We start from the raw sequence: 60948 nt of genomic DNA, 5'->3' as shown, positions 1-60948 counted from the left end.
TCTGGAAGAATTAAAAAAAAAAAAAAAAAAAAAAAAGCCCTTTTTTAGAAGTAACAGGACCCTTGATTTATAGCCCAAGAGGCACTTGATTCTAAAGCGCTTTATTTGGACTTATCAAACAGTATTCACAAAGAATGCAGGGCTATCTCTTAACAGGTGATTTAGATCCTATGCAGACTTTTAGGGAACTGCTACAGATGTCTAAGAAAGAGAAAGACTGGGTCACCAAACCACTGAGCTCCAGCTCTCTTTCTATTCCTTCTTTATGGATGCATCAAACATGGCCTTTGTAGGACTTCTCAAGGTTCTTGCATTTTGTTTAATAAGAAACAGAATCATGTGAAAAACAGAATGTTAAAATATGTATATACCTATATTAGCACAAATATACACATGTGGGTATACATGTACACACATAAATTTATATGTATATATTAAAATTGTTGACATGAAATAAGAATTCTTCTTTACCTAGTATGCATGAGGTCCTAGGTTTAATTCCCAATATGAAGAGAGGAAAGCAAAACCAAAACAGAAAGCTTTAGCTTTAAAGGAAATAAGAAAATAGCTTCTTAATCAAATATGAGTAACCAAAGCCTGGGAACATGGATCCAAGTTACCCTTAACGACATGAAATGAAAGAGGTTACATAAATAAAGTCATAAATCAATACAATTGATAAATACATTCGTGAAATGGACAACAGCAAAGCTTGAAAAATCTCTCCTATAGTCTCCAAATATTAAAGCATTCAGTGGAGGCTGGTGGTCTGTGACAATTAACAATTAATTTTGATGAGAATGTTAGGTCAGATACAAAGGTTAAAAGTAAATGGTTACAGGGCCTACAGTAGTCCAAGAGAATTTTGGCTCTTGACCTGCAACATTCCATCTCTCCACAATCATCCTGTTTTTAGTCAAGGTCGAGAAAGCAAGGAGGGGGGTGGAGGGGGAGGGAGGGTGGGAAGGAGGGAGATTGGTTTAGTTTTTCCTCTTTTGTAAGAAATACATGGAAAAAATTACCAACACAGAGGCACACATGACATCCTAATAGGAGGCAAAGAACTAATCTTGAACCTGCCTTCTGTTTCAGGTGCTTTAGATACATTGGAATATTAAACTACTTTGTTATTCAACCATTTTCTTTTTTAATTGGGGAGCAACTGAGACTCAAGAGCTGTTGCTTAACCTGCCCAAAGTCCCACAGTGAGCAAGACGCAGATGAGAGATTTTTATCTGACTCCAAAACCCATGTATCAGAGTCCTATCCAGTTTTGATGTCAAAAATTCAGGAATCCAGTATATTCCGGTCTCTAAGTAAAATAAACCCAATGCAACTTACAATACTTGCTAAACTTACATAACCCCCTTGTTTTTACTATAATTGACATCCTTTCCTCATCCCCATCATCACGAATCCCTCAGGTTCAGGGACTGGCCATTTTGTGAACAAGTGATCAGGTGAGCAAAGATAAAAAACTAAAATTTGTGCAGTATGTCTACCACCAAAGTCCTCAAGGGGGAAAAAAAAAAAAGGGCCTTTCGGAATGTCACGCCCTCACTTCCGGCCTTGACTGGGATGCGGCAAAGTCCAGCACGTGGGCCGCGCTCACTCCGGGCAGCACGCTGGTCGGCCACGACCCAGACGGCGCTAGGACCCCAGCGGCTGGCCGCAGTCGGCCCGCGGTTTCCTTGGCGACCGGGCGGAAGCCGGAAGCTGCGCTGCGGTTGGCCCCAGCGGCCCGGAGGAGCTGGGGGCGGAGCCCGAGGAGGAAAGTGGCGGCGGCGAGGAAGAGGACTGGCCCCGGCCATGGAGCTGGCGGACGCGGGGGCGGCTGGCTCTTCGCAGGGTGCGCCGGGGCCTGAGCAGCCCGGTGGCCCCGCCGGGTGTAAATGAGAAGGTTGGGGCGGGGCGGGCGGAGGCTGCTCCGGGCGGCGGCCGTTGGGACGCGACGGTCCCTGCCCCGCTTGGTCCCGTTCGTCTTCCCCACCTAGAATACTGCCCTTCTTTGCCTCGTGTTTCGAGGTCAGAACCTCGAGAGGGATGGCTTCCCCCAGTAGGAGTAGGGGAGGGCGCCTGGGGCCTACACGTGCGCGTCCAGGGTGCATCTCTACCTTCTGTCCACCCCTGGAGAGGAGGGGCGGGCTGGAGTCGCACGGCCAGCCTGGTGAAAACTGCAGGTGTTCCCTGGAGGTGTCACGTTGGAGCAGCTGCCCACAGTTCGCCTGCTTAGCAGAGGTCGAGTTCTGGGCTCAGCCCAGGTAGGAAGGGATGGCTCCGAACCTGGCCAGTCAGCTGTGGTCTGCTCCCTGGGAACCCACCTCCAGGGTCTCGCCCCTATCCTGGAGCGCCGGACTAAAGGATCTGAAGGCAAAGGCCCCTGTTTTTTTTTTTTTTTTTTTTTTTTTTGGTCTGAGGGCAGGAGAGTAGATTTACAGAAAAGTGTGAGAGATTTTCCCAAATGTTAATATCTCACATGACCATGATGCATTTATTAAAATTGATATACTATATTCATATTTTGCCAGTTTTCCCACTGATACTCTTTTTCTGTTCCAGCCCACAGTGTAATACCACATTTCATTGATTGATTGATTGAAGTCTGGAGATATAACCCAGGAACACTCTACCACTGGGCTGTACCCCTCCCTATCTGTCTTATTTTGAATTTGGCAATCCTCCTGCCACAACCTCCTCAGTTGCTGGGATTATTGATATGCACCACAGTTTCTGGTTCAGCCCCTAGTTTTTAAAATCTATAAAATAATCATTGTTTCAACTTTGTGAATATTTATTGGCAATCTGTTTACCCAAGGTGCAGTTCTAGGCAGTGGGGTTTTAGCATTCAAACAGGCAATCTAGCTCTCCTGTGAAAGCTAAATAGAGTTCACTGGAACCCACAGATTGTTGTTAGTATTTTTTTAAAAAATATTTTTAGTTGTAGGATGGACACAATAACTTTATTTAGTTATTTTTTAATGTGGTGCTGAAGATCAAAGGCAGTGCCTCACTCACGCTCTACCACTGAGCCACAACTCCAGCTTCTAGATTGTTATTTTGTATTTCAAATTTTCTTTCTTTTTTGAAATTTAGGGACAGGTCACTTGGAATCATCTTTAAGTTGGTGGACAATTAACATTGTTTCAGCTTTTCTGCCTTTTCTGGTTTAGTTACTCTATACTTCTAAGTGATAGCATTGCCTTTTGCATCATTCATTGATCAGATTTTTCCCTCTCAAATTACTATACTGAGAAAAATGTAGTGCACAAAGATATGCTAATTCAGTAAACAGGACTGAAGACCCTGCTGTAGAGTTTCATGTGATTTGTAGCTGCTTTGACAAATAATAAATCCAAGAAAATAACTTAAAACTACTCTGTGGATTCTTTCCCAGATAAAATGTTTTTAGAAAGTGTCAGTTGCTCAAAAATGATTTACAGCCTGAATATATGTATTTCTTTTTTGCATATTGTGCAGCAGTTCATGATCAAGTGGTGCCAACACAAAATTCTTCATCCAGAGTCATAATACATGTGGATCTGGATTGCTTTTATGCACAAGTAGAAATGATCTCAAACCCAGAATTAAAGGACAAACCTTTAGGTAATTATTCATATTGATAGTATTTTTGTTGTATAATGATAAAATGGGCTACTCTTTATGTCACTGTATTCTGATTTATTAATTATGTTAAGAAAGTTTTTTTGGAAGTCATTTTTGCCCTCCATACTAGGTATTGAACCCAAGGGTGCTTCATCACTGAAGTATATCCCAGTTCTTTTTTTTTTTTTTTTTTTTTTTTTTAATTTTTAAATTTGAGACAGGGTCTCGCTAAGTTGCTAAAACTGGCCTGGAACTTGGAATCCTCCTGCCTCAGCTTCTGGAGTTGCTGGGATTATAGGTGTGTGCCACCATGCCTACCTGGAAGCCATTCTTACAGTTACTTTTGCTTCTCTACCAAGTATAAACCTCATAAACCTTATATAAGAAATGGTGAATCTGAGACCAGTATAACTGAACAGATTAACAGAAAACAGCGTAAAGTTTTGGTCTTCTATGTTAATATTCTATGTTATAATTTAGTTCTTTAGGCAGATTTCTTATTTTTCTTTTTTTGCAATACTGGGAATCAAACTCTGTGGCGCTTTACTGCTGAGCTACGTCCCTAGCCTTTTTAATTTTTTATTTTGAGACAGAGTCTGGCTAAATTGTCCAGACTGTCCTTAACCTTGTGATCCTCTTATGTCAGCTTCCCAAGTAAATGGAATTACAGGTGTGCATCACCATGTCTGTCAGATTGCTTTTACTCAGTATTTCAAACTTTATAGGTCTTCGAGCTCAAAAACAATCTTGTTATTTTTGTTACATTTTAATGGAAGTTTTCATCTTCCTCTTTTGAAAATTAAATGTATGAGTTGAATATTAATGTCTAACAAACAGTTGAATTTTAAGCAGAACCTTAAATATTTAGATAGAGCAAGCATTTCATAATAACAAGCATCTTTTAAAATTAAAGGCAAGGAGAAGTTTTGTATTGAGGATTAACTTACTGATATTCTGGCATGTTTTATTAACATTTTTATTGTACCTTAAATTGGGAGAGCAGAGATTTTTTTTCCTTCATGTGTGCAGGAAGGATATTTTAATATAAACTTAGAATTATTTTGGTTCTCTTGGCTGCTGTCTTCTTGTGCCTAGATTGGCTTAATAAATACCAATCTAGTTTTATTGATTTTACTAAAGAACAAAGGAATAGCTAGTTTTTGGTATGCCAAAGTGAAGCTGGCATTTTTGTGTGTTTTAGTGTGTGTGACACTGGAGATTGAACCCACTGACCCCTGGAGAGACATCACTGTTTAGCTGCTTTGCTTGGAGTGGAATTTGGATCCTCCTTCCTTGGGCTCTTGAGTAGCTGGGATTACAGGCCCGCCACTGTGCTAGGCAGAGAGGCTAGGATCTTTAAACTTTCCTAGAATGTCTTTAAGTTTTTAGGGTCAGAGGACCTAAATGATTTCTTCTAAAGGCATGTCTAATTAGTAGTATTATAACAAAATGCTGTGTAGATTATGCTTAATAAAAAGTATTGTGTGATTAAGATGTACAAATTATGGACATGAAGTAAAAGTTGTGACTGCTGAAAGTTTCCTGGAGAAAACAAAAGTAATGTTTTTTTTTTTTTTTAATATTTACTTTTTAGTTAATAGTTGGATATAATATCTTCAATTAAATTTTTATGTGGGGCTGAGGATTGAACCCAGGACCTGGTCCGAGCTGGGTGAGCACTCTACTGCTGAACCACAACCCCAGCCCGAGTAATTTTTTTTAATTCTAAACAAATATTGTTGTGACATACCATGTGGAGTTCATATAGTGTATTCTGCATTAATAGACCAGATATGGTCATGCGTGCCTATAATCCCAGTGACTTGGGAGGCTGAGGCAGGAGGATTCCAAGTTCAAAGCCAGCCTCAGCAATTTATCGAGGCCATAAGATACTTAGCAAGATGCTGTCTCAAATAAAAAAAGGTGTTTGTTTTTTTTTTTTTTTAAAGACTTTTTAGTTAAGGAATTTACCAGTCTGATTTTTTCATATTAGTTCACTGATGAATGTTTTATTTGACATGATGATTGTATTTTGGGGTATAATCTGATAAATAAGAAAACTTTATGTGCAAATAATGTTTTTTTGTCTTCTTTATAATACCCCAAATTTAAAAACAGATGTGTAATGGAAATGGATATAACTATTGTTTTTCTTCTACATTTTGCGTTTTACTTTTTTGTGTGTGTACTGGAGATGCATTTTACATATTTTTGATAAACATTACTTTTATAGTGGCATGAAGTAGTTAACTTGTTTAAAAAGAGAAAAACAATTTTAGCAATCTTAAGTCACCAATAAACTAGAATTTTTATTCAGTCTGTAGGTGATCATATTGTATTCATTTTGAGGGGGAGCTCATGATGCCCTACCGAATCATCAGCAGATAACTATAAAGAAAAGTTCAGTGCTAGGATAATTACTGGGGAGATACCCCTAACAGTTGCTGTAGCTTGCCAATTGTAACAAAACATTCTTTTGTTCATTGGCAGACAAATGAGTTTTTCTAGTAGCAACCAGTATTTAATTGTACTCAATTATTTTCAGCTGGCTTATTTTTTGGTGCAACATACCTGGAGCTATAGATATGGCAGTATAAACCAAGCAGATTTTGTACTGTCTGAAAACGTTTTAAGAAGGATTTGATTTCTGTCTTATCACTGAGAATTTTTAGACTATATTTATTGATTTATGGTAATTTTTGCTAAATTTGAGGAATATACACATCTAGCTTTTGTATAAATAATCGGTCCACATTCTAACAGGTGATTTATACTACTTTTATGTATTGATTTTCTGTTTAAAAATAACTTTTTCCCCAAACAGACAAATAACCAAAGCTTAAAAGTATGATATAGGAAAATACTTTTCATAAGTAGGAGATAGCTCAGAAACCTGATTCTTTGTAGAATTTTAATGAACAGAATCTACTTTTTAAAACTGAGACACCTTTTTATCCTTAACAAAGCACATGCTTTTCTTATAGCTCAGACAATTATAACATGGAATTAGTAAATTATGTTTTAAAATGTTTGTACAATCCTGCTTGATTTTTCTCACAGAATTTTTATTTTTTATAGGTGTTCAGCAGAAATATTTGGTGGTTACTTGCAACTATGAAGCCAGGAAACTTGGAGTTACAAAACTTATGAATGTCAGAGATGCAAAAGAAAAATGTCCACAACTTGTATTGGTTAATGGAGAAGACTTGACCCGTTATAGGGAGATGTCTTATAAGGTTACAGGTACAAAGTGTAGGCAATCTATATTTAGTATTAATTTTTATGTAGGATGCCTATTCACTTAAATAATTTTATAAATCTTAATAAAGTGCCATAAACCAGATTCCTTTTTCCTAATAGCTTTTTATTATAGGTCTTTTCCACTTTAAAAATTATATAAAAGAGTGGCTTTCTATATTATGAATAATGTTGGTAAGTAATTTGAATTCTGTTGTGACTAGTGTTTATATAAATAACAGGAAATACAAAGTTTATAAGTGATAAAATCAGAAGATATACTGTAAAGACATACTGTAAATTTTAAATTTTAAGCATACATGAATTATGAAGAAATACATTGTTTTCTAATGTACTGATGATAATTCAAAGAAGTGTTTGTAATTTTTGGTTAGCATAATTAAAAACTGATTTCTTGGGCTGGGGATGTGGCTCAAGTGGTAGCGCGCTCGCCTGGAATGCGTGCGGCCCGGGTTCGATCCTCAGCACCACATACAAACAAAGATGTTGTGTCCGCCGAAAACTGAAATAAGTAAATAAATTAAAAAAAAATAAATAAATAAATAAAAAATAAAAACTGATTTCTTAAGAAATATTAGCAAAAATAATGGCTATATTAGTCTTTTTGTGTTCACACACACACACATACACACACATACACATACACTAAATATTACACTGTAGCTACTGAACTCCCTTATGCTGAGGCTTGAGTGTGAACCTTAGTGTTCTAGTAAATTAGAGGAAAATAAAAGGAAAATGCTTGTACATTGTTATATTACAAATACATATTTTTTAAAAATGTGTAAGAATCAACTTTGTATTTTTATTATTATCATCATCATCATTAACCCAGGACACTCTACCACTGAGCTATATCCCCATCCCTTTTAAAATTTTAGACGGGATCTTGTTAAATTGCTGAGACTGGTGATCCTCCTGCCTCAGCCTTCTGAGTTGGTGGGATTATAGATATGCCCCACTGTGACTAGCTTATACTGTCTTTTCAATTTTTTTTGCTAGTTTTTCTTTTGTTAATTGTAGCAGTTTTTATATGTAAAGGATTAATATCTATAATATATAGAGAGCTCCTACAACTTAAGAAAAAGAAACAATAAAAGTGAACAAAGAATGTGAATAAGCAGTTGACAAAGAAGAGCAAGTTCAGTATCTAACAATTATATGGGAAAAAAGCTCAAGTTTATTACTGGCTAAGGAAACTTGAATTAGTAAGACATTATTTTATGTTGGTGATACTTGTCAAAAATGTGACAAAAAGTAGAAATATAAAGTATTGTAGCCTTTTTAAAAAAGCAATCAAGAAACATTTATTAAAGATAAAGGGTGGAGATGTAGCCCAATGGTAGTTTGCCTAGCATGTGCAAGGCCCTGCATTTAATCCTTAACACACACACGTGGGAAACTAAAGATTAATATTCTTCAAACCAGTGATATCATTGCTGAATATTCATCAAATAGAAATAAAATTATAAGTACATAAATACATGTGTAGAAAAAGATTTATTTTAGCCTGGTTCATAATTGATAGAAAAGAGATTAACTTCAGGAATGGGATAGTTAAATGATTTGTCCCTGTGACCCAGTGATAGAACAGTGTGTTAAAAAATATTTAGTGGTTGACCAGCTTTGTGCATTACTCTGTATTTGACTTATTTTTCTGCTTAAAACTTTGATTCTTTTTTTCTACATTCTTTTGATAAAAGGTTTTATTTCCTACATGACTTTTGGATGTCAGGTAGATACTTTTGAAAAAAAAATTACAGAAATTGATGAACGGAGTACAAAAGAATCTTATATAATCAGACACACTGTCAGTCTCTCCTCAAAGGAGATAATAGCTTTCTCTGTGTAGGCTAGAGTTATTTTTGGTGTTCACAAGTTACATTGGTTTTCATTTTTCTGTGCTGGGGTTTGAACCCAGGGCCTTGTAATGGTAGGTAAGGGCTTTACCACTGAGCTATACCCAAGCCCCACGTTATTACCTTTATTGTTTTCCCTTTAATATCTATGTTAGTATTAGTAAAATAAAATAACTTTTAGTATTTTTGTAAAAAAGTGATCAGTGAGGAATTATTTAGTCCTTTTATTCTGAGTCTTCAGATTACGGCACTTTAAGAATATATGCGTTTTTGTATGCTAAGAGCAATACAGTTGGCCCTCTATGGGTTCTGCATTTGTAGATTGAACCTGTGGATTTGAAAAAAAAAAAAAGGCTTCAGTACTGAAATCATAACAGACTTTTTTTTATCATGTCATTATTCCCTAAACAATACAGCAAAAGACTATTTACATTATATAAGATACTGTAAGTATAGATGATTTGAAACATACAGAAGAATATGTGTAGGATATATGCAAATATCATGCCATTTTATATATGGGTCTTGAGCATCTTCAGATTTTGGTATCCTTGGGAGTGGTTCTGGAACCAGTCCTCTGAATATTGAAGAACTACTGTTTTCTGACATCCAACAAGTCTCAATAGAAGGTGATTCAGGGGGAAGAAAATAGTTCTTCTAAATGATTGTAAAGTTATTATTACTTAATTCTTGCATATGAGAATTGATAGTCCTTTTGAATTTATTCTATATGTTAGTTAAATTCAATTTAGTAAAATTTGACTTATGGACTAGGTAGTTTGCAGATGCTGCACATGTGAATAGCTGCAAGTTGTGGTCCATATCTGCCATTTTACTCTTAAGGTGTATGCTTGGGAATGGCCAATCAAAATACTGTTATATATTGTTAAGTGACTTTTCTGTTTGACTCAGTAATAAGTCAAAATAAAGTTTTTTTTGTTTTGTTTTGTTTGGTACCAGGGATTGAACTCAGGGGCACTCAACTATTTAACCACATCCCCAGCCCTATTTTGTATTTTATTTAAGAGACACGGTCTCACGGAGTTGCTTAGCATCTATCTTTTTGCTGAGACTAGCTTTGAACTCTCAATCCTCCTGCCTCAGTCTCCCAAGCTGCTGGGATTTCAGGCATGTGCCACCATGGCTGTCTAATAAGTGGAAGTTTTAAATTTTGTTTTGCCTAAACTGTTGTGGAGAATATAGATAGGTAAAATATATTATTACTTGTTTTTATTTTCCTAAGCAGTCTATAATTTATTCTTTCACATAGTGCTTCAAGATTATAATTAACTATAATCACTGACATTTAATGTACTACAGATATAGAAAGTTTACATATAGAAGATTGAGCTAAAAATGTATTTCTATGAGGAACTGCTCTGAGAATGTCATTTTTGGACTTGTTTTGTTGGGAAATATTGCCTCTACTCAAAATATGGTACAGAAAAACAAAGATAACAGTTAACTGAGACTTTTCATTAAAGATATTATGGAATTGCGAATATATATAAAACCTTTAATTATGTATTTGGTATATTTTTAAGCATTAAATCTTTTCTAGTTGTAACTTTAATTACACCTCTGCACCAATATTATTTTGATTTAGAATTGTTGGAAGAATTTAGTCCAGTTGTTGAGAGACTTGGATTTGATGAAAATTTTGTGGATCTAACAGAAATAGTTGAAAAGAAACTCCAGCAACTTCAAAGTGATGAACTTTCTGCATTGACTGTGTCAGGTCATGTATATAATAATCAGCGTGAGTGTTATTCCTTCCACTTACTAACTAAAAGTATATACATTTTTTTAATCTTTATTATTTATTTATTTATTTGGTGCTAAAAATTAAACCCAGTGTCTCACATATACCAGGCAAGTGCACTACCACTGAGCCCCAGCCCCAGCCTAAGTATATATATATTTTTAATGTTCATTGAGTTTATTGTGATATTCTGTTAGATTTATGACTTATTTGGAGGTATAGTTATATTTAGTCAGTAATCTAAGGTATCTAAAATTAGATATTGCTATTCCATATCAAATATGTAGAAAATAAGATTTTGATGACATGTAGCTCTGTGCAGTTTTCATCTCTTTGACATAATATATCTGTTCACATTTTTAAGAGTCCCTCTTCAAGTCACCCTTAAATTATAGCAGTCAACTTGTTATTGTTTTTTAGAATAATTTTTGATTCTCCTGAAACTATTTCTAAGCAAAATTTTGAGGTAGGCTGAACTTCCCTTCTGTTCCTCTGGGGCTATAAGACTCTCATGGTGCTCTTCTGACTTTCCAAGCTACTGCCCATGGAATCTTTTCCAGGCCTACCTGTCACTGGCCTGTCTGCTGTTACAGGGCAAGGGTCTACTGTGGAGCTAAGGCAGCCGTGGAGGTCTTTTCTCACTGGTTCTTAAAATCATGCCAGAAGGATTTCAGACATGTCATTCAGAGTAGCAGGTATGTGTTTATTAAAGGGGTAGGAAAACAGAAAAGGAAACACTGTCCAGAAAGAGAGTTGGTTCCCTTAGAGAGGAGAAGATGGTATGTCCCTCATACCCTCTAGTTTTATTGGAGTGTGGGGTGGGGGGGTGTCCAAGGTCTAAAGTGTCTTTAGAGTCCTGTTCAAGTCTTCCTTTTGACTTTTGACTTTTGACTGACAGCAGAGGATGCCATCAGACTTTCAAGTCCCCACAGAGCATGATGATTCTAGGTCTTTGGCTCATGCTGACCAGTTCTAAATGGAACCTATTCTAACAAATTTTCTGGTTAGGTAGAATTATCTTTATCTCCTTGATTTCTGGGATCTGGTCTGTGTGTGGTTCACAATCTGCCCCCCTGCCCCTTCAGAATAAATTGTGTTCAGCATTTAAGGCTGCATGTCTCTTGCAGACAACCAGTTGTTTGCTGATGGATGTAATATGGCCTATTTACTTAAAACAGGCAGCGCTGCAGGTAAATTGCTTTTTTAAGGGAAGCTTATGGGGGTCAGCATAGTGGGCCCAGTATATGGAATTTTTTCTTAACCTCATGTTCCCACCTCTCACATCTGTTTGTCCCCCATCATGTCTGTTCCCCATCATCTGCCACGTGCTTGTATCTTCTTCAAGCTCCTATTTAATTAGCTCTAATAATCATTACCAACTGTCTCCTTCCTTCACATAGTAAGTCCTGAATCACTGGTGGTATTTCCATTTGCATTTGAAAATAGCTTTAATAGGTGCTGGTGAATATTTAATTAGGCTTTCATACATTTTGTGACTCTGCTGGTAACTTTTATATTATACCAAATAGAAGACAAGCTGCCTTTCTTTTGTGCAAGAGTTGCCTGATCCTTTTGGTTATAGTTCTTAACTTGTGTTTCTCGAACCCCACCTGTTGTGAGGCCTGGTCATCTCTCTCTAGTATAGTTCTCCACAGAAGAAAAGGGGTAGAGGTGTTTCTAGAAGCTTGTTGTGTGTCTTTTGTACCTATGCTGTTTTTGTTGTGTTTTGATTTGTTTTTAATAAGGGCTAAGTAGCAAGATGATTCCAGACATACTTCTATATAATTTTTGAAGCAAATTCAGACTTTATTAGTTAGAACATATCACGGACAGAGAGCTAGACTTTATATCTTAGATAGGAAATGTCTAATTATTTATTATTTATTTATCTATTTATTTATTTATTTTTAATATTATTTTAGTTGTAGATGGGCACAATACCTTTATTTTATTTGTTTATTTATTTTTATGTGGTGCCGGGGATTGAACTCAGGGCCTCACGCGTGCTAGGCAAGCGCTCTGCCACTGCGCCACAACCCCAGCCCCCGTCTAATTATTTATTAGTTCTTCCTCTTCAACATAAGCTTTTATTAAAAAGTTTTCAAACTTATAGAAAAGTTGATAGAATAATATAATAAACACCTTTTAAGTACATTCTTATACATAAACCAGTTTTCATTTGCCACATTTTTTTTTTTATTTTGCTCTCTTTGTGGAAAAGTTGATAGATTGATGAGTCATTTGGAAATAAATTGCAAATACCATGACACTTCATCCCTGAATCCTTCTATGAGTCCTGGAGATAAGAATGGTCCAATATACATCTTTTACACTTAAGAAAGTTTGTTTCTATGTAATTTCCCTATGTTTTTCATAAAGGACCTCTTAAACTATGTATAGGCCAGAAATTATTTTTGGCATCACATATAGCTAATATGTAAAGTGTGGATTTAGGTCTTTAAAGCTGTAATGGTAGCATTCTTATGACAACTTTTATGCATATTTATAGGTGAGTGTGGATATAAGTTTTATTAATATCCCTAGAAAACTTTTAAGATATCAGTTTTCATATTATAATCTGTTAAATCATTAAGCACTCCCAGTATACTCATGTCACAGACCCTTGGAATTCACTTGTATTATTTGTTTACTTTACAATGTTCCTATGAAGAACTAAAGAAATAAGTCAAATGGATGGCAGGGTGGTAGTAGTAGTGGTAGGAGGGTTTGGATATAAATTAAATCCTGCATCTTTTAAAAATCCTTTTTTAAAAAAGAAAAAAAATGTTTTTTTGTGACTTTTAACAGTATCATTTTTTTTTTTTTTTTTTTTTAGCTATAAACCTGCATGACATCATGCACATCAGACTACTAGTTGGATCTCAGATTGCAGCAGAAATGCGGGAAGCCATGTATAATCAGTTGGGGCTCACTGGATGCGCTGGAGTGGCTTGTAATAAACTATTGGCAAAATTAGTTTCTGGTGTTTTTAAACCAAATCAACAAACAGTCTTGTTACCTGAAAGTTGTCAAGATCTCATTTATAGTTTGAACCATATAAAGAAAATGCCTGGTAAGACAAATATAATTGAAGAATATGTATTATGTTTTATTGTATTTCTTTAATCATAAAAAATTATAGATGTAAATAACAATTTCTAGAGGTATATCTTTAGCTGTTGGAAAAAAACTATAGTGTTTTCTGGAGCAAATCTGTATGAGGAAATACACAAAAGTACTTTTATGTTTCTTATCATGAAAGTGATAACTGGAAACATACGGTCCTTGATTTACAGTCCCAGGTTCATATTCTTGCACTGTACATTGCATCTAGAAGGGAGCTTAACTTTTATTAATTCTCTTTAGTTTTTATATATAAAATATTATGGCTACAATGGAACTTCCAAAGCTTCTAAACCAAATACCTCATTCTAAAGATCAGGGAATGGATTTCCTTGAGAAATTCACTGATCTATTCATATTCAGTTCATAGGGCAAATTTGTATCTTTGAAAATCAAATAACCTGCATTTTTATAGACCATCAATAATATGCTGAACTTTTTTCTTTTGCTTTGTTGGGGAATAGGATGTAATAAAAGACATCTGTGGAAGTGAATTTCTAAGACAATGGAAACTTAACTGTTTAGATGTTATAGCTTCCCATTTTTAACTTATGCCTGTATGATTCCAAAATAAATTGTATACTGCCTTGCCTTCCTTAGCATAGTATAATTATAATTTGAGATTTTTGGATCTGTGTTCTGAAGAACAATGTCAGATCATAATAAATTGACTACATACTGAAGGCAGGACATTCTTTCTTACTTTACCTTTTGAATTATTGCATCTGTTTTTACAGGCTTTCTACTTTGTCCCTCATTGCCAATTGCCAAGCCTCCTTTTTTTTTTCTGTTTAAAAATACCTGTCACTACATTTTAATAATTCCCCTTACATGCCTGTCTTCACTGATTTATTGCTTTAACTTTGCAAGGAAACCAGATAACTGTAGAATTATTATTTTTTAAATGACAGAAAGAGGGGCTGGGGTTGTGGCTCAGTGGTAGAGTGCTCGCCTAGCATGCACAAGGTACTGGGTTCAATCCTCAGCACTACATAAATGTAAAATAAAGATATTGTGTCCACCACAAACTTAAGAATAAATATATTTAAAAAAATGAAAGAATGAGCTTTAAATGACCTATTTCTCTGATGAAGAAAATATAAGTTTTAGTGCAAAAACTTGTGGTAGGGATTTTGTTAGTTTTTATATTTTTTCACACTTAGTTGTGTTCTGGGTGATAAATATTGCTAGATATGTGATTTGTGGATGAGTGTAATATTGTGTACAGAAATCAGGTTAGCCAATAAGCATATATTAATCAATTTTGGTTCTTCTTTTTACAGTAATAATAAACATGATTCCTGAGTTATTCCACAGTATTATAGAACAGGTAGTAAAATTTTCATTTTATCAAAAGAGTGTATTGACTGTAAATAGTACATGTTATGAGTGCTTCAAGGAGCTACATATTAGTCAGGGACCCTGAACGAAAGAATAATAATCTACTTTGCAATTGAGTTTGATCTTAGCAAAGTATTAATTATGGAACTTAAGATGTGGTTGATGTAATTTTAAGATTTTAATTATCTTTATTTTAAGGAAGAAAGCTATTGTAGCACCATATGCATTTCTTTTTGTTTAGGTATTGGCTATAAAACTGCCAAACGCCTTGAAGCACTGGGAATCCATAGTGTGCAAGATCTCCAAACCTTTTCATCTAAAATATTAGAAAAGGAATTAGGAATTTCAGTTGCTCAGCGTATTCAGAAGCTCAGTTTTGGAGAGGATAACTCTCCTGTGACACCTTCAGGACCACCTCAGGTATGTGGCAATGATATTTATATTTAATGTTCTAGTTATATGTAGTGTACTATTTATGTTTAGTGTACTAGTTGTCACATTATCTGGATAAAAATTTCCAGTTTTGCATATTCAGAATATTGTAGTTTGCTTTTCATGTTCCCTTTCCTAAGATAAGCCTGCTGCTTTATTATATTAGATTAATAAATATTCTTAAGTTGAAACTTGAACATTAATGTATTTATTATTTGTTCATTTTTTGTGTTAGTGAGGAGTGAACCAAAGCCATGCTCATGCTACGAAAGCTCTCTGACAGAGAGCTACACCTCCAGCTCCCTTTTTTAAACTTTTCTTTTGAGACAGGTCTTGCTAAGTTACTCAGCTTTTTGTTGCTGCAGCAGAATGATGGACAAGGACTGCTTAGAATAGGAAAAGTTCACTTTGGGCTCACAATTTCAGAGGTCTCAGTCCGTGGTTGGCCTTTTGCTCTGGGCCTGTGGTGAGGCAAAACATGTGGTGGAAGGGTGTGGCCGAGGAGAGCTGCTCAACTCATGGCAGCTGGGAAGGAGAGGGGGAAGAACCAGGGAAAAGACATAGTCCCCAAGGGCATAGCCCCAATGATGTCTTCCTTCAGCAAGATCCACCTGCCTATAATTACCACCCAGTATTCCATTCAAATCATTAATCCACCAAATGGATTTATCCCCTTTTGGGGTTATAGCTCTCATAATTTAATCTTTTCATCTCTAAACATTTTTGCATTGACTAGCACATGAACTTTGGGGGGAACATTCCAGATCCAAACCACTATGCTGAGTTGCTCAGGCTGGCATCAATTTGTGATCCTCGTGCCTCAGCCTCCTTAGTAATTGGAATTACAGCAGGCACCACCACACCCTGAGAGCATTAATACTTGATAATCTCAATTTAGCTACTTTGATTGAATACAGCTTATTGTTAATGGGTCATAAGGCAAAATATTTTAATTCTTTAAAAATCTTATTTTCAGAATAGTCCAGTGATTTAATAAGTGGAAAAAGATGTCATCGCCCTGTTAAAATTGATTGGCCTTTTCTGCCTATGTAAAGAGTACTTTACTAAGTGCTTTATGTTTATTAGTCCATTTACTCTTCATAACAAACCCTGGAGGTGGGCAGTACTATTGTTTATGTTTTCCTCCCTCCCTTCGTTCCTTCCTTTCCTTCTCCTTTTTTGTTAAGATGAGGATGCTGTATTTTAGATAGGCTAAATAATTTATTCAAGTGTAACTCAGATTCTAGTCCTAGGGCATTAAGAGCCTCATATTAGTCATAAAGTGAAACTTGGAATTGGTACTAGAACTTTGTCGTTTTCTTGACTTTCAGTATATTTTCTAGTGGAGTACAAATTACTTGCAAATAAGTTGAGTTAATGTAAAAGTGAATTAAATGATTCAAATTAAGCACAAGAGGTAAAGTTAGTAAAGAATGTATTAAATATATATTTGACATATTCATTGATAATTGGGTATATTTATTTGAGTTGACATTAATCCTCACTTACGCTTCTTTGGTAGTCCTTTAGTGAAGAAGATTCATTTAAAAAATGTTCATCAGAAGTCGAAGCTAAAAAAAAGATTGAAGAACTACTTGCTAACCTTTTGAACAGGTATTATTAATCCATTTTGCCAAAACATGCTACATAATTTTTATTCAGTACATATATACAAAACATTTTTGATGTGTCTTGGATGTTACAGATGAACGTAATAAATGTATTTCTCTTTACTTCACAGAATAGTATTAATCTCTTTTTCTTTCAGTGTTTAGACCTAATAGATCTTTTCCCACTGATCTCTGCGTATTATAAACTATTGCAAAGACATTATTATGTGCTGTTAACCAATTTAATACATCTTCTTCCTTTAGTCTCAATACACAGTTACAACACAGTTACAACAGTTATTCTGTGGATTCTGAAGCTATAGGTTATTACTAAAAAGGATTTTGTGGAAATCTCTTAATATTCCTAGACCTATTCTAGTCCTTAGGTGAAAAGGAATAAGTTTTAATTTTTCCTAATGGCAATTTTGAGCCTTTGCTCTTAATTTAGTATTACTTGCTTTTCCACAAAAGGAAAAATGCAGAGAGGAATAATAATTCTTTCACAATTCTAAAACTTCTTACATAGGAATAGATTGTGATCGTTGAACACAGGAAGTTATTAGAACAATAATAATGAACCAAGCAGGAGAAGCCTTGTATTTTCTTTGTCTCAGACTATGTAAAAGAAAATGGAGTTAAAGGAAGGAATACTTATGGGGCCATGTATGAGTGATTGCAAGTGTGTTCAGGGATTCTGATCTGCAAGTTGACATAATATGTTTACTGGGATTATGAATATACAAAGAGCATAACATAAACTGAGCAAGGAAATTTAGTTTTCTGTTGCTCCTTAGTAGGCATCACGTATTTCTTGATGTATTTCTCTTTACTTCACAGAAGATTATTAATCTCTTTTTCTTTCACTTCTTGATTCTCTTTTTGTTATTAGAAATTTCTAAATTGGGTGCCAGAGATCTAACAGTTTAGAGTAGGCATGCTTCTGTAATGATTCTAGGAGGGCTAACTGTCTAACGTAAACAGTTCTGGGATGATTCTAAGTTTCAGAAAACTGATAAATTGATATTTCCTACAACTTTGCTGTCATGTGCAGTGTGCCGCTTATGTGTGCAGCAGAACTATATAGTTCATTGTTTGCTGCATGCAATTGAGGCTGCCTCTGTGACCCAGCTCCAGCAGTATGACTCAGGCTTTGGGGGAAGTGTGCTAGTGAAATTGGGTCATCTGCTCAGCTTCAGCTAGGTGTAAGACTATTCTGAAATGCCTGCCCATTGCAAACAGTTCTACACATAGAGAAACCCCCAAAAGTGTTAAGTTTTACAGGTTCTCTTATTTGAAGCATTAACCCAAATGTGAGACCAGGTGCTCTAAACCTGTAAGATAGCAGATGTTAAACATCTACCCATGTCTCTTCTTGACAGTTCTCTTATTCTACACCAGGGCTCCTTAGTTCAATGATTGAGTTACAATAGCATTTAAGAGACTGGTAAAAAAATGTGATTATGTGTGTGTATGTGTGAGTAATTACTTATTTTTTTTCCTTTTGGAGTATATGATGATTAATTCTATAGATATGAAAGAAATGTAAAATCATATAATCTTTAATTCATCCTCTAGGCACTAGCTTAAAATAAAATAGTATTTAACCTTCCTCTACTTAGCATATCACACTCTTTGAATTGTGTAATTACTTAAAAGAACAAATTTAACTAAAAGATATTTAAGGAGTAACATCACTTATGACATTTTATTATCCTAGTTATGCATCCATCAAAAAGTTTTCTGAAAAGCAGTAAGAGAAAGAAAAAAGTTATTTGCTACAAAACTAATTTTTCCACTTCAGAATTGTCATTTTGAGCATGTTTAGCAAGGTGTAATATTTGCATTTCATGTTTGTGATTTCATTATCTTTGTGTGTTGCTATGCAGATAAAAAGGAAAATGGTATCCTTGAGTGACATCTGTTTTCAATAATTAAATTTTTTACTTTTTAAGTGAATTTTCCTTACCAATAAAATTTTTGTTTTAACACCCAAACCAAGACCATTTGCACATGATTAATCTTCCTAAATGTAATATGTAACTGATCTTTCAAATTATTGCTTTAAAATTTCATCATATTATGGCGATGTTACTGGCTGTCTTGGATCTATTTGCAGAAAGCCCTTTACTTTAACAGAAGTAATCTTGTTTTTTGTAAACATTTTTTTTTCTCTTTTAATTTTCCAGTTATTTGCTTGTGTCAGATTTCCTGCAGGTGTTAATATTCTGCTTTAGATTTGGATTATAAAACAGCTTGTTATGATTATATAGTATTTCTGTCCTATTTCTGACAGCACTCAATTCTGAGTAATACCTATGAGTCTGTCATTTACAATTTCATAGTTTTAGTGTATAAACTGAGATATTTATTTGGGTATTCTGGAAGATTTATTGTTTATTATTTACCTACTGAATGTATAATTTGATAGTTACTCAGTATTATACCTTTCAATAAATGAAATATTATTCAGTACTTTTTCTAATTCTTTGTTTCCATTTTAGAGTATCCCGAGATGGAAGGAAACCCCACACAATAAGATTAGTAATCCGTCGGTATTCATCAGAGAAGTACTGTTGTCGAGAGAGTCGTCAGTGCCCTATTCCATCCCATGTAATTCAGAAGTTAGGGGCAGGTATGGAATTATTTTCTAAGAATTTAATTGACATTAACCTTTTTTTTAAAAAATATTTTTTAACTATAGATGGACACAATATTTTTATTTTATTTATTTATTTATTTTTATGTGGTGCTGAGGATTGAACCCAGTGCCTTACGCGTGTGAAGCAAGCGCTCTATCACTGAGCCACAACCCCAGCCCAACATTGGACTTTTAAAAATAAACTTTTTGAATTAGAAATATGCTCCCCAAAAGGAGAGTGGGTCTTTGTGCAGTGTAGCATGTAATTATATGCTTTAATTCTATCAGGAATTCTCACTAGAAAATGTTTTTAAATAGATAGATAAAAATAGTAATTTTTCCCCAAACCTGTACTCTCTGCCACCAGGGAGGCTGAGGCAGAAGGACTGCAATTTTGTTGTCAGTCTGACACTCTCTCAGAATTAAAAGAAAAAGAGTTGGGGATGTACTCAGTGGTAGCCCTGGGTTCAATCATCAGTACCGCCACCAAAAAAAAAAAAAAAAAAAAGAGTCCCTTAAATTCAAATGGAATAAGTAATAATTATATAATGTCAAAATGCCAATTAGAACTTTTATTTTTTAATCTAAGCAATATAAGTTACATTAATATCTTAGTATTAATTAATTAGTTATGGTATAAACTATTTAGGTACTGTCTTAAACATTCTTTTTCAGGAAATTATGATGTGATGACACCAATGGTGGATATACTTATGAAACTTTTTCGAAATATGGTGAATGTGAAAATGCCCTTTCACCTTACCCTTTTAAGTGTGTGCCTCTGCAACCTTAAAGCACTAAATACCACTAAGAAAGGGCCCATGGATTATTATTTAACATCCTCATTGTCAACAACGTCATGTTCTGGCAAGCGCAGTTCTGTGAGTACACTCTTACAGTATACTGTAAGTATACTCTTACTGGACTTGTGTGGATAAATGAAAAATCTAAGTTTGTGTTAGATTCTTTTGGCTGATATTGCTTAGATGATTTAATTGTTAATGGTGCCTATCATATAATGGTTGCTGGCTTTAAATATATTGTGATCTAAGTAGAAATATATTGGATTAGAGAAGAAACTATGGAACTTCTCTGCTTTGGAAGTATGGATGCATTTTCTAATAGCATTCAGGAATGTGATGGATTAGCTCCTAAATATGAAGTACATTTCCAGAAATTAGAAATCCGATCTTTTTGTGGTCAGTTTTTACATATGCTACAAGCTTTGTTTTGCACACTATTATAAGTATTTACATTTTCTTAGTTTTGAAATTAAATTGAATTCTGATAGCAACATTAGAATTTGCTATTGATTTGGGGGTAGGGGTTGTGGCTCAGTGGTAGAGCACTTGCCTAGCATGTGCGAGGCCCCTGGTTCAATTCTTAGCACCACATAAAAATGAATGAATAAATAAAATAAAGGCATTGTGTCCATCTACAACTAAAATAAATAAATAAATATTAAAAAAAGAAAGGATTTGCTACTAATTTTACATTTGTTAAAAGTTAATAGTGTGGTAGCAGAGGCAGAAGTCAGTCACATTTTCAAGTGACTAGAACACAGTCCCAAAGAAGCAAACCTCTATTTTAATAAATATGGGATGCTTTAAAATTTAAATAACCTTTTTTTAAGTGGTTAATCTCTATAATTAACTCTTAATTTAAAATATTATTTTAAAATTTCGGGCTGGGGATGTGGCTCAAGCGGTGGGGCGCTCGCCTGGCATGCATGCGGCCCGGGTTCGATCCTCAGCACCACATACCAACAAAGATGTTGTGTCCGCCGAGAACTAAAAAATAAATATTAAAAAATTCTCTCTCCCTCTCTCTCTCTCTCTCCTCTCTCACTCTCTCTTAAAAAAAAATAAAAATAAAAAATAAATAAAATCCAGCTAGATGTTACTTTTAAAAAAAAATAAAATAAAATAAAATAAAATTTCTAATCAGTTTAATTTTAGTAATATTTTTATTTCCACTTTTAGTTTAAAATGAGAATAGAATAGTATTGTGAAAATAGTGAACCTAATGCCCTCTTTAGATTACTTTATTCTGTGATCATTTTTCCATTCCATTAACTAGAAATTAAAAAGGTATTTAATTATTACATTTTAATTAATCCATATAATGGAAATTAAAGGTCTCTAATTTATAGTGGCATTAGTGAAGTCAATAGAAGTGAAAGTAGTTTGTATATATGTGGCATACACTAGATACTCAATAAACATACTGGTCTGAATTTCTTCTTCTCCCTTTACATTCTTGAAGTTTACTAAGCTATTATATTTGTATACATTTTTAAAAAATTTTTAATTGATTTATTTAAAAAAAAATTTTTTTTAAAAATATTTTTTAGTTGTTGATATACCTTTATTTTTTTTAATTTTATGTGGTGCTGAGGATCAAACCCAGTCTCTCACACATGGTGCTCTGCCACTGAGCCACAACCCCAACCCCTAATTTTTATTTTTTATTCTAATTAGTTATACATGATAGCAGAGCATTTCAATTCATTGTACACGAATGGAGCACAACACATGGTTATACATGATATAGAGTCGCTCCACATGTGCAGTCATACATGTACCTAGGATAATGTTGTTCATCTCATTCCACCATCTTTTCTACCCCCTGACTGTATATATTTTTATTTTGCTTAAAACTAGAAGGGAAACTCAAGTGAAAAACTTTATAGAAAAATTATACATATTAGAATTGAAAGTATTTTTAAATTTTATATAAAACATTTATCTTAAAAATAATATCGGATTTTTACCATAAAAGCACTTTTTTCTTTCCGTTAAATGTTGTTGTTGTTGCTTGGTTTTTGGTAGTGGGGATTAAACTGAGGGGCATTTTACCACTGAGCCCTATCCCCAACCCTTTTTATTTTGAGACAATGACTCACTAAGTTGCAGAGACTGGCCTTGAACTAAGGATCCTCTTGTCCCAGCTCCCAGGAATCACTGAGATTACAGGTGTGCACCACCACACTCTGCTAAATACTATCTTTCAGAACAATAATTTTTGCAAAACCAGTAGTTGAATCTCCATGCCTGTATTTTTTTTTCTTTTAAATACCTTTAAGTGAATCACTCTTTCTAGTCCACCATTCTTTTATTTACAGAATTGGACCTTTAAATCCATGAGGTCCTTTCCAGATCTTTAAAGGCATATTTACCTGACTCAGTGCTGTGTAGGAAGGAGACCTCTTTCTGGAATAATGAGTAAAGATCTACACAATAGTGTGACTAATTGTGATAGATTAAACATCTAGTTGTTGAAACTGGTCACGAAGGATTCAAAGTACTGAATGAGCTTGAAACATAATGGTTGCTGTAGATAATACTACAGGCATACTTCAGCAGCAGGGATGTTTATTTATTTATTAAATTAACAACTTTATTTACAAACCGTGAAACTCACTTAATTTAAATATACAGTTCAACTATTTTAGTTTATTTTGCAGCTATGAATTTTGGTATCCTGGGAAAGACCTTGAACCAGTCCCTCGGATATGTAGGGATGATTCCAAGTGAATAGTACAATGTGTTCTTTTGTGTCTGGCTTCTTCCACTCCATAATGGTTTGACTGCTCACCTTTGTTGTTCAGGCCTATACCAGAACTTCATGCAACACTTAATTTTTATTGAATTTTCTAGCAGCAGGGTTATTTAAAAAGGTATCAGGTATCCAAATTATTTTATTATTTTTGTGTTCTAGAAAATAAAAGAGAGTCATATGGAAGATATTTCCAAAGACAAAGAAACAAACTGGGATTTTCTACCAAGTGGAAGAATTGAAAGTACAAGAACTGGCGAGTCTCCAATAGAAACTACAGATTTTTCTAAAGAAAAAGATGTGAATGAATTCCCACTCTGTTCACTTCCTGAGGGTGTTGACCAAGAAGTCTTCAAGCAGCTTCCAGTAGATATTCAGGAAGAAATCCTTTCTGGAAAATTTAGAGAAAAATTTCAAGGGAAAGGAAGTTTAAGTTGTCCATTACATGCCTCCAGAGGAGTATTATCTTTCTTTTCTACAAAACAAATGCAAGATAGATCCTTAAATTCTAGAGATAATTTATCCAGTAACAATCAGGTACAGTCTGTGTCTCCTTGTGAACCAGGAACATCAGGCTTAAGTAGCAGTAGTTCCTCTTACCTGTCTAGCCCAAAGGATTATTCATATTATATAGATAATCAATTAAAAGATGAACAAATGAGTCAAGGACCTAAAGAATCTGAAGGATTCCACTTCTCAAATACAAAGCCTGTTGTTTCTGCTTTCCATTCATTTCCAAATTTGCAGAGTGATCAACTTTTTTCCAAAAGCTGTGCTACAGGTAGTCATAAGCAAACAACAACAACAGCCTCTTGTCAAGGATCCACAGAAAATAGAGAGCAAGATTCTGCTGATGAGAAGATTATTTTTCCATCTGTCATTGATCCTCAAGTATTCTATGAACTTCCAGAAGAGGTACAAAAAGAACTGTTGGCTGAGTGGAGGAGACCTGGATCAGATTTCCACATTGTACATAAGTAAGCATGTTCAGAGAAAGGACTACAAAATCAAAGAAAGTATCATTGTCCTCAGATTAGCAGTTTATTAAGCTCTTCTAAATTAAACACTAATAATAATGTAGAAGTCCAGTGTAAAATGTTCAGGTAAAGCAAGAGTGGTTACAGGAAGTAAATTCCAGCACAAAACATAAAAATCCTCTTAACAGAAGCAATAATGTAAAAATATTATCTTTCTCTTATTTCCACAGCTATTTTATGTTGCTTTTCAATAAAAGGAATATCATGGTCAGCACTAGTACACTTTCCATAAATTCGGGAGAAGGCATATGTGCTTGCATATAAAATATAGGCTCATCAGATCATTGTCATGCTAGAATAAAGAACAGGGTTTTTATTTATTTTTGTCCCTGTGAAAAGTGGAATGTCTAGAAATTTAACCTATTAAGAAATAGTCAAATAAGAACTCCTGCCAACTAACCTATTGAAAATGTAAATATCTTTGTTTAAAGTACTGTGTACCATTTAATAAGTTTACTTGTAAAATAGCATAGCAATATATACTCAATTAATACTTTTTCATATACTTAGAACCTACCCCAATACCCAGTACATACAGGGCATTCATTAAATTTTGAATAAATAAATTGTGTGGCCAACACCAGGGTGGGTATTGGGTGTGGGAGGAGTATGTATTTATTTTAGAGGACAGTGGTAGAAGGAACTCTCCATGCAAGTGTATTAAGGGAAAGATGGATATCAGAAATGCAAGGTAGTACCCAGATGTATGGCATACACCTGTAATTCCACTGAGGCAGGATCTCTAGATCTCGAATTCAAGTACAGCCTGGGCAATTAAGCAAGACCCTGACTTAAAAAAAAAAAAAAAAAAAAAAGGCACGGTGGTGGAAAACTAGTAATGGAAGGAATCCATTTCTTTCTAGTCAGTTTGTAGGGTCTAAGAGCAATGGATTTTATTTTTTAAAATCTTTTCTGCATTGGGACATGATTGTATGGATATCTTAGCAAAAACAAATAGACCTTTACTAATTTGGTGGGGGCCCTTTTCAGCCATTATTATTGCCTCCCTTTGCTTGCCAGATTAAAAATTGCATATAAAACTGAGGACATTTTATAATCCACAAGAATAGAGAATGTTTCTAAAATATATAAGAGGAACTCTCAGCACTGAGTTGAGGAGTCCTGGCCTCAAGTTCATAATTTTTACAGATATAATCTAAATAGAAGATATTAAGGTCTGGGGTTGTGGCTCAGTGGTAGAACACTTGCCTAGCATGTGTGAGGCACTGGGTTCAATTCTCAACACTGAATTATAAATAAATAAAATAAACGTCTACCGACAACTAAAAAAAAAATTTTTAAAAGATATTAAAAGTAAAGCACAAAAATGTGAATGAGGAATACCTGAAAGATACTTTTCTCCAGATCGGAAATTTTAGGTAAGTTTCAAATTTCTTATGATTTGAAAAATTCACTAACCACTAAGAAGTTTTACCAGGTTTTTTTTTTTTTTTTTTTTTGATTGACTTTATTTTTTTTTAAATACACAACAGCAGAATGCATTACAGTTCTTATTTCACATGTAGAGTACAATTTTTCATATCTTTATATAGAGTTTGTTCACGCCAGTTCATGCCTTTATACATGTACTTTGTTGGGTTTTTTTGCATTACACTTCTTATTACACATATATACCACAATTTTTCATATCTGTTCATATATAAAGTATGTTGACACCCAATTTGAGTCTTCATACATGTGCTTTGGATAATGATGTCCTTGGGCCAGTTTAAAACTGAAGATGAAATAGTTGTTAAAAGTGAAGCCAGAATTAGGCAGTCAGTATAGATACGTAAATCGAATCAAGTATCAAAAGTACAATTTCTGGAGTAAAATTTTAAGGAGTTGTAATCAGTTCTGCTACTTATTTTATATCCTTAACTTAGTCTTTCAATGTCTTTGGGTCTCAAAATCAGGTTGTTAGGTTACCTTTTCTCTCTGCTTTTAAAATTACCCCCTACCCCCACCCCCATGTTATAGACTTACTAGGTTTGGAACTTTAATTTCTTTTTATTTTTGGTAAATTCTGGCTTCCTGTATTTTTCAATTCATATTCTGTAGTATTCTCAGCCACTAGCTCTTCAAATACTGATTCTCCTCTATTCTAGGACGCTGATTGCAAAAAGGATGGATTTTCTTACTCAGTCCTTCATGTTACATAATTTCTCCTATTTTTCATTTTCTTGTTCCTCTTTGCTGCATTTTGAATGATTTCATCAGTTGTCTTCCTCTTCACTAATTTGTTTTTCGGTAGCATGTCACTATTTAAAACATTAGTGATGACTTTAATTTCATTAATATTTTTCTTTTTTAATCTTGTTTATTCATTTACAGTTTCTTGTAAGTAAATCTGTTAATGGGGACCATTTAAAATTAGAAAATTTAAAATAAGCCTCAGATTGGTTTTTATGTTTTGTTTTCCTCCGCCCATCCATTGTCTTGCTAATCTGTCTTTTATTTTCTCCATCCCAGCTTCCTATGGGCAATCATTTCATGCTGAGAATGGAAACTGAAACTGCCCAAAGCCTCCCCAAAGTCCTGGCCCTTAAAGGACGCATCCTGTCTGCTAGCAGAGCCTGGATGAATCTACATAAATCTTTTTCTTGGCTTTTGTTCTCCATACATGGTCCCTCCTTTAAAATGTGATGTTTTTGTGGGTTGGAGGAACAATGAAGACAGATTAGCTGTCTTCCCAGTTTGGACTAAACTGCAATTTATTTTTTCCTTTTTGTTATTGTTTTCTTCATCTTGGTGCAGGTGGGCAACCAAATCCAGTTAGTTGGTACCCCAGATTCAGGTCTCTGAATTCAGTAACAAATTCTTTTCTGATGTTTTTAAAATCTCAAATATGTTGTGTTCCATTTCTGATTATTTGAAGGCTTTATAAGCTTGAGTATGTGGCTTAGTTTAATCTATGGAAAGTCAGAAAACCTACATGGTGGATGCTTTCTTTCAGCTAGTGATTTGCATTTGTTGCCATGTGGTAAGAACCTCTGCCCCTTGGCACCGCTTCCGCCCCCTTCAGGGGTCCTGTCAGAATGCTGCTGTCTCAGTGTCAGCTCCCTAGACTTAGCTACTGTTCTCTAGAAGTTAAGGCCAGGCTGCCATCAGCATTTATCTTCAGGGCAAATTCTACCTTTGAAACCTCCTCCTTGCCTGGTGCTTGGTGCTTCCTGCTCCTTTCCTGCTTTTGTTTCAGCTCCTTTTTTGTTTTGTTTTGTCTTCCTGAGTTGACTCAAGAGGGGTTAGGCCTGGATTTCCTATATAAGACAAACAAGCAATGAGTTTAAAAGTCTGTTTTCCCCAGAATATAGTGTTTTGTATTGAGATCTCTTAGTGTCTGTTCCACCAGAGTGACAAAGTTTGGATTTACTTTTGCTGTCTTATTTCATGCTTTTTCTTTTTAAAAATTTGTTCTAATTACACATAAGAGTAGAATGTATTTCGATTCATTTTACACAGATGGAGCACACCTTTTTATTTCTCTGGTTGTATGTGATGTAGAGTCACACCATTCATGCAGTCATGCCTGTGCCTAGGGTAATGATGTTCATCTCATTCCACCAGCTTTCCTACCTCCATGCCCTCTCCCCTCCCCACACTCCCTATCCAGAGTTCCTCCATTCTACTCATGCCCTATGATGGATCCACGCAATCTTTGTCTGTGCTATGCTTTTCCTACCTCTTGTCTTCATTTTTGATTGGTTGAGTTTTCCATTTACTATATATTTTCTATTTATTTGAAATGTGAACATTCTATTACAAGTCCTTTTTGATTACCCTTAAAAATATACCTTGCTTGAACATAAAACAAATCGTAAGTTTCTATGGTGATCTCAAACAATATAAAGATGTTGAAGTTCTTTAATCAAATTCCTCTAGTTCTTTAATCTCCAGATTAGAATATTGTTAGTGTTTTATATAATCAATGTTTGCTCAAATATTTATCTTGAGAGGGCTTATCTTTTTTTTGGTGACATCTCAGACATTCTAAGTACAGTTCTTTTCACTTTCTAAAATAGTCTTTATAACCATGAATTTAGAACTGATCTAACATATTCTCTTTTATCTTTGGAGCTCTGTGTATGTATGTGTATGTGTATATATTTATATGTCTTGGTTTAGATTTTTTTTTAATCATGATTAGAATTTAGGTCTTTCTTGGTCTTTCATCAGATGTAGATTTTTTTAGTGTTAAAAAGCTTATAAAATCTGTATAATGAAAAGTGCATAAACATAAATGGATGTGTTAATAAGTTAAGCAACAACTATGTAACTACCCAAGCCAAGACATAAAACATCAAGTGCCAGGTTTTGTTCATGACTAAAACACTCAGAAGTCACTCCAGGTGAGCTGGGCTAACTGGGCTGAGCGAAATAACCATACAAGAGAGAAATACCTTTTTCTTTTTGGTTGCTGTGATGATTCCTCTGACCTTAAGGGTCCATGGGAAGAGAAAAAAGGGAACCCTCAGGTGCTGATTCCTTTTATTGAGCAGAAGCTCTTCAAATGAGGCAAGGGGTCAGGTTTCAGGGGGCTGAGTCTAAGCTTCACATGTCCACTCTCAGCAGGTTGACTGACATCTAGGTAGGCCACACCCAAGGGCACAGATAAGGGGACACACAAAAGGTGTTTTCATGGAACATTCTATCCCAAACAGGGCAAGGGGTATAGTACAAAGAAACAGGCAAGCATAGCTCCACCCATGGGCGCTATTACCCCTTGTAGGAAGACATGCCTGGCAGGAAGACACCATCCCTCAAACCCAAGAAGAGTGGGGCATCTAGTGGCATGGCTGCTGCCCGAGGCCTCAGTCACCCAGCTGGGGAGTGACTCAGTCTTGTGCAAGGTTGGCCTCCTACAATCAAGTAGTAAGAAAGTCCAGCATTTTTTGAACTTTTCAATTAGAAGCAGTGTAGAATGGAGGTGAATAACCGGTACACAGAATCTATCAAACATGTGTTTGCATATATTTATAGTATGTGTGTATATATATAACGAAATTACTGCATTTAAAAAGTATTTTTTAGTTGTAGGTGGACACAATACCTTTATTTTTATGTGGTGCTGAGGTTCAAACCTATGGCCTTGCATGTGCTAGGTGAGTGGTCTAGCATTGAGCACAACCCCAATGTGAAATTACTGCATTTTTAAAAGTGGTTGTTTCATAATACTAATTTTTGTTTGAAATCACAAATTCGTAATAAAATTGATTTTGCAGTTGATTTATCTAAACCACTTATTTGGATACATATCAAATAGCCATATTATAGCATTCCTGTTCAGTTTTCTGTTTTTTGATGTAATACCCTGGCAGTGAAAAGGAAGCATGTACTCCTGGGATCTGTACATGTTTACTGAGGTGTTCAGCTCTAATCTTGGTGTTCAACCAAATTCAGTTGTTTGGTTTTAGATGGCCAAATAATCAAGTATGTATTTTAGCATCATGTGTGATATTCCATGAAACTGTACATGAAATTATGTGATCATGTAAGTTGCCATCATAACTGCTGTTAATGATTTCAGTATTAACAAACTTCACGTTCAGATTTATTAATATCTGAATATCCATTTCCAAATGATAGCTAAGCATTCTAGATATTATCTTATAGAAATCTCATATGAGTCAGGTGCAATGGTACACACATATAATCCCAGCGATTGGGAAGCTGAGACAGGAGGATCAAAAGTTGGAGAGCAGCCTCAACAATTTAATGAGGCCCTAAGCAACTTAGTGGGACTCTGTCTCAAAAAATAAAAAGGACTGGGGATGGGGTTTAATGGTTAAGCAACCCTGGGTTCAATCTCCAGTACCAAAAAAATCAGTGAAATTAAATCTCATGATCTTTCTGCTGTGATTTCATCAAAGTATAAAGTTGTGATTATTTTTCCAAAGAAAAAATGTTGAACTAACAATTGTAAAATCTTAATTTTATTTACATTTATTAACAGTTTTCAAATTATTGAACAGGGAAAGATTAACAGTTAATATAAATACCAATAAAGTGTACTAGATCAGTTGCAATGAAACAAATATCTATGCGTCACCAAAAAAAAGTATGATTTTGTAGCATTATTTCAGTAATAGATTAACTGCTACAAAGGTTGGCACATGGAAGTGCGGGGCTGCACAACAAGGACAGAAAATATGTGGTATTTAGGCTTTAGGGCATCAGGGAGTTGAGAATACTGTCAATAAAGGTTGGAATAGTGATGAGGAAATTTCTCTAAGAAGTTATGAAACATTTGGCAGAACAGCTGCCTTGTGGTTCCCTGGAAAACACAACGTACCTAATAACATTTGGCTTAGGCCTAGGCTCTCTCCAGGCAACATGTACAGAGTGCCACCTGGTGGAATGTAGCTGCATAGAATTAGAGAATTATTTATTTATTTATTTATTTATTAAGCATACCAGTTCATAAGCACAAATTAAATAGCCAGGAAAGTAAAATTGTCATCTTTTCTCTACATTCTCAAATTAGCAAAAGTCAAACATCAAATCAAGACTGTGACTATCAGATATTTTGTTAAGCTTTCAGGAGTTACAGTTCTGCATAGGTCTGAAGTGGACAAAGCTTAAGGGTGTGGTCCTACAGAAGCCTTAACCGAAGGTAATAGCAAAAGTCCAGGAAAGCATGTTGATACCCATTGCAGGTGTGGCTTTGCTGTGTGGTAGAGAAAGCTCAACAGTTTTAAAGGCAGCAGCATAGTTCAAAACACCATGTGCCCCACTTGAATCAAACTGTGAAATATGATATATTAAGAACTATGTAATGTTTTGAACGACCAACAATAAAAAAAAAAAAAAAACAACACCATGTGCCTGTACTAAAAGATAGTTCAAGCTATAAAAATGTCTCTGGGCCCCAGGTTTTCTTTGGCTTAAGAAGCAGCATGAGAAAGTTACTAAGATAACAATCACTTCTTCATAAAAAACAGATGAGGGTGAAGGGAAAAGGAGAACATTTCAGTATAACCAAAAGCTATGAAGAATTGAATTGAAGCAGCTCTCAGTGCTGGGTTATCAGAACTGTTAGGAACCAGTGACTATGCAGTTCCCATTCTTTCCCATTTCCAAAGTATGCTGGTTCCTTATTTATCATTTTAGATTGTGTGTGTGTGTGCACTGAGGCGGGGGGCTTCACTGTCTATAGTTCAAGAGGAACTGCATCTGAACCTGACATGCACTGTGAAAGCCTAGACTTGAAGATTGATATTCTAGGGTCTTAGGATTGAGTGTGTTTTATATGTTGAAGGAATTGTGATTATAGGCCAGAGAGTGAAATATGGTAGATGAATTGCATTGATACTCTCAATTCTTCACTTCTCTTTGTATTTGTACCCTTTTACAAACATATGACTTTATAATTTTACTAAAAGAGTAAATTCTATTTCTTTGCTTATTGGAATGATTTTGCCGTAGGACTTCAGACTTGAAACAGCACTTACCTTTTCCTCCCTAGCTACTTCGTGAGAACACACCAGGCTATGCTACTGTGGAATGAGAATCTTGATGCAAAGATAAGTCACCCCAATGGTTGTAGTACTCACCACCCTTTCTCAGGCAATCCAGGAGCAGTTGCCAGGCATGTGAGGGAGCCCAGCTGGTCCCACATAAATCACTGACCCAAAGATTTAAGAGGTAAATAAGGTTATTATTCTGAGCCCAATATTTTGTGATTGTTATACATCATTATTATGGCCATTGGTAGTCATATAATCATAAATTATCTTCATCATAAGGAAAAGAGCATATGAAGAAAGTGTTGGTGAAAAACATTGTTTGTTCTGACCAGTTAAATCCCAAAGCACCTCTTTCAAAGCAAGGATAAAATTTAAGAATTGAATTTATTATATTATCATAATGATTTATTGCAAACTGCCAGTTTCAGTAGTTGCAGATCAAGAAGTTTCTGATTTGGCAAATCTATGAATCTTTTTTTTTTTTAATTTTAATATTTATTTTTTATTTATTTTTTATTTTTTTTTATTGTTGGTCGTTCAAAACATTACATAGTTCCTCATACATCATATTTCACAGTTTGATTCAAATGAGTTATGAACTCCCAATTTTATCCCGTATACAGATTGCTGTATCACATCAGTTACCCTTCCATTGATTGACATATTGCCTTTCTAGTGTCTGATGTATTCTGCTGTCTGTCCTATTCTCTACTATCCCCCCTCCCCTCCCCTCCCCTCCCCTCCCCTTTTCTCTCTCTACCCCTTCTACTGTAAATCACTTCTTCCATTTGAATTATCTTGTCTTACCCCTCCTTTCCTCTTATATGTCATTTTGTATAACCCTGAGGATCGCCTTCCATTTCCATGCGATTCCCCTTCTCGTTTCCTTTCCCTCCCACCTCTCAACCCTGTTAATGAAAATCTTCGTCTCAAGCTCTTCGTCCCTACCCTGTCCTTGTTTCCTCCCCTTATATCAGAGGAGTCATTTGGTATTTGTTTTTTAAAGATTGACTAGCTTCACTTAGCATAATCTGCTCTAATGCCATCCATTTCCCTCCAAATTCTATGATTTTGTCATTTTTAAATGCAGAGTAATACTCCATTGTGTATAAATGCCACATTTTTTAATCCATTCATCTATTGAAGGGCATCTAGGCTGATTCCACAATCTTGCTATTGTGAATTGTGCTGCTATGAACATCGATGTAGCAGTGTCCCTGTAGCATGCTCTTATTAGGTCTTTAGGGAATAGACCGAGAAGGGGAATAGCTGGGTCAAATGGTGGTTCCATTCCCAGCTTTCCAAGAAATCTCCATACTGCTTTCCAAATTGGCTGCACCAATTTGCAGTCCCACCAGCAATGAACAAGAGTGCCCTTTTCCCCACATCCTCTCCAGCACTTATTGTTGTTTGACTTCCTAATGGCTGCCAATCTTACTGGAGTGAGATGGTATCTTAGGGTAGTTTTGATTTGCATTTCTCTGACTGCTAGCGATGGTGAGCATTTTTTCATGTACTTATTGATTGATTGTATGTCCTCTTCTGAGAAGTGTCTGTTCAGGTCCTTTGCCCATTTATTGATTGGGTTACTTGTTGTCTTATTGTCTAATTTTTTGAGTTCTTTATATATTCTGGTTATTAGGGCTCTATCTGAAGTGTGTGGAGTAAAGATTTGTTCCCAGGATGTAGGCTCCCTGTTTATCTCTCTTATTGTTTCTTTTGCTGAGAAAAAACTTTTTAGTTTGAGTAAGTCCCATTTGTTGATTCTAGTTGTTAACTCTTGCGCTATGGGTGTCCTATTGAGGAATTTGGAGCCTGCTCCCACAGTATGTAGATCATAACCAACTTTTTCTTCTATCAGATGCCGTGTCTCTGATTTAATATCAAGCTCCTTGATCCATTTTGAGTTAACTTTTGTGCAAGGCGAGAGATAGGGATTCAGATTCATTTTGATGCAAATGGATTTCCAGTTTTCCCAGCACCATTTGTTGAAGATGCTATCCTTCCTCCATTGCATGCTTTTAGCCCCTTTATCAAATATAAGATAGTTGTAGTTTTGTGGATTGGTTACTGTGTCCTCTATTCTGTACCATTGGTCCACCCGCCTGTTTTGGTACCAGTACCATGCTGTTTTTGTTACTATTGCTCTGTAGTATAGTTTGAAGTCTGGTATCGCTATACCGCCTGATTCACACTTCCTGCTTAGTATTGTTTTTGCTATTCTGGGTCTTTTATTATTCCATATGAATTTCATGATTCTTTTATCTATTTCTACAAGAAATGCAGCTGGGATTTTGATTGGCATTGCATTGAACTTATAGAGAACTTTTGGTAATATTGCCATTTTGATGATGTTGGATCTGCCTATCCATGAGCAGGGTATATTTTTCCATCTTCTAAGGTCTTCTTCTATGTCTTTCTTTAGGGTTTTGTAATTTTCATTGTATAAATCTTTCACCTCTTTTGTTAGGTTGATTCCCAAGTATTTTATTTTTTTGGGGGATATTGTGAATGGAGTAGTTGTCCTCATTTCCGTTTCAGAGGATTTGTCGCTGATATACAGGAATGCCTTTGATTTATGCGTGTTGATCTTATATCCTGCCACTTTGCTGAATTCATTTATTAGCTCTAATAGCTTCTCTGTAGACCCTTTTGGGTCTGCTAGGTATAGAATCATATCATCTGCAAATAGTGATAATTTAAGTTCTTCTTTTCCAATTTTTATCCCTTTAATTTCTTTCGTCTGTCTAATTGCTCTTGCCAGTGTTTCGAGGACTATGTTGAACAGAAGTGGTGAGAGAGGGCAACCCTGTCTTGTACCAGATCTTAGAGGGAATGCCTTCAATTTTTCTCCATTCAGAATGATGCTGGCCTGTGGCTTATCATATATTGCTTTTACAATGTTGAGGTATGATCCTGTTATCCCTAATTTTTGTAGAGTTTTGAACATAAAGGGATGCTGTACTTTGTCGAATGCTTTTTCTGCGTCTATCGAGACTATCATATGGTTCTTATTTTTTAGTCTATTGATGTGGTGGATAACATTTATTGATTTCCGTATATTGAACCAGCCTTGCATCCCATGGATGAATCCTACTTGATCATGGTGTATAATTTTTTTGATATGTATTTGAATCCGGTTCGCCAGAATTTTATTGAGGATTTTTGCGTCAAGGTTCATTAGAGATATTGGTCTGTAGTTTTCTTTCTTTGAAGTGTCTTTGTCTGGTTTCGGAATCAGGGTGATGTTGGCCTCGTAGAATGAATTTGGAAGTTCTCCCTCTTTTTCTATTTCCTGAAATAGCTTGAAAAGTATTGGTGTTAGTTCCTCTTTAAAGGTTTCGTAAAACTCTGCTGTATACCCATCCGGTCCTGGGCTTTTCTTAGTTGGTAGTCTTTTGATGGTTTCTTCTATTTCTTCTATTGTTATTGGTCTGTTTAGGTTGTCTATATCCTCCTGGTTCAATCTGGGCAGATCGTAAGACTTAAGGAATTTATCTATGCCTTCACTATCTTCTATTTTATTGGAGTATAAGGCTTCAAAATAGTCTCTGATTATCTTCTGTATTTCTGAAGTGTCTGTTGTGATATTGCCTTTTTCATCCCGTATGCTAGTAATCTGGGTTCTCTCTCTTCTTCTCTTCGTTAGCATGGCTAAGGGTCTGTCAATTTTATTTATTTTTTCAAAGAACCAGCTTTTAGTTTTGTCAATTTTTTCAATTGTTTCTTTTGTTTCAATTTCATTAATTTCAGCTCTGATTTTGATTATTTCTTGCCTTCTACTTCTTTTGCTGTTGTTTTGCTCCTCTTTTTCTAGGATTTTGAGATGAAGTATGAGATCATTTATTTGTTGGTTTTTTCTTTTTTTGAGGAATGAACTCCAAGCAATGAATTTTCCTCTTAGGACTGCTTTCAATGTGTCCCATAGATTCCGATATGTTGTGTCCGTGTTTTCATTTAACTCTAGGAATTTTTTAATTTCCTCCTTGATGTCTTCAATAACCCATATGTCACTCAGCAACCTGTTGTTCATTCTCCAAGTGATGCTTGATTTTTCCTTTCTTCTTTTATCATTGATTTTCAGTTTCATTCCATTATGATCAGATAAGATGCATGGTATTATCTCTACCCCTTTATATTGTCTAAGAGTTGCCCTGTGACATAATATATGGTCTATTTTTGAGAAGGTTCCATGTGCTGCTGAAAAAAAAGTGTAACTACTTGATGTTGGGTGGTAAAGTCTATATATGTCAATTAAGTCTAGGTTATTAATTGTGTTGTTGAGTTCTATAGTTTCCTTGTTTAACTTTTGTTTGGAAGATCTGTCCAGTGGTGAGAGAGGTGTGTTGAAGTCTCCCATGATGATTGTATGGTGGTCTATCAGACTCTTGAACTTGAGAAGAGTTTGCTTGATGAACACCGCTGCACCATTATTTGGGGCATATATATTTATGATTGTTATGTCTTGTTGGTTTATGGTTCCCTTGAGCAGTATGAAGTGTCCTTCTTTATCCCTTTTGATTAGCTTTGGCTTGAAATCTATTTTATTAGATATGAGTATGGACACGCCTGCTTGTTTCCGCTGTCCATATGAGTGGTATGATTTTTCCCAACCTTTCACCTTCAGTCTATGGATATCTTTTTCTATCAGATGCGTCTCCTGTAGACAGCATATCGTTGGGTCTTGTTTTGTGATCCATTCTACTAGCCTGTGTCTCTTAATTGGTGAGTTTAAGCCATTGACATTTAGGGTTATTATTGAGATATGGTTTGTACTTCTATCCATATTTGTTTGTTGATGTTACTAAACCTGATTTGTTATCCTCTTTGACTACTTCCCCCCCTTTACTGTCCTACCTCCCATTGTTGGTTTTCAATGTTATTTTCCATTTCCTCTTCCTGCAATGTTTTGCCAAGGATTTTTTGAAGAGATGGTTTTCTAGCTGCGAATTCTTTTAACTTTTGTTTATCATGGAAGGTTTTAATTTCATCTTCTAACCTGAAGCTTAATTTTGCCGGATACACGATTCTTGGTTGGAACCCATTTTCTTTCAGTGTTTGAAATATGTTATTCCAGGATCTTCTAGCTTTCAGAGTCTGTGTTGAGAGATCAGCTGTTATCCTGATTGGTTTACCCCTAAATGTAATCTGCTTCCTTTCCCTTGTAGCTTTTAAAATTCTTTCCTTATTCTGTATGTTGGACATCTTCACTATAATGTGTCTAGGTGTGGATCTCTTATGGTTTTGTACATTCGGCGTCCTGTAGGCTTCTAGGATTTGGGATTCTGTCTCATTCTTCAAGTCTGGGAAGTTTTCTCGTATTATTTCATTGAATAGGCTGTGTATTCCTCTGGTTTGGAGCTCTGTGCCTTCCTGTATCCCAATGACTCTTAAATTTGGTCTTTTGATATTGTCCCATATTTCTTGGATGTTCTGTTCATGGTTTCTTAGCAGACTTGCTGAGCTGTCTATGTTCTTTTCCAGTTGAAATACTTTGTCTTCATTGTCTGATGTTCTCTCTTCTAAGTGATCTACTCTGCTGGTAGTATTCTCAATTGAGTTTTTAAGTTGGTTTATTTTTTCCTGCATTTCTAGTATTTCTATTTGTTTGTTTTTTATTTCCTCTATCTCCCTGTGAAATTGATCTTTTACTTCCTGGATTTGTCAATGTGATCTTTCATTATCTGATTTTGCTGTCTCATGTCTTCCTTGAGACTCCAGATCATCTGAAGCATGTATATCCTGATCTCTCTATCTGACATTCCATCTGTTGCACCTATTACCTCTTCTGAAGTTGAGTTGACCTGCATTGCCTGTGGTCCTTTCTTTCCTTGTCTTTTCATACTGCTGGCGTTTCTTTCTGCTTGGTGAAACTGTTGTGTTTTGAAATTTTCCCTCTATTTATTTATATTGCTCTTGTATAGTTGAATAATCACCCTTGCAGGGCATGTAGTGGCTGTGATCCTCCTCCAATTGGTGTGATCCGTCTACCACGCTGGCAGGCCCTAGGTCTGCTCTGCTGGTCGGTCAAAGGTCCGCCTACCCAGCAGGCACGAGGGGCACCTCTATCACTCCGCAGGTTGCTGGGCCTAACCTCCCGATGGGTCGAAGTTTCGCCTAGCTTGCAGGGGGCTGCTCCCGGAGCGAGAGCTAGGCCTCCCGGGGGAGCCCGGATGGTGGAGGCCGACTGCCGGTTCAGGCGGGGCGGGCCAAGCCGCACTGGGTGCCGGCGGCTTGCAAACGCGGCTGGTATCAGCAGGACTTAACTCCTGCACCCGCTGCGGGGGCACCTTTATCCCCGAGTAGCTGCGGTCGCGTGGTTGGGACCCGGGCGGGTGGGGCCGCTTCTCCCAGGGCGAGAGCTGGGCCTCCCGGGGGAGCCCGGATGGTGGAGGACTGCCGGTTCAGGCGGGGCGGGCCAAGCTGCTCCGGGATCCCGCGGGTTGCAAAGGTGGCTGGCGTCTGCAGGACTTAACTTCTGCACCCGCTGCCGGTTCGGGCGGGGCGGGCCAAGCCGCTCAGGGATCCCGCTGGTTGCAAAGGCGGTTGGCGTCTGCAGGACTTAACTTCTGCACCCGCCGCCGGTTCGGGCGGGGCGGGCCAAGCCGCTCAGGGTTCCCGCAAGTTGCAAAGGTGGCTGGCGTCTGCAGGACTTAACTTCTGCACCCGCCACGTGGGCACCTTTATTGTCGAGTAGCTGTGGCCGCCTGGTTAGGAACCGGGCGGGTGGGGCCGCTTCTCCCTGGGCGAGAGCTAGGCCTCCCGGGGGAGCCCGTATGGTGGAGGACTGCCGGTTCGGGCGGGGCGGGCCAAGCCGCTCAGGGATCCCGCGGGTTGCAAAGGCGGTTGGCGTCTGCAGGACTTAACTTCTGCACCCGCCGCCGCCGGTTCAGGCGGGGCGGGCCAAGCCGCTCAGGGTTCCCGCGGGTTGCAAAGGCGGCTGGCGTCTGCAGGACTTAACTTCTGCACCCGCCACGTGGGCACCTTTATTGCCGAGTAGCTGTGGCTGCCTGGTTAGGAACCGGGTGGGTGGGGCCGCTTTTCCCAGGGTGAGAGCTAGGCCTCCCGGGGGAGCCTGTATGTCGGAGGACTGCCGGTTCGGGCGGGGCGGGCCAAGCCGCTCAGGGATCCCGCGGGTTGCAAAGGTGGCTGGCGTCTGCAGGACTTAACTTCTGCACCCGCCACGGGGGCACCTTTATCTCCAGGTAGCTGAGGCCACCTGGTTAGAAACCGGGCGGGTGGGGCCGCTTCTCCCAGGGCGAGAGCTAGGCCTCCCGGGGGAGCCTGTATGTCGGAGGACTGCCGGTTCGGGCGGGGCGGGCCAAGCCGCTCAGGGATCCCGCGGGTTGCAAAGGTGGCTGGCGTCTGCAGGACTTAACTTCTGCACCCGCCACGGGGGCACCTTTATCTCCAGGTAGCTGAGGCCACCTGGTTAGAAACCGGGCGGGTGGGGCCGCTTCTCCCAGGGCGAGAGCTAGGCCTCCCGGGGGAGCCCGTATGGCGGATGACTGCCGGTTCGGGCGGGGCGGGCCAAGCCACTCAGGGTTCCCGGGGGTTGCAAAGGTGGCTGGCGTCTGCAGGACTTAACTTCTGCACCCGCCACGTGGGCACCTTTATCGCCGAGTAGCTGTGGCCGCCTGGTTAGGAAGCGGGCGGGTGGGGCCGCTTCTCCCAGGGCGAGAGCTAGGCCTCCAGGGGGAGCTGCCTGCCGGAGCGGCTGATGGTTGGGGGACTAGACCTCTGTGCCCGCATGGCCTTCCAAGATCCACTTCTCTGGGGCAACCTGTCACTTCGAGTAAACCTACCAGTTCACGGCAGCTCTCCTCTTAAGGAAGTTATGCTAGAAGTTCCTCCGTAGCTAGGCTGCAGCTGTTTCGATGAGTCTTTCATATCCCGTTAAAGTGGAGACGTTGGAGTCGCTGCTTCCTCGCCGGCTGCCATGTTGGATCCTCCTAATATTTATTTTTTAGTTCTCGGCGGACACAACATCTTTGTTGGTATGTGGTGCTGAGGATCGAACCTGGGCCGCACGCATGCCAGGCGAGCGCGCTACCACCTGAGCCACATCCCCAGCCCCCAAATCTATGAATCTTAAATCAAAGCTAATTCTAAAAAATCATATGACTGAAAAAAATCTTAAGATTTTATTTGTACAAATAAGTAAGATAATTGCATCTCTTGAACCTAAGTATTTTGTAGTACTGAAGATGTACAATATAGCATCTACAGATATATATATAGTCTAGTATCTGAAAGTTCTGAGAAATTATTTTCCTTTACATTTTAATGTCAAAATTAAAAAAATCGATGATGCACATTTATTTATTTATTTATATGTAGTGCTGAGAATGGAACTCAGTGCCTCACACATGCTAGGAAAGCACTCTACCACTGAGCCACCACCCCAGCCTTAATGTCAAAATTTAAAATGTAGCTGGGCACAGTGGCACATGCCTGTAATCCCAGCTACTCAGGAGGCTGAGGCAAGAGGATCAAGAGTTCAAAGCAAGCCTCAGCAAAAGAAGGAACTAAGCAACTCAGTGAAACCCTGTCTATAAATAAAATGCAAAGTAGGCTCAGTGGATGAGTTCAACCCCTGGTACCAAAAAACAAACAAACAAAAAAAACCACAAATCTAAAACAACAAATTAAAATGTTGACTATTACTTTTTTTGCTTTTGGTTTTTGCACTGGGGATTAAACCAGGGGCACATCCCAGCCCCCCACTCCTTTTATTTATTTATTTATTTTTGGAGACAGGGTCTCACTAAGTTGCTGAGACTGGCTTTGAATTTGTGGTCCTCCTACCTCAGCCTCCTGAGACACTGGGATAACAGGCATGCTCCACCATGCTTGGCTATTACATTAAAAAATAATAATAGTTTTGGATGAAACCCTAGACTTGTATTGTAGTTCATTCTATGATGATGATAATAGGAGCTGGCTTTAGCCAGGTCAAATACTGATTTTAAATACTTAGTTTTTTTTTGGCAAAAATGTGCATTTGATTCAATGCGATTGCTTTTACTACTTTATAAATTTGTACCACTGTAATTGAATCATTTGTCAAAATGTAAAAGACATTTCAGGTGAACTTCATTTTCATTGATAATAGATGTAATTTCTTATTTCAAAGGAATATGCAGCTGGCAGTTCATAACCACATGTATCGAAAAATTAAACCAAACTTGGATTAAGAATACTGGAAAAACAGTGTTAGTACTAGCCATTATCCCCTAAGTAATGCAGTATAACAACTATTTACATAGTTTTATATTGTGTTATCACAAACTAGAGATGATTTAAAGTATATTGGAGGATGTGTATAAGCTATATGCAAATACTATGCCATTTCATAAAAGGAACTTGAATACATCTATGGATTAGAGGGAGGTTATCCTGAAACTACAGAGGATACCAAAGGATGACTATATATTATATTAAAATGTGTAGTTCAGTGATATGTGTGTTTATGGAGTTAGTGGTTAAAAAGGCTCACTTTCTTCTAAGAGTATAAATTGGAAGATAGTTAAAGTGGCATCTTGCCGCAGCCTGGCTGGGCACAATTCAGGAGCCACTTGTCAAAAGAAACCACACACGCCAAACAAAACAGCTCCTCAGGAAAACCTTCAGAGCCCAACTGCCACCACCGGCTTCCCACAAGCCTCTCTCACAACCACAAGCCTCTCCACCTCCCACATCCTCCTGCTCTTGAGGCCGATTGGCTGGGTCGCGTGGGCGGAGCCAAAATAGTCCCCCAATGAGCAGCTCCGTGGTCTGAAAGGGCAGGGAAACAGCCCAATGAGCATCACCGCAGAGGAGCCAATCAGCTAGATGTTGCTGGGGCTGCTGTGAGCCAATCATCAGCTGGCAGTCTGAAAGGGCGGGGAAACAGCTCAATGAGCATCTCCAATGAGCATCAACGCAGAGGAGCCACTCAGCTAGATGTTGCTGGGGCCGCTGTGAGCCAATCATCAGCTGGCAGTCTGAAAATTTGCTGGGGCCGCTTCGGCTGTGGCTCTCAACATCTCCCCCTCTCTGTTTAAACAACAAGCATGTGGCTTAGGGACCGTGCCTGCCTTAGGTTGTCCAATAGTACATATGGTCTTTACCCATTATCGGATGAGCTGACCTCAAGGCGTCAGCTTCCTGTCTTAGGTTGGTACCATTGCAATTAGATCTTACCCGTCACTGACTACCGGTCCAGTATACAGCCAAACCTGTGGAGAGGTCTTTGTACCAGCGGGGGGGCGTGAGGTTCTTTGCCTCACCTCTATTGGCCCCCAAATTTTAGCTGAGCGATCATGACAAGCAGAAGGGAGGAAGATATACCAAACCAATTGATGGCTCCTTTTGGAAAAATTATACCACCGATGACATCATCAGCAAAAATACCCCAACACTACCACAAGTCTCTGCACCAACGGATAGTTCACAATGTATACAGGTGAGTTCACAATGCATACAAGTGATACATAGTCCAGGCAAGTTCTGCAAGCAGTTCAGTGATGGCTATTGCAGAAGCTGTAGATTGGTTTTATCTTTGTCTTCATCGGCACTGGGATGAAGATAGGAATTCTGGCAATAATGGCTAAAGAAAAAATTATGTAACATTCCAGAAGGCACTAAAAGAAAACAATTTTCTTAACAATTTACATTGTCTTGAAGAGAATTATTAAATATAACTAAAAGGAAAGGTGAAAGTAAACAAACAGATCTGTTAACCTCCTTTTTTGTTCACATATTAAAACAATCCTCAACAATTGTTTACCCAATTTAAATTAAACCATTTAAATCACGTGAATAAAAAAAATTTGGATCCATTTTTTCATGAGCGCTCATCATATGATATATGGACATACTTACATTCAAACATATAACAAAAAACACAAGTGTGCACACATAATACATATAACACACAACATAATAGTAAAGGCCTTATAACTTTTTACAGGTGAAATCTCCATTGCAATGTTTAAAAACTCTATAGTCAAAAAATAAAACTGATCAGCAAAACATTAACCTAGGTCTGTATGAGCTCAAAAAACAAAATAGAACTTTATGATGTGGGAAAGGGCAATAATAAAATAGATATTAAAAAAAGCATCCTGGTTCTGTTGCAGATGTAAGAATAGCCAAACTGGAATTCTGGATATCAGCTGTTATGTATTTGAGCCAAATCATCATCTTTTTGGTCTGTAGAAATCGCTTTAGTTAATCTTTCTGGAATCCAAATCGGCTGCTGTTCTCCCTGTGGAAACACATAAACAGATCTCCGACTCCAGGCAATCACTGGGTCAGGACCTTTCCATTGTCCTGTTAGAATATCTTTCCAAAGTAGCTTGGGCTTATGTACATTTTTTGGACACATATGCCTTTCCGCAGCACTAAGCCCTGATGAATCCAAATTTAAAAAGTTTAGAGTAAAAAGGGATATTTTAAGTTTATCTTTGGGGAATATATACCCAAATTTTCATAAAAAGTTCCATGTCAATGCTAATACTTTAAAAAAGTGTTTTAAAATAACTAAGGAACAAGCTAGACAAATAATAAACAATGTCAAAATTGTGTGACCTTTTTACCACAAGTTAATCTTGGAGTCAATCCTAGAGGACTGATACCTAACCATATTTGGCAGATGGACGTCACACACTTGCCAGAATTTGGAAAATTAAAATATTTGCATGTTACAGTTGATACTTCTTCTGGATTTTTGATGGGCTCCCTTCATGCTGGAGAAAAAACTAAAGATGTTGTAGCTCATTGCTTACAAAATTTTGCCACTGTGGGCGTTCCAAAACAGTTAAAAACAGATAATGCCCCTGGTTATACTTCTACCTCTTTTAAACAATTTTGCTCAACATTTGGCATTACTCATATAACAGGAATCCCATACAATCCACAGGGACAAGGCATAGTTGAAAGAGCTCATCAAACTGCCGCAGTCTGGCTGGGCACAAGATCACGAGCCACCACACTTTGTAGATTCAAACAGCAATTCTTTATTCCCGAACTCACACCGGCCTCTACACACGTTCTGGGGAAATCCAAGTTCTGCTGCCAAATTCACGTCCCAAATACTTTCTCAATTCCACGAGAACTCAATGGGAACTCAGGCAGCAGGAATGCCCTATTCCCAGCAGGAATAACCTTCAACCTGGAACTGCCTTAAACCCAGATTGTCTTAAACCGGGAACGCCTTAAACCCAAATTATCCTAAACCGGGATGCTTCCTCAAACCTGCAGGATACACCCTAAACCTGGATCCACCCTCGTCCTTGAGCAGGGTCACCTTTCAAACACACATGCAATGTCATAGCAAATTTCCAAGGCAAGTCCATTTAACATGGGGTATGCTGGCAAGGAAATTTCGATGCGTCATTCCTACTTGGCAATGGCCCTCAGCATCTCCCCCCTTCTGATTAATTACACAACAAGCAATGTGGCTTAAGGACCGTGCCTGGTAGGTTGTCCAATTCAACATATGGTTCTTACCCGTCATGGGAAAACTGACCTTTAGGCGTCAGCCTCCTGTCTTAGGTTGATACCACTGCAATCGGATCAACCCGTCACTGACTACTGGTCCAGCATTCAGCCATACTTGTGGATAGGCCTATGCACCAGTCGGGGGGTGAGGTTCTTGCCTCACCTCTGTTGGCCCCCAAATTTAGCCTTGGTGCCAGTGGCGGGGGGTGAGGTTCTTTGCCTCACCTCTGTTGGCCCCCAAATTTTAGACCATCACTAGTAGAAGGGAGGAAGATACAGAAATGCCATGACACCAAGCCAATTGACGGCTCCTTTGGAAAAATTGCATCACTGGTGACACCATCAGCAAAGATATGCCAGCACTACCACAATTCGCTGCACCAAATGATAGTTCACAATGCATACAACTGATATATAGTCCAGGCAAGTTCTGCAGGAAGTTCAAAGTGGAAGAGTCTATCAATATGTCCATTTCTTCCCAAAGTAAATCGAGTCCTTGATTGAGCATTACTTGTTGAGTTATATTCATTGATGCATCAGTTTATACAGTTTACTGTGATAGCTATCATAGAAGCTGTAATTTGGTTTTATCTTAGTCTTTACCAGCACTGGGATGGAGATGGAAATTCTGGCAATGATGCTAAAGAGACATTATCCTGAACAGAATTATTAAATATAATGAAAAGGAAAGGTGAAAGTAAACAAACAGATCTGTTAACCACCTTTAAAAACAATCCTTAACAGCTGTTTACCTAAATTAAATTAGTAAACAAACAGATCTGTTAACTACTTTTAAAAACAATCCTTAACAGCTGTTTACCTAAATTAAATTAAACCATTTAAATCACGTGAATAAAAAAAAATTCGGATCCATTTTTTTCATGAGCGCTCCTCATATATGAAATATGGACATATACACATACAGACATACAATACAAAACAGAAGTGTGCACACATAACATACAACACATAAGACAATAAAGGCCTTGTAGCTTTACCTAGGTGAAATCTCCATTGCAATGTTTAAAAACTCCACAGTCAAAAAATAAAACTGATCAGAAAAACATTAACATAGGTTTGTATGAGCTCAAAAAATAAAATAGAACTTTATGATGTGGGAAAATGCAATAATAAAATAGATATTGAAAAAAGCACCCTGGTTAATCACTGTCGCAGATGTAAGAATAGCCAAGCTGGAGCTCTGGATATCAGCTGTTATGGATTTGAGTCAAATTATCTTCTTTTTGAACTGTAGAAATTGTTTTAGTTAGTGTCTCTGGAATCCAAATCAGCTGCTGTTCTCCCTGTGGAAACACAAAAACAGAACCCCGACTCCAGACAATCACTGAGTCAGGACCTTTCCATTGTCCTGTTAGAATATCTTTCCAAAGTACCTTAGGCTTATGTACATTTTTTGTATACATATGCCTTTCTGCAGCACCAAGTCCTGATGAATCCAAATTTAAAAAGTTTAGAGTAAAAAGGGTTATTTTAAGTTTATCTTTGGGGGATATATACCCCTTAAAGATCCTTTTAAATTTAAGTCTTTCAAAAGCATTCTGCCTTAGTTTTTAGAATTACTTTAGTCCTTTTAAATTTTTTGATGTGGTTTTAAACCAATTTCCTTCTAGTTTATAATGTTTTCTAATTGGCTCTTGTCTATAAATTTTAACACCCTCATCTGAGACTTCTAATTTCTGCACCAACAGTAATTAAAGTTGATGGGCTTTTTGAAAAAAATTACTAATAATCTCCTTGTTCTTCTATTTTATCCAATATTTGACTTTAAAATTCTCTCTTCTACCTTTTTCTATCTTGAATGTCTGTATCTAGTAATTATCTTAGTCTTTTGCATTTTCTATCTGAAATACCTTTATTTGACATTTTCAACCATTTTCTATCTTATTTCTATCTTCTAGATTTCTTCTAAGTTTTTATACTTACCCTTAGTTGCTTTTTTCTCTCTTAGTTTTCTTTTGTTTTCTATTTTGTGGGTTTAAAATTCTTGTCTTTCTACATCTTTTTTATCTTTCTACATCTTCTTTATCTTTTTTCTTTTTAACTTTCTATACTTCTGTCTTAAGAGTTTTTCACTTCAAATTTTTAATCTTCTTTATCTAAATATCTTTTATCTTATTATCTTCCCATTTTCATGTTTTTTTTTCCCCTCCATCATGAAGGCATCTTAACCACCTTCAATTTAACCTTTTAAAGCCTTCTGCAACTTATTTAGACATTTTACAACTTTTTACTTTACCACAAAGATTATCTCATCTCCCTCTTTTTGGTTTAATAAGTACATTTTAATAGTTTGATGAGTAAAGCATTTTTTCCGCCATGAAGGTATCTCGACCACCTTCAATTTAACCTTTTAAAGTCTTCCAATTATCATCTATACTGTACTTTTAAATGTACTTTTTCACCACCTACAGCTTTACTCTTTTAAACGAGGCTTAAATTCTGTTTAAATCACTTAAATGTTAGTTTACATGGCTGCCGTTCAACTAAAGGCTTTTTTTTTTTATTTACTCCATTGAGAAGCTTTGTCTTAATCTGCCATGTACAAATACATTTTTTCTTCTTTCTTCCTTTCTCAAGCTTTTAAAGTAAGTCTAGTTTCCTCAAAATCTTTTTAAATGGCATTTTACAACTTTTTAATTTACCACACAGAGATTATCTCATCTAGAAACATTTATTTAACCTTTAACCTTTTATATTAAAATATTTCCACATCTTGAATCTTTTTATATCTCTTTTTTTAATCATTAACCCTTTTTATAAATTCACATTCTGAAACAACCCTTATAAAATTTCTGATTTAGACAAATTACTCCACTTTAATAAGATGAAATAATTTCATGTTTTTTATGGTACTATAATGCTGTCATTGAAACCCAACTGAAACTTCTTATACTCTTTGTATATAAATTACACCTGATAGAATCTTAACACTTAGTAACCTTGTTTCAGCAAAGACACAGACCAAAGCAATATTAAACTTTTTTCTATTTACCAATTTATGAAAACACACATAATGTTTAAATATATTACCTTATGAAACTTAATAAGTAAAGAGTACTTGATTTCATATTTAGTGGTTGATATTTTAACACTTTAGCTTTGTAAATTAATCAGATGTCTGTAAAAACCAAGATCTTAGACAATTGTAGTAAACAGAACTAACCATCTCTTTCTTGTTGAAGAAAAATCCTTCTACAGGATACCATGATGGTCCCATTGATATACTTAATAACTCGTCTTTAAAAAGCCATGGGCTACATTTTTGTATTGTATCAACATATGCCCTAATTGTTCTTGGTCTTACTGGGGTGCCTCCTTCCTCTAACAATTTCTCTTCCTCGGAGGCTAACAACTTCAAACCTTGAGTCAACCATTTCCCCCAGTTTGCCTGAGAGAGTTCTAGGAACAGGCAACTTGAAATAAGAACAAGTCAAAACAAGAACAGATTGTTTTTTGAAATGGTCACCCATTCTCTCACCTTCCCTCAGGGGCGAGCAATTTCACTTACCTCCAAGTTTCAGACGTTCCGCGTACGGACCACCAAATGCCAATGTCTTGGCTGGGCACAAGATCACGAGCCACCACACTTTGTAGATTCAAACAGCAATTCTTTATTCCCGAACTCACACCGGCCTCTACACACGTTCTGGGGAAATCCAAGTTCTGCTGCCAAATTCACGTCCCAAATACCTTCTCAATTCCACGAGAACTCAACGGGAACTTAGGCAGCAGGAATGCCCTATTCCCAGCAGGAATAACCTTCAACCTGGAACTGCTTTAAACCCAGATTGTCTTAAACCGGGAACGCCTTAAACCCAAATTATCCTAAACCGGGATGCTTCCTCAAACCTGCAGGATACACCCTAAACCTGGATCCACCCTCGTCCTTGAGCAGGGTCACCTTTCTCAAACACACATGCAATGTCATAGCAAATTTCCAAGGCAAGTCCATTTAACATGGGGTACGCTGGCAAGGAAATTTCGATGCGTCATTCCTACTTGGCAATGGCCCTCAGCATCAAACTATTAAAATGTACTTATTAAAGCAAAAAGAAGGAATTGGGAAGGGGTATATATTCCCCAAAGATAAACTTAAAATACCCCTTTTTACTCTAAACTTTTTAAATTTGGATTCATCAGGACTTAGTGCTGCGGAAAGGCATATGTGTCCAAAAAATGTACATAAGCCCAAGGTACTTTGGAAAGATATTCTAACAGGACAATGGAAAGGTCCTGACCCAGTGATTGCTTGGAGTCGGGGGTCTGTTTATGTGTTTCCACAGAGAGAACAGCAGCCAATTTGGATCCCAGAAAGATTAACTAAAGGGATTTCTACAGACCAAAAAGAAGATGATTTGGCTCAAATCCGTCATCTCAACAAAATAAGGCATATTCTAAATCAATATAATTATACCTTTAATTATGTCTTCTAAAAATTTTTTTAAATATATATATATATATATATATATATATATATATATATATATATATATTTTAGTTCTCGGCGGACACAACATCTTTGTTGGTATGTGGTGCTGAGGATGGAACCCGGGCCGCACGCATGCCAGGCGAGCGTGCTACCACTTGAGCCACATCCCCAGCCCATGTCTTCTAAAAATTTATTAGAAAAGGAAAAATAATACTCAGGGAAGAGGGAAGAACATTCAGAGTTGGGAACAGAAAGTAAAGATTTCCTTTAGTTCTAAACTATAGGAGATTTCTTTATATTTCCCAACTCCAGGCATCTCCCCAACTATGTCTTCTCTCCCTTCCCAGGTTTCTGTGCATCCTCTCACATAAAGTTGGCAGGAAGACAAACATCTGACCCTAAAAGGCAATTATTGGCGTGTTAGATGTGACTTTACCATGGACAGATCTAATTTTTCTTCATGGGAATGATGTTATCTTCCTACACTTGAATTTTGAAATTATTTTCTATGAAACATCAAACCTATTCAAGCCATAATTCCAAAAATATGTGTGCTTCTTTAGACTTATGATTTGAAATTTAATATTTACAAATAATGCAGACTTTATCCTGAAACTAAGTATTTCCTTAACAATCACTGCAATCCACAGAATAAGATAAAAATAATCTTCCCTAGAGAAATTGCTTGTAAAATCAAAAAAGTATTAATGATGCAAACATATCAACTATGTAAATAAGAAGAGTTATATCAGGTAATTAAAATAGAAAATTTAAAAACCAATGCTATCAACTATGATATGTCTTTACAGTTGTATGACTCACATTACTTTTTAGCTTAGATAGGTTTTTCTTTTTATTTACTTACATTTTTGAGATGGGGTCTCAGGTTCTCTAGGGCTGGTTTTGAATTTGTGGGCTTGAGTGATTTTCTTGCTTCAGCCTCCCAAGGAGCTGGGACTACAGGTGTGAACCACCATGCCTGGCTGCTATTTTTTAAAAAAATTATTTTGAGATAATTATAGATTTATATGAAGTTGAAAAAAATAATATTACCTTTGCCCAGTTTCCTCCAATGATAAAATTTTGGATAACTATAGTATAACATCACAACTAGGAAACTGATAACGATACCACTTTTATTCAGATTGCATCAGTTTTACATGCATGAATCTCTCTGTGTGTATAATTTTATTGCATGTTTAGATTCGAGTGATCACCACCACAGTCAAGGCACGGACCAGGTTTACCACAAAGATCCTTCCTGCTGCCCTTTCAAAGCCATAACTACTTTCTTTCTGGCCCCCTTCCAACCCTAATGACTACTAATTTGGTTCTTCATTTCTAGTTATCATTTTGTCATTTTGGGAATGTTGTATTCATGGAAGAATATACTATTTAACCTTCTGAGATTGGCATTTTTTTATTCAGTATAATTCCCTTGAGACCATTAGAGTTGTATCAATAGTTTGTTCTTTTTTTTCATTAGTATTTCATGTATAGATTACTACAGTTTATTCACCTATTAAACGAATTGTGGGTTGGTTCCAGATTAGGGTTGTTTAGAATAAAGCTACCATGAACATTTGTGCTCAGGTTTTTGTGTGAACATTTTCACTTCTGTGGGAAAGAGTGCAATAACTAGGCACATGTTTAGTTAGATGAGACACTGCTAAAGTTTTCCAGACTGGCAGTGTCTTTTCTCATTCCTACCTGCAATATATGACTGATCCAGTTTTTTAACATCCTTGTCAACACTTGTTACCACTATTTTTAAAGTCTTAGCCATTCTGATAATTGTTTTGACATCTCGTTTTGACTGTTATTTGTATTAACCAGTGGTCAATGATGTTGAACATCTTTTCATGAGCTCATTTTCCATCTATATATCCTGCTCAGTGAAATGTCCATGGCGTTGGGTCTGTTTTCTAGTTGGATTGTTAATTAAAATGTTGAGTTTTAAAGCTGTCTCTCGTTATCTAAATATATCATGTTTTGGATACACATCCTTGCAGATACTTTCAGTCTACACTTGTCTTTTCATCCTCTGTTTACAGCATCTTTCACATAGTATACATTTTAAATTTTATGATAAAATTTTCCTTTTATGAATCCTGCTTTTTTTGGTTCATGTTAAAGAACTCTGCTTAGATGTAGGTTATGAAGATTTTTTCCTAAAGGTTTTATGGTGTTATGCTTTGCATTTACATGTTCTGTTTTGAGTTAATTATTATGTATGGTGTAAGGACATGTCAAAGCCGCAGGATATGAGGTACTCTAATGCCATTTGCTGAAAGGCTACCTGTACTCCATTGAATTGCCTTTGATCTTTTGTCAACATCAAATACGATTTAATACACTTAGGAGGATAGTATATTTTTACCTATTCCAATGTTCTTTCCTTCACCATACTTACTAACAGTTTGTATGGTCTTAAATCTCTGATTTAATAGCAGAAAGGCCTTATTTCTTCTTTTGGAATGATGAATGACCATTATGATGTCCACGTCCTGATGGGGCTTTGTGTGACTTTATTCCATCTTTTGCATTGAGGACGAAGCTTACCAAGTTAGAAGGCATGGCCTTTTCAATTATTGATGGGGACAGTTTTCCTCTCATGTCAGTTTGGACAAACATCACTAGTTTGGAATATGCTGGGTTTCTGTAAGCAAAGGAAAAGTTAAGATAAATAATTTATAGATTTATCTACTGAATTTGCCAGTTTATGGAAAGCAGGATTCTTGTCTTATTCACCATGGATTCCTTTCATAGTGCTTATGATAGGCTAGTTACTGAAAGAAGTGGCGGGAGTGGGGGGTGGGGTGGAGGGGATGATAGAGTGATTTGTAGTCATATTCTTTTTTTTAAATATTGTTTTAGTTGTAGATGGACACAATACCTTTATTTTATGTGGTGCTGAGAATCAAACCCAGTGCCTTACACGTGCAAGGCATGCACTCTACCACTGAGCCATAACCCCAGCCCCTATAGTTACATTCTTATAAATAAAAATTTTACTTAAAAATATTAAGTACTTAGAAAATATATTAAAATCTTCAACAGAATATATATTAAAATCTTTAGCTTTAGGCATCTTTTCCTTTTTGTCATTTTATTGACTTTTAAAAATAATATGCACATAATTTAAAAATTATATGCATTTGTCAAATGTGTATATATATATATATATATATATATATACAGTTTTTTTAAAAAAATGAGACATATTTATTTTTCTGCAACTAGTTTTATTTTCTTCTTAATAGAATATAGTGCATTTTCATCTGCATTTTTACTTATAGATCTGTTTAATTTTTTCCTATGGCCATCTATAATATTTTATACTCAGTACTCCTTTTATAGACTATCATTTAGGTTTTTTCTTACTTTTTCTACTATAAATAAAACTGCAACAAAACATCTTTGTGATGTATCCAGTCACACTTTTATTAGTACTTAGAATATCTGGGTTGATCATTTAACATTTGGATGAGCTATTTTCAAATTGCCCTCTAAGAAGACTAGTATTTATAATTGTTTGTTTTGTTTGTGGTGCTGGACGTTGAACCCAGGGCCTTATACGTATCAAGCAAGTGAATGATCACTGAGTTTACACCCCAGCCTTTTTCATTTTTATTTTGAGATAAGGTCTCCCTAAATTGCTCAAGTTGACCTTGAACTTGCAACCTCCCATTCTCAGGGTCCTGAGGAGCAAGGGTTACAGGCATGAGTCACCATGTTAGGCAGAGCACTAGTATTTTATATTCAACCCTGAGATCTTCAAACTGGGGTATGAGAATTTGAATACTTTTTTTTTTTTTTTTGCACTTGAGATTGAACTGAAGGGTGCTTAACTCCTGAGTCACATCAAATTTAGAATTTTGATTTTTAGTTTTTAGTTTAAGACAGGGTCTTGCTAAGTTGTTTAGGGCCTCACTAAATTGCTGAGGCTGGACTCAAAACATGTGATCCTCCTGCCTCAGTCTCCTGAGTTGCTGTGATTATAGGCATGTGCCACCACATCCAGCTTGACTACGTTTAAGGGAATAAAATTTCAAATTTTTAACTTAATTTGATCTCAGAATATGTCTTTGATGGAGATGTGGGCTTGTTGTTTCCCATGACCTGTTTAAAATAACTCTTTCCTTGCTTTACAGAACAAAGGCTTGTTTGTCATCCACATTGAAAAGTCCTGGATAGTCCCCTAGTACTTTATTGTGGCATGTGAACGTCTTCAGGGTGCTAATGAAAAATTAATTTATTGGAAGTGAGTTGAGAAAGTGAATGACTAATGATTGGATAATAAATATTTTCTAATATCCTCATTAAAAATATTTTTGACAGGTATATGATTCATGATATAGGATCCAGAAGGATTTCAAGGCATAGAATGTAATTTATATTCTTTTCATCTTAACCTATTTATTTATGTAAATAAAGTTTCTCATTTCTAAACCAGGCACAGTGGGGCATGCCTGTAATTCCAGTTACCTGGGAGGCTGAGACAGAAGAATCACAAGTTGGAGACCAGCCTGGACCTGCAAAGCCCTGTCTCAAAAAAATAAAAAAAGGCCTGGGAAAGTAGCTCTGTGGTAAAGTGCCCCTGGATTCAATCTCCAGTACCAGAGCAAGGGGTAGGGGAAAGGGGTTTCTTAATTCTCAGTTTTTTATTTATAAAATGAAAGTAAGAATAGACTTGGTATTGAAAGTTGCCTCACTTATTAGTAATATCCATTCACAGTTAAACAAAATGAGGTAGCAGAAGTCTGTCTTAGTTTGAAACTGAGCTTTACTATTATCCATGTGTAACCTTGAGAAAGTTAATCTCTGGGTTTCCACTTTAGTTTCTATGAACTGGGCATAGGAATATGACATATTTCTGTGGACACTTTGAGGATAGAAAAGAGTCAATGTGGGGCTGGGTTTGTGGCTCAGAGGTACAACGTTCATCTAGCATGTGTGAAACACTGGGTTCAATCCTCAGCACCACATAAAAATAAAATAAAAGTATTGTGTACACCTACAACTAAAAGACAAATATGAAAAAAGTGTCAATGTATGCAAATTGTTTATAACAATGCCTGGAAATAGTGCAAAGTTTTTTTAATAAAAAAACTGTTTCCATAGAAGTTTACTTTATGCTTAGTAAGCGTATGACAAAAGTTATAATTAGAATTTTGATTAATGTGTAATAATAACAACTTAAAAAAGAAGGCATTTTTAAAAAAACTTATGTATACTATGTTCACAGAAATAAAAACAAATTAAAAAACTTAAATCTATGTATTTTTGTAGAAAATTATGATAGGGTGATTAAAAAAGAATTCAAAGCCTAAAATCTATTCCATTAGGATGTGATTATGTGAGGGGAAGAATTTAATTTAAATTGAGGTTAAAGAGGACATAAAATTTCTGACTGCTATAGGTTGCATTTGTGATGGATAAGGGAATGGTAGGTTTCAAGTTGTTATGGTATTTAGAATCCATAAGATACATTTTTAAGGGAGTTATACCCTTTTCATAAATTTAGTCCTATGAAGAAATTGAATGTGAACTTTAAAACATGCAAGGGGGAATACAGTTTTATAAAATTCTTTTGGGCAATATGAAGACTGCTGCGTTAACCAATGTGTGAGTGTCCGTTTTCTCAAACTCTTCTCTATTCAGAGCTTAGACTATTTTTTACAATGCCTGAAATGGCTCGATTGCCAAGTACTTACTAGCAGTTTGTATGGCGCTCAAAACTCTATCTGAATTTACTGTGGATTCATACACATAAGGAAGCATTTCCAGTATTTACTAGCAAGTAATTTACTGCTGATGATATGTTTTACAAGTGACCTGCATGCCTTGTTCACAAATGTAGGCTGACCAAAATACTGGGCTTCATAGAAAGAGAAAGTAAAAAAAGAATCTTTTAAAAAAATCTTAATTAAAAAAAAGAATCAGTATCTTTCCCTGAATCTGTGAATGAGACTGTATATATCCTACTCCAGCAGGATGGGAGGCCAAGTTCCCACCCAGAGCTTTGGCCCCATGGTTTCTGCAGTGGAAAGTTAAGAGTGACAAGGTGCAAGAAGGGTGCTTGCCTGTGAAGCACACTTTAGAATGTATAATTTCCCAAATAAAATCCCTGCTGATAACAGATTAACTCACTGATTTAAAGTAATACTCTTTGTTTTGTTCTCTCCTGCTATGGTGAATAAAATCTGGGCCATACATTTAAAACAAATGAGGGAAAGAGCACACATGATTTTTATTGTCATTTATACCAATGATTTTGTCAATTATTGTTAAAAAGTAGTTTTTTAGTTCTCCAATTCAGTACAGGAAACACTGAGGATCATAGGTCTAACAATTCGTTTTATTTTAGCTTTTATTGTATGAATACAAAGTTTTACACTTATTTTTATGTGACAATACCTTCTACTTAATAAGAAATCATTAGGCATAAATTAAAGCTTAAGGAATTTGTGAAATGATATATGTTAAAATACAGTTCATGTTTTATATTACCTCTTTATCCCTAGGCTGGCCACCGGTCAGCAGTAACCTATCTCTGATTTCTCCAGCTTTTCCCTTATCTGAAGGTACCTATTTGGATGTCTCATTGTATAGGTTGTCTGCTGGAGCAAGGCAGTCCATTTGAAAAAATTCCTTTAAGATAAAGCAATCATTGCTGGTAAATTTCAGGGGAATTTATTTCTAATTCACAAGACTCCCTAATAATTTATAGAAGTGAGTAATGGAGAAATGGAGAACATCAGGGAAAGTTTAACCACAGGGGAATGTTTGTATGTATTTGACTAATCCCATAAACCTCAACTTATATTTTACAGCAAATTGCCCATTCTGATCATACTTCAGATGAAAATAAGGTTTAGAAAAGTTGTTTTAGGCTGTTGGAATTTTTTTTTCAAATTTGTGTATGTGACTGCAATAGGAGCATAGGACTGTAGAGGAAGCAGATACTTAGACTTCATATTAATCCTCACTGATGTTAGATCCAGGTTCCCACCCAGAAATAAGCAATTTCAGAACCATTATAATTGTCATTAAAATTGTAAATTGTAGAAAAAAAGTTATTTTAAAAATGGCACTTAGGGATAGTTTTTTTAAACAAATATTTTTTTTAGTTGTAGGTGAACACAATACCTTCATTTTATTATTTTTATGCGGTGCTAAGGATCAAACCCAGTACCTCACAGGAGCTAAGTGAGCGCTCTACCACTGAGCTACAACCCCAGCCCCAACAATCCCCTGCCCCCAACAGAATATGCTGGCACATGTTTCTACTGATGAACAGGAATACTGAACTAAATCACAAGTTGAACTAAAAAAAAACTGCTAAAATACGTAAATGCAAGTAACACTTACTCTTTCAGAGGTGAACATACATAGCCACAAGGATGGTTATAACCTCGGACATAATTTGAAGATGGAGGATATTCTGGGAAATCCACACTTTTAGCTAAGAGATTAAAAAAATATTAAAATTAAACATAATTCACAAAGATAAAAACTATTGCCAGAAGCATATTTTAGAAATATAACACTTATTTTAATTTAGTTATCAATTATTAACATTAGCATTAATTTTATAGGCATATACATTTGCAATAGTATTTCTAAACATGCTGTTATCTTTTTGTTTTTAATTTTTAATTTTTTTAATTATAGATGAACAAAATATCTTTATTTTGTTTTTATTTTTATGTGGTGCTAAGGATTGAACCCAGCGTCTTACATGTGGGAGGAAAGTGCTCTCCCCACTGAGCCACAACCCCAGATCCCTGCTATTATCTTTATTACTTTTAACAGTTCTTCTTATATAAAAATTACTTTCTGATATTTGAAGCAAAAGAAGAAATAGCAAAAAGACCATTAATGTCATGGTTTGAATTATTTTTTGTTAATTAAAAAAATAAAATGTTTAAAGTGACTAGTTTAAAAATGCTCTCTTTTGCTAATTCCCTATAGCTAACTGCAAAGTATAAAGATTAGTAGAATTTGTTCTAGTAATTATACAGAAAAGTATCTAAATTGTATGTAAATGCAGACAGAAGTGATTTAATTATGATTTACTTTATGGCTATATATACTCTTTCTAAAATCTTTTTTAAAAAAATATGTTTATTTGGGGGCTGGGGTTTTGGGTCAGCGGTAGAGCGCTTGTCTAGCACATGTGAGGCACTGGGTTCGATCCTCAGCACCACATAAAAATAAATAAAATAAAGGCATTGTGTCCAACTACAACTAAAAAAAAATTTTTAAATATATGTTTATTCTACACAACTAAATCCTGTTCTTGTCAGAGGTGGTTAATTTTATTATGTGATTTGAACATAAGCAATCTGTTATATGGGAAATACAATCTGAAACAGGTTTAAAAGCCTATATGGTTGAATGAATTTTCCATTTTTTGTATAATTATCTTAACAGAGACTATTACATTGGCCTAATGGTACTTACAGAAGTAACAGTAAAATATTTTTCTCTATTTAAAATATGAAGATTATATTTGTATTTAGTTTTCAAAGAAATAAGTCTACAAACAGGCATGCATGTGTTTTTTATGAGGTACACAGTATGGTAGTCAGCACTTATTTTGGAAAATCAGACCAGAGGTTTTTATTTCTGGTTCAGCTGCTTATTAGTATGCAACTTAATTTCCTAACTGCTTAACTTCTGTGAACTTCAGTTTTGTCAATAATGAAAATGCATGCAAAATATTTAGCTCAAAGCAAGGTTCAGAGTAAGATAAATAAACACTAAGAAAATAACCCACAAGTATTCATCAAAAATTCATTCAATAGAAACTTCTTATAGCAAATTCAGAAGTGATTTCTGCACTAAATGACTGATTACCTTTAGTTGTTGGTTTTACCCTCTGTGCTTTTAAAAGTTTCTATCTGATCACTAACAGAAATGGTCTGATATCTAAATATAGAAAATAACAGATTCAGACAAGACAGCATTTTTATTGTAGGTAATTGATACATTTTATGTTCTGTCATTTCAAAAATGAGACAAAAATATGATAAACATCAGCTCTTAGTGGCCTGCTGCAAAACAGAACAAAATGGGTTTGAGTGACAGCAATCATACTGGGCAGAGTAACTGAAACTTTGTTGGGAAATGCTAATTAAACATAATTGTCTCTATCCCCACAGTAGAGGAAACTATTCAGAAAAGAATGGTAAAATTAAATCAATTACAAAGAAAACCAGGGATCTTTGCCACTATTCTCCCAAAGTCTCTCCACCATAAGTTATTAATGTCTACCACAACTTGGTATGTTTTGAGTCAATAATGCAAGCAAGGAAATGGTTACACATTCACATTTTACAGAATGACATATTTGCAAAGGAGATACTAAGCATATATCAAGGTCTTCAGTTTTTAAAAGAAATTAAAGCACATTTATGTAATGACCCATCTAGTGGAAATTTCTTCAATAGTTACTTCAATCAGTTACTATATATGGCCATTCTAAGAAATTGAAGTATAAAATTATATATCCAAAAATTAATTTTGCTTCTATGATTTAAAAAATGTATATCTTGAAGTTTTAGTCTATAGGCACCTCTATCTATGAAGTCCTACAGGGTTTATGCTGTAAAAGTCCAGGAGATGATATAATCATTGACTATTATATACATGACACCTCCTAAGCTGGGTGAAATGTATGATTTATCTACTTGATACATGTATGTATTTGTCCTACTGAGTAAATAAAAAATTAAAGGAAATAGCTGAAAATAAGAGTTTCTTCCTAACTGCAAATTAAAGGGAAAAGTTTTATTAATGACTCATTGTAATTCCAAGATGTGAGCAAAACATTTCAACTTACAACTGATAATGTTCATATTCCCTTCGCAGCGCTTGATGTATACTAAGTCGATAAAGTCTCGGGGGGAAATGGAGCCCATGGCAAAACTTTGTGTTATGGTATGACATATAAATGTGTCCTGCAACAAATCAAATCACAAAGATTGCAAACATTATTTAATATTTACCATTTGTATTGTTCCCCAAGGAACTGTATTGCACACGTTGCATCTCTATTTGGAAAAAGCAAGGCTTTGCAGTTTTCAGATCATTATCATCAAATCAGCTTGCATTTTCAGTGTTGAAGGGGCATGAGATTTACAATAATGAGTGTAGAAGATTCAGGGAGTACTTAAGATTGTCTACTCTTTCAATTTTTAGATGCAGAAATTGTAGCCTAGCAGATTAAACCATATACAGGATAAGAGACAATTGTAGAATTAGAATCCAGGTTTTCTGATTCCTAGTTTGGTATTATTTTTACTACTCTATATTGGTCAGGTAATATAGCAATTTATATTTACCAACCCATGCTATAAGGCCTAAAATTAGAGACCAATATCATGAACCACCTTGACATCTGGGGAAACTGGGAAGGTCCTGAATGGCATCACTGCAAGTTCCTCCCTTACTCTGTTCCTGCAGGTAAGCACCCCAGCCAAATACCCCTCCTTAAAGGACCAGCAGTTACCACTTATTCCTGTTTAGAGCATTTAACTTCCCTGCTGGCCCATAGAATTATTCAATTATTCAATCATAGCTTCCTGCAGGAACTTCACCTCATCCTCCTCACACTACAAAGCCTGCCTCCCACAGCCTCTATTTAAAGCTGTTCCCATGTTGCCCTGAGTGGCATTGTGTGTCTTCTTCTTGGTCTGTGATTAATGATTAATAAACCACTATCTATATCATTTGTTCAGTGTCAGGAAATATATATGTTTGGCCATCCCCATAGCCTTAGAGGTAGAATTCCTCCCTACCCAGGAAGTGACTAGCAGACTATTAAAACACTCATGGAAAGGATAACTAGAATTACTTATAGGAAGGTAAATTAATTTTGTTTGTGGTGTGATATTATTTATGACACTATGGAATACTGACTAGAGTGGGCATGGAATTTGGAATTAGGAAACCAATTGCAAATCCAGTAACCTTGGGCAAATCACATAATCAATCTTTCTGTTTTCAAGCTTTTTTTTTTTTTTTTTTTTTTTGGTACCAGGGATTGAACCCAGGGTCACTAAGCCATTGAGTCACATCCTCAGCCCTTTTCTCTTCTATTATTATTATTATTATTTTATGTTGCTGGGGATTGAACCAGGGCCTTGTGCATGCGAGGCAAGTACTCTACCAACTGAGTATATCCCAAGCCCCCAAACAAGATTCTTAAGAGGGAAAAAAACAAACAGTAACATAAATGGAGAATAAATTTTAATATATCACAGTAAGAATTGTTTTTCATTTTGGGTGCTTACTTTTATAGCAGTTTTAATGAGTGAGAGATCTGTCGTGTGCTGCATGAATGTTAAGAGTCCTCTACATTGCTTGTCTCCCCTTGTTTCTAGCTGTTTACCATGTATCATTCTTTCTCTGTCATCCCCTCCTGATCTTTTTCACTCTATTTTCACCTTCCTGATCTTTTCTTCCATCCCCTTTTAAACTACTCACCTCTCACGTTCACTCTTCCTCTCACCTGTCTTCAACTTTCTACTGTGATCACCTATGTTTTTCTGTTCTTTTTATTATCCCTCTTCATATCTATTTAACTAAGATAATGTATTTGAAAGTATTTCTAAACTGCAGCCTTTTATGTAATGATACTTCTTTGCTTTATATTTTATCTTTAGTCCTCAGTGCCATATGCTGTTTGTTTGGAAGTCCTAATAGCAGGTATCTGCATTGTTCCTGTTTTGTAATGTAATATTACTAAAATATGTCTTGATTTCCATGCAGGAATGCTTAATTTTTGTTTTCTATGTCATGGAGGTAAATCCCCGAGAGTTCAGATCCCTAATAACAAAAGGTACAAGAGACTTTGCCAGATTAAAAATGTGATATGTATTTACAAACAGAATGATGTTAATTGTAATTAAACTCTTGATTAATAAGGAGAAAAGTTTTAAGAATTTTATAAAAACTTTCACTCATTTGAATCTATAAATACTAAATGTCTACATACATTGTTTCAATAAACAAATCAGTAAGATATAAAACTAAAGATGCATTGACACAGAAAAGTCTAATATTAAAAAAATAAATTACCGAATCAATCCTGTGTATCATATTGTATACTTTCAATGCTTTATCCCATGCAACCCTGTTTCCAGGTTGGTAGAGAAAATCAGATAGTTTAAATGTTGATTCTGGAATTATCCCTTCAACACGATATCTATAGTTAACAAGATAAAGAAAATTTAACTTAAGTTTAAGCTGAAAATAAGCTGCTATCAAATTTGAAGACAGGCAAATTTAAGGAATAAAAAACCTGAAGGTAATA

General features: G+C 36.2%; 2 protein-coding genes across 10 annotated transcripts in view; one reads left to right on the top strand and one right to left on the bottom strand.

Annotated features, from left to right (window-relative positions):
- The first annotated feature begins 1767 nt into the window (after positions 1-1767).
- Positions 1768-24407, top strand: Poli (DNA polymerase iota). Of its 9 annotated transcripts, none has more exons than XM_026409945.2 (10): positions 1768-1888; positions 3481-3603; positions 6682-6846; positions 10327-10479; positions 13319-13555; positions 15188-15366; positions 16901-16992; positions 19490-19620; positions 20302-20507; positions 23347-24407. In XM_026409945.2, the coding sequence occupies exons 1-10, from the start codon at positions 1810-1812 to the stop codon at positions 24163-24165; spliced, it is 2184 nt and encodes a 727-aa protein (XP_026265730.2). In that variant the 5' UTR covers positions 1768-1809; the 3' UTR covers positions 24166-24407. The 9 variants fall into 9 exon arrangements, with proteins under 9 accessions (XP_026265730.2, XP_077648384.1, XP_026265731.2 ...); XM_077792258.1 differs by having other exon boundaries at positions 1795-1849; XM_026409946.2 differs by having other exon boundaries at positions 1795-1849; positions 3478-3603.
- A 26676-nt stretch (positions 24408-51083) lies between these two features.
- The window catches only part of Stard6 (StAR related lipid transfer domain containing 6), a 14973-nt gene continuing 5108 nt past the window's right edge, over positions 51084-60948 (bottom strand). The window contains exons 3-6 of the mRNA XM_026409969.2: positions 60714-60840; positions 58474-58591; positions 55998-56091; positions 51084-51282 (exon numbers count right to left, since the gene is read on the bottom strand). Of these exons, the coding sequence (XP_026265754.1) occupies positions 51084-51282; positions 55998-56091; positions 58474-58591; positions 60714-60840 (538 nt within the window). The remainder of the gene's footprint in view (positions 51283-55997; positions 56092-58473; positions 58592-60713; positions 60841-60948) is intronic.

This window comes from Urocitellus parryii, chromosome 13, assembly GCF_045843805.1.
Source record: "Urocitellus parryii isolate mUroPar1 chromosome 13, mUroPar1.hap1, whole genome shotgun sequence".
NCBI classification, from domain to species: Eukaryota; Metazoa; Chordata; class Mammalia; order Rodentia; family Sciuridae; genus Urocitellus; species Urocitellus parryii.
This window is presented reverse-complemented; position numbering and strand designations above follow the sequence as displayed.

What these genes read in the sequence shown, in the direction of transcription:
- Poli (XM_026409945.2), top strand. Translation starts at nt 1,810, where the DNA reads ATGGAGCTGGCGGACGCGGGGGCGGCTGGCTCTTCGCAGGGTGCGCCG. An exon ending in AATTCAGAAGTTAGGGGCAG is followed by an intron (nt 19,621 to 20,301) that starts GTATGGAATTAT and finishes ATTCTTTTTCAG; the next exon opens with GAAATTATGATGTGATGACA. An exon ending in GTTCTGGCAAGCGCAGTTCT is followed by an intron (nt 20,508 to 23,346) that starts GTGAGTACACTC and finishes TTTGTGTTCTAG; the next exon opens with AAAATAAAAGAGAGTCATAT.